This window comes from Tetrao urogallus (genome assembly GCF_951394365.1).
Source record: "Tetrao urogallus genome assembly, chromosome: 4".
NCBI classification, from domain to species: Eukaryota; Metazoa; Chordata; class Aves; order Galliformes; family Phasianidae; genus Tetrao; species Tetrao urogallus.
Window position 1 is genome coordinate 45,376,884 of NC_136817.1, and position 72,089 is coordinate 45,448,972.

General features: G+C 41.9%; 1 protein-coding gene across 1 annotated transcript; it reads right to left on the minus strand.

Annotated features, from left to right (window-relative positions):
* Nucleotides 1-7,780: 7,780 nt before the first annotated feature.
* On the minus strand, nucleotides 7,781-57,988 carry KIT (KIT proto-oncogene, receptor tyrosine kinase; the record flags this gene model as incomplete). Its single annotated transcript, XM_079534718.1, has 21 exons — nucleotides 7,781-7,906; nucleotides 8,944-9,049; nucleotides 9,662-9,761; nucleotides 9,848-9,959; nucleotides 12,690-12,812; nucleotides 15,606-15,733; nucleotides 16,073-16,161; nucleotides 17,905-18,055; nucleotides 19,717-19,827; nucleotides 19,913-20,017; nucleotides 20,276-20,402; nucleotides 20,495-20,601; nucleotides 21,635-21,828; nucleotides 22,888-23,002; nucleotides 27,284-27,399; nucleotides 27,794-27,983; nucleotides 30,830-30,989; nucleotides 33,117-33,253; nucleotides 36,567-36,845; nucleotides 40,381-40,620; nucleotides 57,922-57,988. 21 exons carry the CDS (start codon nucleotides 57,986-57,988, stop codon nucleotides 7,781-7,783), a joined length of 2,883 nt encoding a protein of 960 aa, XP_079390844.1.
* Nucleotides 57,989-72,089: the final 14,101 nt, after the last annotated feature.

Here is a 72,089-nt window from a genome sequence, read left to right on the forward strand (position 1 = left end):
GAAAGAAACATTACAGATAGTTATTTTTTTCTTTTCCCAGTTATTTGGGACAGAACCTGTAAGGAAGCAAGTAATATGCTTCATGCTTCCTGTTGGGATTAACTAGCAGAGGAGCAGAGTAAATCCACTGGGTTAACTCCTACCAGTCCTGGAGAAACATATGTCTCCCATCATGTGCTGGTGGGGAGTGATAGTGGCTGGTGAAATGCCATGTGTGCACCTGGACTTCTGGGGCAGGCAACCCCAGAGGCAAACTGACAAGGAAGCTTGGGGTCAGTGCTTCACAGGTGACCTTCCCCATTCCAGGGCCCCAGCACTCCTGCTGTCCTGCAGAGTCCAGGCAGGGTGTAGCAAGACCACCAGTCACTAGAAGGACCTTGCAGTGATACTTTTATGACAACAAATACCAGGGGTTTGTTTTGTTTTGCTTTTGCTTATGCAGTCAAAATCAGCTTGGATCTTTCTGTTGCAGCTTTAGAAGTGAAGCCCAAACAGCGGCTGCTAATCAATCAAAGGAACCTGAGAAGCCTGAGGAGCCTCCAGAGAGCTGATGGTGAATGGCATGAGCTGCAGGAAGGCACTGCTCTGCAGCACTCAGCTGTGTCCCCTGGCTGCCATGGGAGCTGCCTCCCTGCAACCCAGATGTGCTGCATGGCAGTTCAGCATCTCCAGGCAGTGCTCCCGGCCCTCTGATATCCCAAGGGGCTTCTGGAAAGCAATTATAACTCCAGGATCCTAGTAATTTCCTAAGGGGATTTGTATCAATACTGCTCATATTTGTATAAATCTCCATTCCCATAAAGGTTAGAAGCTCAAAAAGAAGAGAATGAAACTTCCAAAATGAGTGAGATAACTAATTGAGAGGAAGACATTTGATTTTACCCTACTTAGATTCATCAAGATAGTTCAAAGGATACTAACAAATACACTGTGTAAACACTTATTTTTATTTCAATTAATTTGTATTTTTTTAAACAGAAAGTATTTTAAAACATACTTACTTTCCTCCTTTACTATCTTATTTCCCTCAGCTTGAATATTTATTCACCAGTTTTGCTCTTGCAGTGATTTCAAAGCTTTCAGGACAAATGGTGGGAGGGAAGCTGGCTATTATTTTTTATTGGATTTAAAAACTAATACGCTGAAACTTTTCTTTTCCTTCTGGGCATTATAAATGGTTAAAGAGCTATCTCCCAAGTCTGCTGCCCAAGACTTTTCTCACCACAGTGAGTGACCTAAAAATCTAAGGTCTGCAAACTTTATGCACTTGGTGGCTTTACACCAGCCAGTAGAGTTGCACACAAGAAAATAGCTGGCTTAGTACAAGAAGAACTGTTCCTTGGCTAGGAAATAAAAACACAAATAAACAAATTATTGATGAAACCTATCATCTCTGAAAGAAGGGGGGACAAGAGAGAGGAGAGGCAGGGTAGTCATGGGGAATGCATGACTAATCATCCTGTCCCTCAAACTGAAGCCACGTGCAAAGAAGGGATAAACAAGGACACCTCTATAGGTGTGAGCAGGGAAGGGGTGAAAGAAATGGTTCCCAGCAGTAGAAGCGCAGGCTCTGCCTGCAGCAGCTCCTCTGCTGCTCTTAGCCATGCAGCACCTAAAGAAAGTCCACAGGCAAGCAGATTGCTCTATGACTTGTTACTGATTTTGGTGGCACAATTGCTGTCCTTCTATCTGTTGTTCCCACCCAGGTTGGCATGCAATGCAGCGTTTTGCTTTGGTGAAGTTCTGTCTGCCAGAGTGAGCTGAAAACTAGAACAAGTTGGATATGAGCTCTGGACATGCCCAAGAAAAACCTAGCTCTAGAGAATGTGACAAGGCAATGTTTGGTTACTGCCTTCCTGAAGAAGAAGTGTATCGCAAACAGATTTTGAATGAAAAATGACTGAAGGTGGAAAATACGAAAACATTTTCATCTCATAAATGAGTTTGAATTGGTTTGCTCTTCTAACTCTGAAGAAATGAAAAACTCAGCATTCAAAGGATTATTATTGCCCCAGAGGCCTGAGGGAAGTTTTGCACTCCCTTCACCCCCATCCCACCAGTCAGGATGAGCATGTTGGCTACCCTGCTCAGCACTCTTTACCCTGAGTTTGCAAGCTAGATGTCACATGTTTCCTCTGCCACCCAGACAGCCTAGCTGTCTCACCAAGCCAACTTCTTTTTTGATAACAACCCCAAAACAAACCATAGCCGCATCTACAGGAAGCCCCTCAGCATGGTAAGGACATTTAGACCAGCCCAGAGCAGCATAACAAACAAAGGTGCCTGTGTTTCTCAGAATATATATTTAGGAGAAGCCAAAGATTATTTTGCATTTTCAACAACTAAAGAAAATACTGAAATAACTTGCAGCTCACATTGATTTACACTGGTCTATTGCAGAAGCCACTCCCTTGTGGTTAGGTAGCACTAAACCCACCATACACAGGACCTTTGGGTCAGCTGATTTCTGCTCCCCATCACAAATCTACTGAAATTATTTGCAGAACACAAATAGAAAAGTCATGGCACTGAAGAAATTGCTGCTAGTAAATAATCTCTGCTGCCTGGCTGGCAGCTGACAGATAATAGTTACCATCAGAAAGAGTGACTGATAATCAATTGAAGAAATACAGACAATATTTCAGAAAAAAATATCCTCACGGCAATTTTTAGACAAAAGCTTCTTAGTTATGGAGTAATCTCGTAAGAAATTAGTGCTCGGGTAGCATGGCAATTGAAGGTGGAAATCACAATAGAACTGCAGAGTAGTTTTCCATATTTCTATTATACTACATTCTCAGTCCTAAACCAGGGACTAAAAAATCTATGCAACTGATCCTTATCTTCTGCTGGGACACAGACCTCTCTACGGGACAAGTAGAAAGTTTCCTAATGCATGTGCAGGAAGAGGGAAACGTTCCACTTTCTCCATTTCAGCCTATGACACAGCAGAATTAAGGATTCTGCTGTCCAACCTTTCCAGTGATTGCTGCGAATGTTTCCAGGATGTGACAGGTCATTCTCCAGTGACTTCACTAGCAGCATCATATCTTCATTTACAGACAATTCTCCCAAAGACCTATATGGGTTAACGATGTGAAGGAGAACCAGAAAAAAACATCTTGACTTTCACAATGATCGTAGCTTGTGGCCTGACCCCTTCATTAAGCTAACCCTTAGCTATCATTCATCTATCTTGTTGCTCTTTTTCTCTTTTGGCATGGCTTTGCCAGTTTGTTCATAAATCCAGCACCACTTGTTGGCTTCCTTCCCTAGCATAACTTCTACGTTTTGCTATCAGAGACCATAAGCAGACAGCCTTCTATTTGCCTTATATATTCAGTTATGGGCAAGAATAATTTGATAGTTATTTCTGACTTGTAGGCTCAGGATGCATAGATTAATTGATTATTTCATTTTCACAGCTCTGAAATGTAAAGGTTCCAACCATAACCGGTCACGGATTCTTCATTATCTCAACTGCTTTTGCTAAACAAGGACTATATGCATTATATATAGTCAGCATTCAGTTACTATCACTCAGCTGCATCTGTGTTTTGTTTGGCAATTGCAGGACTGATAGTGGAGATGCATAAGACACTGGTGAGAACCTCCATATATATTGTAGTGTCTCATGATTCATGGATTTATTCATCTTTCTCATGAATCATCCTATAACTGTTTTCTTCTTGAGATAGTAATGTGAATGGAGGAGGAGTTGCTCTCCAGTGTTGAGCATGAGTGGGATTTTTTGACTGCTAGACACGCAGAATGTTACAGCCAAGATTTCCCAGTGCCCTTGCTGATTGCAGAATCACAGAATAGCCGAGATTGACAGGGACATCCAGGCCCATCTAGTCCCATTCCTGTTCAAGCAAGGACACCCAGAGCAGGTGCCCGGGACCATGTCCAGGTGGCTTTGGGAGATCTCCAGGGAAGAGAATCCACAGCCTCTGGGCAGCCTGTGCCAGTGCACCTTCAAAATCAAAACCTGTTTCCTGATGTTCAGAGGGAACCTCCTGCATTTCACTTTGTGCCATTTGTCCTGACACCAGGCACCAGTGAGAAGAGCCTGGCTACATTCCCTTTACAGGTTCCCTTCCAGCATTTGATGATCCATGCTGGTAACATGGATCTTTCTATCTGGGTACAATAATGCTTTGAAGGACAAATATAACACCCACTAAATACCTTAATAATGTGCCTTTCTGTGTAAGCAATTGCTTAAAATTGGCACAGGAAAATAATATAGTAGAAAATAGTCTGTGTGACCATGAACAAGAACTGAGGCAGTAATCATTGCAAGCCTTGTAGTAAAAGAAAATATAACTTTTTTTTTTTTTTTTTTTTTTTTTTTTTCAAAAAGCAGAGCTGCTGTATTCTAGGTTGAAAAACATTTCAGGAAAATGAAAGTGATAATGTGCTTACCAAATAACACACAAAATAGCTCCTTGGAAGATGCTGAAAGAGAATTCATGAATTCTTTCTACCAATTCAACCATGGGGATGTATTGGTATGAATTCTACTTTACTTGAGCATGGGAGCAGGTAAGACAGGAAAGCAATGGTTCAAATTCAGTCATAATCTTGGTAGCTTCTGAAGCATTATTAAAACATTATGTCAAAGCTGGTAGCAGTGAAGCTGGCACTCCTGGCTCCTGAGAACATTATTCTTATTTCTGTACATTACAACTTATTTCTGTAATAAGTTTTAACAAACAGAGCTACGGCCTGGTTGGAAAAAATAAAAAGAAAATTTAAAAGGGAAATTCTCAAGAAATGGTGCTCTTCAAGGAGGTCTGCAGACAGAACAGAAATGTTCAGGGACCAAAATGGTTGAGGTCTGTTTCTCACAGGAGTTATCAGGGCTCTTGGTAGGATAGCTCTAAACACTACTTTGCAATTACATCATGTACAAACAATGCTGATGTAAAACATACACTAGCACAGGGTCAGGTCTGGACTCAAATATTTCAGTACTGCAGTAACTAAAGCAGAGGGTTTCCCCTTAGAAATGTGGTACTTGGCCCAGCAAGGGAAGGATTATGTTCTCTTTCTATGGCTTCCAAATCCAGACAGTTCTAGGTATATAATGCAGTTGCCATTCGTTTTTTCAGTTTAATGGACATTTGTCCAGTTCTGATTTCACTAAGATAGACATCACAAAATGCAGGTCATTAATTACATCCAGTACCACTGGGAAAACAACCAGTACAGTGCAACTGACTCATTAAAGAAGATGAATTAACCAAACAGTGTGTTCTCCCTGAGACATTGAGTACAGCCAGTCCAGCCCAAGTGTGTAGGAAGTGTGTACACAGGGGCTCCAACTTACAACCATACTTTGAATAAGGGAGACTTTTTGAGATGATTTTGTTCAATTTTAAATAATATTATTCATGACATATAGACTGTATCAACAGTCTATGGGATCAGTCTTCTAGATGCAGATTTTTCCAGCATAAAGCTGATTCCAAGTATCCATGCAATTGTCCCATATACCACATACCCATATCATACAAGTAAAGAAGTTTACTAATGAAAAAACATTAAGGTTTTCTGGCACACATCTGAAAAATATTTTAGAATACCCAACCTGACCTCTGTGCGGCCAGACATCAATGTTTTGCTTCAACCCAAGAATTTATTAAGACTTACATGAAAATATTCCATCTTAACATAGTACACATTGGTAGCATGTGAATACATATTTACAGATTTATTTGAAGTCTTCTGAACTGCAATTCTACAACCGAGCAACATATCCATAAGTGTTTCATAAACTTTTGAACACTTACATATTTATACATATAGTTTTTGCATATATATATATAAAAAAATACTTTTGAGACTCAAGGACTGAGAATAGTCAAAAGGACATTATTGCTACATTTCCATATTTACAAAAACAATGCATAAAACCATTCAAACACTAAGCCATTGCAAAATAAGTTTCAACCCCCCCCCCCAAATTATAAAAATATAAATTTTAAGAAAGAAAAAACCCAAACTTTTTTTCAGCTAAATGTCCATAAAGTACCAAGACATCTATGATTATAAAACTAGCTTGTCTACAGTTGCTCTGAAAGCCAACACACTACGAAAGAGCTTTTATAGCATTAAACTGAAAATGCTCAACAACAAGTATGCATAAGAGTGCCTCCAAACAACTGGCTAACTTTGGAAAGGTGCAACAGCCTAAGTAAGATCAGTGCAAATGGCTACTTTTTGACTAACTCTGAAAGATGAATTCCTGTAACAATAAACCAAATGCACAGGCATATAAAGAGTGTGGTATTCAACACTACCTAAAATGTACTACCAGTGTGTGTATTTACAATTGTCTTGCATTTTGGGCAGTTAGTTACACATTTAAAATGCATGTAAACTCAACCAAAATCCTGGTAAAATATAAGTTACAGAGTGCTTAAGTGCAATGTAAATAAATAGGTACTTAACTAGTACTCTCTGTCTGAAAAACGCTTCTCTTGTCGCATTTACTAATTTAAAGGTGACAGAACAAAGGTTAAAAAAAAAAAAAAAAAAAAGAACCAACAGTGTTTCCAACAGGAAGAAAAGGAGTTATAAGGTACTTAAGCACAATCCCAGGCCCAACAGAAACTGACCCCACAGCTTCATATGTGACACCAAACAAGACCAAAGGTATACATTGTTCTATTCCATTTAAAAATTCAGTGCTTCCCAGTTAAGTTCTTCTTTGAGATCTCAGCACCACCACAGAGATAGAAAGATGCAATGACTTATGGGAGGAATAGCCCTTTCCTGAAAGCATTATCCAGGCCAGCCTGTGGGAAATACTCACCTGCATATCACAAGATAAGAAAAGGGCCCTCAGGACAGAACTTTTTGCTTCTGTTCCTGCCAAGATAAGATGTCTCATTAAACGGCCTCTGCTCCTCTAACGTTCCATTTACTATAAGCAGCCCTCCTCCTGTCATTTGACCAGCTCAGCAGAGCCCACCTATCTTTAGTGAATGCTTTTGGACATGGCTCTTAGCAAACCAAGCATCTCATCCCTGCGATTCTGACTGCAGGGGTGTTACGTGGTGGAATGTCAGCGGGATGTGGTGCAAGTATCCACAGAAACCTACTGACTGCTATGCACTGCTGACAGCCCAGGTAGGAAATAAAGACTGAGGTCTTTCCCTTCCAGATCTGCTTCATGCCCCAGAGCCTCTGGAAATTCTCTTCTTGTGCTGCCCATGTCCATCCCTTGGCTGCCCACTTCTTGCCCAGGGATGCGCTGTCCCTTCTGGCCTTCAACCTGCGGTTTCTGCTGGGGAAAGCCTCTCAGGTGTGGCTGGATATGGAAAGGGGTTTGCAAAGTACTTTGCTTTGTATCTGTTTATTTCTTAAATTCAACAAAACAAGATTAACTAGAAAATGACTACACGCTTTTTTCAGACGAGGACCGCTGCAGATTTGGTTTGATCTGTAGTCATCTCATTCAACACCCTGGCCCAGGGTTTCTTTTGTGTTTTCTGTTGTTTTTCTTCAGATCTGGCTCTCTACTGCAAATACACACAATATAGCAAAATATATACAGCTTCAGTTAACACTGCAATGATGCCTGTAACCGTGCTCAGCACATTAAATTTATGTCTAACAGTGTGTGGTAAAGGACAGTATTACAACAACATTTCAGCTACACAGTGGTAGTAGTGAGTAAAAGTAAAAGAAATAGTTCTCCCTCTCTCACCCCCTACACAATACAAACAAAAAGCAAGTGCAGCTGGGCTCCTCTTCTTCCAGATGCCACTCAAACATCTTCACGTACCAGGAGGGGCTGAGTAGATGAAGCGCTGCTACCCACTGAGTTAATCCTCACCGAATGATCTGTAGCATTGCCTTGACTGGAAGGTGGAGTGGAAAAGTTTGCATACACCTGCAGAAGCCAAACAGTGCTGTCAATACCCTGCAGGCGCCCCATCCCTTCGCACCTCAGTGAGCCATCTCCCTCTCTGTGCTACCTGACATGAATGGCACCCAACTCAGGGAATTCTTGACAAACCTAAACATGTTGCTTCAGCATGTTGTGGGCTCAACAGCTCTTTTAAGAGTCAAGAATCTCATTCTCACTTACTAAAAACACTTCATCTTACAATTGCATGCTAAATTTAAACCAAGCTTGAAAAATACTGCTCCGATTATTCCTAAAATGCCCCCAGAAACCTCTTTAATGTTTACTTCACAGTCTTTGTTTTTGTTTTAATGATGCCTGCACCTGCTAAAAATATGCTACAGGATGCAATTGAACACCAGCAGCTTTCAGTTTCCTCTTTCTCAAATTGTCAGGAAGCCTTACACTCTACCCAAACACAACATCTAGAAGGTGAAAGGAAGCCTTATTTTTAAGCCAGATATTAAATTTGCTTTTATAAAACTCAGTTGCACACAGTGTTATTGTGAAAAAAAATCCAAGTCTGATGGATCCACTTTCTCTTTGAACTCTTTTGTCCAGTTACCCTCTGGACAGGCTTTTACTAGAGAATGGTGGAAAGAGCGTGAATATACACTTGATCACAATATACCTTCAAGGCTAAATACATACAGCTAGATAAAGTGGTAAGAGGAAGGAGGACATCAAAAACTCAACTTCTTCCTCCAGAAAGCTTTTCTAACTAAAGCTAAGTATACTTACTGTCTGAGATTCTTCTCAGACTAATAGATTTCTTTTTCATAGTTTAGATGAATCTAGGTAGTGCCACTGTGTTCTGTAACATCAAAATTCTTGTCAAGTATATTTTAAGTGAGAAACACCAACCATGCAAAGAACCTTGTCTAGCTGGTCCCTCCTATCACCTAAATTTACCATACAAAGATGCATAAATGATAATGGATATTGGAAAATCAATGGAAGATCTTTGCTTCTCCCAGCTCCGGTCCAAAAAAGCTGCTGACCCATATAGAGCCCAAACTTACCCGGGGGGCATTATCTGAAAGCTGCTGTTCTATCAGCTGCACGATTTGTTTGAATGTGGGTCTCTGCAAGGGATCGGCATCCCAGCAACTCTTCATTATGTCATACCTGCGAAGATACTGCAATTGGGTACTGCCCAGAAGGACAGCCTGAGAGCTTTTATCCCACCTGCATTATTATTTGACAGAAAAACGTGACCCACTTGCACAGTTTAGCTTCCTTAAATGAGTGTTAAGAAAAGAATAATGGTGCTAACAGCCGTGCTTGTGACAACAAAAGCCTCGGTGCTAATGAGAGTATCTGGACACAGTTTTCTTTGACAGCTTGCTAAGTGCCGAGCCATTTCCAGCATACAGAACTGGAGACAGATCATGACGAAGATAAGGAGCCAGTCCCCTTGCCGTCGGGAAGCACAGCACAAAAGTACAGCTACTGACTGCTTTATCAGAATTAAATATGTGTAGTATGTGCTGCGATCTGTCAATAATTTACTTACACGGAGCATGTACCATGATAAAGTGATCAGATTCTACGAGGCACGAGTGTGTTACACTGCTTTTAACTACAACGGCATCTACTAAACTAGTTAGATTTGTTATTTAAGACTCAGAGAAATTTTAAAAGACAGTGGATGAATACAGAAAGTCTTCACGTGAATGTAGAAGCTTCCCTTTCTTTGCATCTTTGCTTATGTCTGGTGAGTAGAGGTTGCTCACTTACATTTCGGGGGGTGAGCACTCGGGGCTGAACATCCGATATCCCTCCTTAATCATTTTATAGAACTTGGAGTCCACGGGCATCCCTGGGTAAGGGCTGCTTCCTGTTGAGAGAGCAGGTGAGATGCAGATGGAGTAAAGCCAAGGTGAAACAAAAACCTCCCTAAGTACAGATTTTGATGGAGCTTACCTAAAGAGAAGAGTTCCCAAAGCAATATTCCATAAGACCAGACATCACTCTCAAAGGTGTAAACGCAGTTGAAAATGCTTTCAGGTGCCATCCACTTCACAGGGAGACGGGCCTGTCCAGGGAAAAGGGATTAAATTAAGACAATGGGCAACACAGAATCAACCTTTTAAACCTATTATGTACTTTTAATATATGCTAAATCAAAAGAAGGATCCAACTAAAGACGGAAATCCTTGCGTTTCAGAGTCTCCATGCAGTGCACTGTTACGGATTCACCTCTCTGCAGGTCTACCAAACTTGTGCAGTTCTTTTTATTTGGATTTTTTGTATACTGTGTGAATCCCTCTGGTTTACAGGGGATGGAAGGGAGAACAAAATAATCTACATGCACATGGCGTAGTTCCTTAGGCAAACACACAAGTCTTCTGTGGACTGGCTACCATCCCCACGATGCTTCAAAGCTTTAGTCAACAGTTAAGACATCTGCTTTAGCTTCTCAGCAAAAATTCGCGTGAAATATATACTGACATTTTTCACATGTTTGTGTGGGAACAGGCACGAACTGTCTTTCCACTCTCTGCTTTGCCTGTGAGAGCCAGCCAGGCTCCTGCCCTTAAGATTTGCCCTGCCCCAATTGCCTTCCTCTGTGTTAAGATCAAGCCAGCTGCACCCAGACGCCTCCCGCAGCCACTGCTTCCTCTGCCGGGCAGATGCAGCCTATCCTCCTCTGACCCTTTCAGGCTAAGTAAAATCCTGTTGTCAGATGACTCAGAAAACTTAAAATGTAGCCCAGACGCATAAAACTTAATTACTTACTGTTCACTTCCCTCCTAAGCTGCTGGTCTGTACCTCCCACTCTGAGCAGCCTTGGCTGATCAAGCAGCTCTTGGTCTGACCCTGAGCCCAAAAGCAGCTTTCTTTCACTAAATGCCACTCCATATTTTGTCAGGACAGCCACTCCTGAATTCTTTGGGCTCCTGTTGTTCCCTAACCTCAACTATCAGGCACCTAGCAGTATGAACATCGTTTTTGAATGCAACAAACACAGCTGTCTCTCCTGCAGCCTACAACAGGGATGCTGTAGGTACCCAGGACTTCAGAGGACTGCAGGCTGAGAGCAGAACAGCAGAGATACTCGAGACACCTGAGGTGCCAGAAACTGAGAGGCTAACTGAGCAAAAAATACTGAGGGGTAGAACTTAATCTCTTCATCAGTGTGCTGAAAGCCTGGCTGGGCATGCGTCATGTCCCTAGCAGCTGATGGAGACAGCTGGCGCAGGGAGGACCTTTTTTTACTTGAAAAATGGTGTAAGTGAAAAATGTGCGCACCTTGAGTAGATGGCTGCATGGATCTGACACAGATTTAAAACATTCGTCCAGGCAGCAAAAATCAGTTTGAGATGCAAAAGGCCTGTACTTCATAGCATGCTTCTCCAATTTCAGTCTCAGGCAGACTAGGTTTTCTTTTGTAGCAAGGCTCATTTACTACGCTAGGACTTAAAAGGGGACTTCAAATTCTGCCAATGCACTCTGCATCACTTCAGTGTTTCTTTGTACCTCTGCAGAGGGCTGGCAGGTACTAATGGAATGGGTATTTATCTGTACAGGTTTTAAGCATTTTTCATGCGTTGTCTTGTTAAAGGGCTTGACCTATAGCTGCAAATTAAAGCTGTATTTTTTATCTACATGAGGTTAAGATCTGCGTATAAAATTTTGCCACCCACTGTGCTCTAATCAGTAAATTCAGACTTCATAATCCAGTTTCTGAGTTATATTTTTTAGCAAAAATCAAGATGCAAACCCTGATTACTTAGATATTTCAGTAATGCAGAAATTTAGCAAAAGTTGCAAAATAATTATTTTTAGGACTGGCCTAACAGAATATCACTACAGTAAGGCCTGCAGTTTCTAAGAGAGCTTTAGCTTACATGTTTGTGTCTAATAGGAAGATGGTGCATTTTTACTGATGCCGCAAAAATGTTTCATAGAATCATAGAATCATAGAATCACTAAGGTTGGAAAAGACCTAAAAGATCACCCAGTCCAACCGTTCACCTATTCCCAATAGCTCTTACTAAACCATGTCCCTCAACGCAACATCCAGTCTTTCCTTGAACACCCCCAGGGTCGGTGATTCCACCACCTCCCTGGGCAGTCCATTCCAGTGCCTGACCACCCTTTCTGAAAAGTAATACTTCCTCATGTCCAGCCTGAATTTCCCCTGGCGTAGCTTGAAACCATTCCCCCTGGTCCTATCACTAATGACACGAGAGAAGAGGCCGACCCCCAGCTCACTACAACCTCCCTTCAGGAAGTTATAGAGAGCAATGAGGTCTCCCCTGAGCCTCCTCTTCTCCAGGCTGAACATTCCCAGCTCCTTCAGCCTCTCCTCATATGGCCTGTGTTCCAGACCCCTCACCAGCTTCGTTGCCCTTCTTTGAACACGTTCCAGGGCCTCAATATCTTTCTTGCAGTGAGGGGCCCAAAACTGGACACAGTACTCGAGGTGCGGCCTGACGAGTGCTGAATATAGGGGAACAATCACCTCTCTGCTCCTGCTTGCAACACTGTTTCTGATGCAAGCCAGGATGCCATTGGCCTTCTTGGCCACCTTTTTCCTCCCTTATGACATGTATTTGGTTGTTTTATCCAGGATAACGACATGTATGTATTAATACACAAATCTCCATCAGCTATTTCCCCTTTTCACACTACTGACCAGAATAAATCTACAGCAGAACTGAGAAATCTAGGTCTTTGCATAAGAAGGAGACTCTTTGCAAGTCAAGTCGATAGGAACGCTCCTAATGTAAACCCAGAGGATAAAGTACCACGTACTTACATTGCCTTTAACTACGTAATTTGAGTCATTCCTTATATCTCTTGCCAGGCCAAAGTCACAGATTTTTGTTATTCGACCATGAGTGAGAAGAATATTTCTTGCTGCCAGATCCCTATGAATGCACTAAATAACAAAATGACAAACAAACAAAGTTATTTCTTAATATTCATGACAGCCTGTTGCTCAGTTACATGCTTTCTTAGCATAAACTTACTACATTATGCGTTTTGTGGCAAGCTGAAAGTCATAATGAAGCCACGTACAATTCATGCAGCTAAATTTTAACACACTTGTACTATGCCAGGGACAGACTTTTTTTCTCCAGCTTTTTATGAGGAAGTTATTGGCCTTTTTCCTAACAGAAGAGGAGTAAGGAGAGAATGTGGTTTGTCTCTGAAATAATCTTTTATAAAGAAGCCATTGTGATGAAGGAGAAGGCGCTGAAAAGCTGAAAATTGAGAAAATTATGGTAACAATTTCAAGGTAGACAAGTTAGAAAACTGAATCCCACTTCAAACATACTCCTTTGGAAAGCATAAGGTATTAAGTACCTAGGAGAATTTTATAAGCAGGCCTAAATATTTGAAAACAATGGCAATCTTCATGTCAGAATCTTTCTAGAAACAGCAACACATTCAATGACCTTGCTAGGTTATGTTCCAGCACTCATTTGTGTGTGTGTGTTTGTAGCTGCAGCTCCAGAGGGGTGGCTGAGTTTTCCAGCAATCATGTTTTCTTTGTATGTAGCCAGAGCCCATCTGCATTTGCTAGAGAACTGAGGTGTTTCTCTAATGAAATAATCTCTTTTTCCATCTAGGAAGGACAGTGCTAAGCTCCTGCTGTGCTGGCGGTATACAGTCTGCAGGCACAGCTGTCTAAAAAATAGCTGAATATGGTTCTATTTTTCTCTGCATTTTTTGTGGAATTCCCTACCAAATATATATATTATAAAAATATCTGGAGAGTTAAGAAAATCATACTCACAAAACAATAGCAGCATGTTACATAAGCATCTGAATCTCTGTCCACTGGTATGCTTACACAAGAAACTAATTTTAAGGACGATTACTCTCCTAAGGGATTCTCATCCACATTGCCCTCCAATATCTTCACTTTGCATATGTAAAGCAGAGAGAGCAACTGCACAGAAGCAGTGAAGTGCAGAAATGGCCAAATGTCCAGTTTCTCTGCCTGACTCCTCCCAAAGCAGTGCAACTGGCATTGAATAAAGGCTTTGTCCATTGGAGGAGGAACTGTCTTGTGATCAAGGCATCGTGTGCTCAATAAAAGACTTATAACCCCAGGACAGACTCCAATCCCCACTCCCTCACAGAGGCACTTTTATGCATCTGAGCTTGGATATACAATCAAGTTGCAGAAGAAAGCTGGGTGCACTCCATGATGCTGGGCTTTGAGTACCACCATCCCTGTGGGCACGAGGCAATGTGAAGCATTTTATCCATCAGTCCAAGCCACTCCGTGCTCCCTAGCTGAAGCTAAGAGCCTGTATGCACACAATCACAGAATGGTTTGGGTTCGAAGGGGTCCAGTTCCAATCCCCTTCTGTGAGCAACACTGCCACGCACCAGATCAGGCTGCCCGTGGCGCCATCCAGCCTAGCTAACAATGTCCAAAGAAGACCAAGCGCAGTAACCTGTTAGCACACTGTAGCTTAATGCTGTAACAAAGCCAGTAACTCTGCATTGCCAGACAAATACTGTGTGTTACTTCCCAAGGTCTTAGGGCTGTGGTGTTATATTCATTACTGCCTCTGCTACTCAGTACTACAGCGGCTATTTGTATCAGTGGCAAAAATATAACAAAAACCATCTCTGGGAATGAGGCATAGTGACTCCTGGGGCTATTCTGTTGGAAAATGAGAGAAAGAATATGTGCACTAAGCACTGGACGCCCTGAAAAGTGCAGGATGCAGCAATCTGGTGAAGACCATTAAAATCTGTCTACTGGGACTGTTCTGAAGTTGGCAATAGATTGGAAACAACAACAGCAACAACAACTGTAAAGGGTTTGAAGGAAAAAATAATGGGGGGGGGGGGGAGGGAGGGAAATGAAGTGCAGTTTTCAACGTAGACTTGCTGTGGATCAGAATTCCCAATATCAATGAAGGATCACAGGATTACCTTAAATTGCTCAAGCGTTGGGTTTTTTTGCACGTTATCAAAGGTGCACCTGTACAATCCTGTCACAATGTTTACATGGTTAGTAATATTTTGAAAGTAAAACGTAGGAAATACTGTAGGAAGATCATATTCATTAATCATTTAAGACTTATGTTCTTTATCAGACCCTTTCTGTTAGGCAGTACCTCTCCTAAGAACCCAGAAAGCATCTGCTATGCTCCCTGCAGCCAAAGAAGATCATCTGTGGGTCTGTAGGCTGATTCTCTTTTCAGAAAATTAAAAATAAGATGTACCATGTACGTTAAGCCATAACGCTAAAAACAACCAGCACATGGTGTGATAACTCCCCTGTTTAAGGCACTGTGAGAAGTAACAAGTGCAGCTTTGTTTAAAACTGTACAGATACTCGAGGCACTTTTAAGCAAACAGATAGCTTTTCAGCTGTCTTTTCACTCTTCTTTAGTTTGTAAACTCTCCAGCAGTACAGAGAAGAAATCTTAAAGTCTTAAGATTTAATTATTTTTGAAGATGTCCACATGTTAGGCTTTTTTGGTTCTGCCATGTGTTACATCCAATTGCCATACAGCAGAGAAGCCTGAAAAAAAATAGCTCCTTAAAGTTCCCATGGGCTTCAGTGTCTCCAAAGCCATCAGGAGTTCTTATGAAACTATCTGTGTGCTCCAGAAAGTGAAGGGCTGAAGATCGAGCCCTAGGAGGCACCACCCAGGATCACAAGGGTCCGTATGCTACCTCGTAACATAAAAAATGAACTTACGTTTTTAGAGGCAAGGAAGCTCATGCCCTTTGCCACCTGGTAAGAGAAGCTTAATAGATCTTCAACATCGAGAGCAAGTTCGTCATCTTCCAACATGGAAAGGGTAACATCCTGATCGGTATAGGATCCTATGCAATATAAACACCAACAGCTCTTGAGTGGACCATGTATCATCTTTTAGAAACAGATTTATCTTACATTAAACACATCAGCCATTTGAGAAAGTACTAGACCAGAGCCACATAAATAGCCTGTTGCCAAAAAGCAAAATGTAATCCTTACACTCCAATTAAGTGTGGAAAAATAGATTACACTGTAATTTACCACACTGTTCTTTTTTAAGCCTTCTCATACCACTTCATGAGTTTTAATTGTCCCCATCCACCATAGGAAAGTTTCATGTGAAAATATCCATAAAGCCTTCCTCTCTACACTCCCAGAATACAATTTCTCATCATTGTACTCACCAGATTTCACTGGCCTTTTTTTATCAGCTTTTGGGGGAACTGCATATGACACTCCTGGTTTCATGTCCATGTACTCACTGACAGCATCCCTGCAGAGGCAGCAGATGAAATGAAACATGATTTAGGTGAAAAGGATCTCAAAAGCCATCTGAAGAAAAAGCTGATGTTGCACCAACCTTCTGAATATAATGCTTTATAAATGATTGGAGAATCATGGGCATGTAACAAAGATGAGGAAAGGCTTGTACAGAGAGAGAGGTTTATCAGTACAGTTAACACCTCAAAGCTAGGAGTTTGGCTCAGGAAAGCAAACAAAATCTTTTGTATCTATACTATTCATATAGCCTTCAGTCTATAAATGAATGACCAGATGTTTCACAGGACCTGCTAATGCTTCCTTCTTCTGCTTAGGCCGGATTCTATCAGCATGTTTCTGCAAATGAAGTGGTAATTGAAATGCAGAAGATGAATGGTAAAAAAAACTTAGTTTGGATCATCCTGAGTCCCAGAGGGGATTCATAAGTATTACAAAGAATCACATGAGGCCTGAGACAGTTATCTGCTACATTTTTTAGGTCTTCTTGTTGTTATATAATATAATTTATGCTATACATTTTACATATACATAGGTATGCCCCTTTGGAAATGATGGATGCACGTCAGCATAGTTCACTTCATTGCCATTAGAACTCACACACATAGTCCTTGATCCTCAAGTTTATGAACAATAAATGCAGCCACATAGCTAACATGGAAAGTAGGGATGAGATCACTAATAGCTTTAGTCACCACTAAGCCACAAACAAATATGAAGCATTCAGCAGCTGCAATGTTGCAGTAAATACTAACAAAAGAATTCGGACAATACCTTCTAGTTAATACCTCAGTTTACAAAACATGCTCAAGCAGTGGGATTCTTGCACTGAGAAATGGACACACATCCGGTAGCAACTTAAATCTGTGTGTTCATGGTTACTTTGGTACCAATGCTTCTGACATCACCAGTTATCCACACATTGTCACAAACAGCTTCACCAGCATTAGACCTAGTTGTAAGAAAGGACTTTAACTCCTCCTTAGAGGCTTCCTTGCTCTCTTGTGTCTGCTAATTAAGAGTGATGGGCCCACTGGGACAGTGAACGGGCTGAAAATGAAAATGGATAGGTATTGTCACAGCTCCCAGGTTGGTAAATTAAGTATCCTTCACTTTGCAAAAGGAAGGAGTTAGCAGGAACTGTGCTTGGAAAGCACAGAAAGAACTTACGCTTGTGTCTAAAACAGAAGAGCTGAACATATACAGATGAAGTAACTGAAAAATAAAAGCACAAGAGCAATCTCTGAATGGTGACACGGGTTAGGGCACCACACAATCTAATGGGCTACCAGTGGCAGCTCGTTTAAAACACTGGAGGACACTGTTTGGGTTGTAGAAAGTCATTTCTGAAGGCAGGAACTTGTGAGAACCCAGAATACTAACACCATAACACTGGGGGGATTGTTATTCAAGATTTTAAATGAGCACTGCCAATGTTTAACAGTAATGATAAACACAAACAGATATGAAGATCAGAGCCAAGGAGCTGCATGAAATAACTACAGGAAATTTGACAAAGAAGTAAAACACAGAGTGTATACAATGAATTGAGCTCTGTTAGAATAAGCCACCCACTGTACAAATCATCTCTTTAACTAAATTGTTTTCTTACGCAGCAAAGAACCTTCAAAGCCTGATGCATGAAAGGGTCCTCCCAATTCCTCATCCCTAATGAACCTCAGCATCCCCCCCTTCTCAGTCTCCTGAACACACACACACTTCAGCAGGTCACACTTACGCTGTGGGCTCTGCCTGGTGCAAAAGGTTCTCATAAACAGCTGTTTCTGTGTGCTCTTCATGCTTTGGACAAATGAATGAATCTCGCTTCCGCCTCAGAAAATTTAAGAGATCGCCATAGCAGCAATATTCTGTAATGACCAGTGTGGGCCCTGTAGAAGTACACGAGGTCGAGAAAGCAGGTGGGCATTATTTCCAAAGCAGAAAACCTTACATAAAGACATCATTCAGCAAAGCACACAGACTTGTCTATTAACAATCACACCGCCTTACACTGACTAAACATGAAAAGTTAAGACAAGCGACCCAGCTTCTTCTCTTTCACAGGCAAGTAGCTATTGTCCAGCGAAAGTTGTGTCACTCCCAATTAATTTCCACCCTCCCCAGTAGTACTGCATTGTACATAAAATTAAACAAATAAGTCTTTTTCTTCTTGTGATAATGTTTCTGGCCAGACACATCTGTTTGATTTTGCTCACTTCCTGAAGGAAGTTATTTGTTCCAAATGTTCGAGTAATTCAGGCTTCAAACATTAATCCTTTTGATTCACTTCTGTTTACAGTAGAGCTTCACACTCCTTCAGTAATGTTTTGGAAATGATGTAGAGTGTTATATTCCTTAGTATAATAAGAAAAATCATTCAAATAGAACAGCCTGCTGAGACAGAAAACTACACTGCACAAGGTCTTAGAATATTAAAATGAAATCGGAAAGGAGAATCAAGTCATCTCCAGCACGGATGTTTATAGATCAAATATACGTTTTCTGAGTGAATGACTGCAGCTATGGCCCTTGAATGTGTAATCATGCTGCGTGTTATTTCATCTGTACGCTTATTCTGCACCACCATTTCTTAACCTCAACAGTTTATTTCCATTTTTCTGCAGTTAATAATTACAGCTTTTATAACAGAGAATACAGCTTTTGTGGCGGGATTTGCTCCCAGACCACATTCCTTCAGCTGTCAGTGATGTGCACTCGAGCCAGCAGCTCTGCTTTGTCGACTACTTGAAACTGCTTTTTAACCTATTTTTAAATCATTGTAAGTGAAAGTAAGAAACATTTTGCATCTACCTAAAACTACAAATTCTTACAAGCTCATTTTCTTTGAAAAATGAAGAAAAAAACGTAAAGAGCAAATATCTGTGCAAGAAACACCACCAACTTTCATGCTTGAAAGCACCTAAGTTAAAAATACAGGACAGCATCACTCTGTATCAGACACTGCAGCTGTTAGGTATCTTTTGTTATATATGAAAATAAACTTTTTAAAGTTTCTTATTTTTATATTTATTTTTGAAGCTAATATTAAATAAAAAACACTTGGGTTTATTTGGGAAATCCTTTTTCTCAGCTTTCTACCTTTCAGACATTGTGACTCTGGTGGTACCTTAACAGATATACTTGCAATCCACACAGACTGGAACGCTGCAAGCAGCTGGGCTGCTGACTGCATACCCTGGATACCAGCAAGTTCACATATCTCTTCTCATTCAAGAGAAATAGAGTGGTGGAGGAAGAATACCTTAAGTTTTGCAGTCTCTCCAAAAAAAAACACACAATGGCTCACAAGGAGAATAACAACAGCCTTCATTTTCAGCTGCACCTACAGCAGTCTCATCATTGTTTTTAGTATGAGCTTAAACCTAGGTTTAGTAATTCACAGATGACAGTTGTGATGATCTGCAACCTGCCTAGGCAATACATGTATTTAACAAGTTTATACTTAGCAGCAATGGTTCTCCTTTCAAGGTTATTCCTTCCAACGATAAAAAAAAAAGCAGAATTAATCAATAATCTGCTGATACTATACCTCCAATAGTGCAAGCTCCAAGTAGATTCACAATATTAATGTGGTTACCAAGGTAACTGAGAACTTTTAGCTCTGACATCAAGGCTTCTCTTTCAGTTAAATGGGCGCTTGCTGCAAGGCAAAATGCAATGCTCAGTAAATAGCACCTACCAGAAGGAAGATAGAAAAAATTGGGCAGCAGATGACAGCCACTTACGTTTCAACATTTTCACTGCTACTGTCATAGCAGCATCAGATTTAAATAGGCCATAAGCAGTGGCTTCAACAACCTTTCCAAAAGCTCCAGCACCAAGGGTTTTACCTAATAAAGTAAAACAATACACCGTGTAACAAATTGAAGCACTTTTTGGGAAGGGATTAGATTTCTGTTTCATGGTATTAGGGAAGCGAGTGTAGATACATCTGCTTGCTTTGTGTCCCAAGGTAAATACGAGCAATTATCACTATTTGCATTCCTGCACAACATCTTTTTGACAAAGCCCTGCTATGTTTGACCAAGGTCTCATATGAGACCTGCAGGTTTCACTCCACAGATGAAATTAAATCAATATAAACTTACCAAAACTCAACCGGTTTCTAGGAAACTCCCATTTGTGATCATAAGGAAGTTGCGTTGGGTCTATGTAAACATAGTTGTTTCCATTTATTTCTTCAACAACTTTCCACTGGACTTCGTATTTGGGTTTCTGGGAAGGAAAGAGAACAGCTGTCAGTACTGACACTCCCCCAGGCAGCTCCCACTCTTTCCTAACTCGACTTGAGGAGCTGTTGATTTTACCTGCAAATATATGTACACCAGGATCATGACTATGATGCACATCAGTCCAGCGGCGACCCCGAATGCAATTAGTAAAGGTGTGAAAAGGGTGTGGGTACGGATTTGCTCTAGAAAAAAAAACAGAGAAAATCCTGCCTAAATACTAAAAAGGAAAAAATACCCTAAAAACAATCAAGTGAAAAAGCTTTCCTTGTGTAACATCATTTGAAGTTTCCACTTTCCCAGAAGTGCTCTGAGTCCATCAGAGTCCATCTTTAGGATATATTAGGAAGGCCTTGGCACAGAATCCACATCACTTGCTTCCCTAGACCCTTAGCTCTAGGCATGACACTGAGATCAGCTAGTATGTGCTTACAGTCAAAGAAGGAAGCTTAGTTAGGAGACTTTTCCTAAATCCTAATTTCTCTTTTCCTCCCTCGAGAACAATCTCTGCAACTCAGTGTTTGAAAGCAGAGGTTGTATAGGATTGAAAAGGAATATGGCTCTACCCTGACTGTAGGTTATTTGTATGTTCTATCTGAGCAGTAGAGAAAAAAAACATCAGCAGAACATGCAATTTTTCCCAAGCAAGTGGAGATTCACAAACACATTTTGAGTCATCTGTGCTCTAGTGCTTTTTTTTTTCCCTACAAACCCACCAGTAGTGCTACAAAACTCATAAGCACTTTTGCAGTATGTTACTTCTTTTACAAAAGCAGAGCCCTGACACTCCAGTCAATGCTGAGACCACATTTTCCTGAGACATGATAAAAGCCAGACAAAAATGCAGTCTTATCTTGAAAGAGATCATGGCCTAGAGTTTAGGACCTAGACAGTCAAAACAAAGACAAGAGAAGAAAAAATGACAGAGAGAAGGCAGACTAGTGCCATGCCGCAGGTGGTGTGTCCCTGGTCTAGATCACACTGCACAGGCAAATAAAACCAGCTAACTATTGCTCTGCAGTTCTGAAGATATTACCACAAATATTAACTGAAAGGAGAAGGTGATGCTTTTACAGGCAGAAATCGTATCATAACATATTATCATACATTCAGCCACGCAACCATAAAATTTATTGTGGCAAAGGCAACACACTTAAAAGACGAATTCTTGCATGACAGCAAGAAGTGGACAGCACCAGCGTTCACTCCAGACATTACCTTTAATAGCAAAGTTGAAGAAAGCAGAACTCTTGTCACCATTGCTGGATGCCTCACAGCAGATGGTACCAGTGCTCCTGAACATGCTGGCATTAACAGTGCTCTCGACCAGGATCCGCTCAAAGGATGGCACCGAAGAATTTGTGTAACTGACTTTCACATCCATGGGGGATATCGTTGGTGAGTCAAAACACCTGGGAAGAACAATGCTGTCAGTTACCTGCTGAAGACTGCCTTCCCAGGAATGAATGACAGGTGCTGCTAGGAAGACAGGCAGTCAAAGGCAGACCACCAGCAACTCAAACAGCATGGCTTCACAATGAGATTCAACTGAAGATCTTATCTTAAAAGCTTATCCCACTCACAATGCTTTCTTATCTTCCATGTAGTGGGTGAAATTGTCAGAACAAGCTGTACGGACACCCTGAGGTCTGCACTTGCTGCTGGCTAGAGGTACATACTCTTAAGTTTTGTAACCATTAAACCTGCATGGAATCATGGAATCATAGAATGCTTTGGGTTGGAAGTGACTTCTAAGATCACCTCATTCCAAACCCCCTGCTGTAGGCAGGGACACCTCCCACTAGATCAGGTTGCTCAAAGCTGCGTGCAGCCTGGCCTTGAATGCTTTCAGCAAGGGGCTACTACAACTTCATTGGGCAACCTGTTCCAGTGAAATGATGCAGGTGAGAGATCCATGACTTGCTAGTGTAAGATTCGCAACCACAGTGCAAGCCAACAAAAATCTGAAAATGTGCTTCACAGATGCTCACTTCACAGTGGAACTCTGCAGGCCTTTTGGAAATGTGGTAACTAGGCATCAGGTTTTACACATAACAACGTCAGACTTGTTTACTTGTCAGACGCTTCATGTGAATAGAAATCTAATTACTTTATGTCTTGAAAAATTATATCATTACACAATAAGACAAAAGATAACAGCTGTATTCACAAGTGATTCTGTGACTGTCATTCTGTGAAATTGGATAGAGAATGTGTGTCATCTGGGGCCAAACTGATATAAACATTAGCTAGCCTGCAGCAGGGAGAAAGTTTGGCTTTAACTTTTCCACAGCAGAAAATGCTGTTCCCTTCCCTTCAAACCACTGCAAATAATGCAATACCTAAACTGATGAAAACAGTGATGCAATGTAACTGCTACCAAGTCATTTTTCAGTCTTAATTTTTAATTGTTTATTAGTGTGTGTTGTATCTAGAGATACAACACTGGAGACTCTGGTTACTTAACTCACCTCTGTTCAGTTCCTGGGCAAAAATACCAGTAAATGGTAGGGGCTGGGAACCCAGCTGCCACACACTGAAGAATGCCATTGCTGAGTATATCCAAGGTAAGAATCTCTGGTTTTGCTGTAACACACACAAATGAGAGTCTCATGTTAAAGGAACACAGAATTTGCGTTGCCACATGCTCATCACCGCAGTAACTTGTGTGTGCTTCTACCCATAGAGTCAGGGGAACTGAACTGCCCACGGTCCTGCAGCATTGACCAGCTGTGAAAATCTCTGTTCTTACACTGAATGCTTCCATTGGATTTCAGAGCACTTTACCTCCTCCATGTTGATCAGATGAAAGACCCTACGCAAGCAAAGTCACAAGCTGTACAGAACAAAGTATGTGTTTTAAACAAGAAGGCAGTTCCAGTTCCTGCAGAGGAACTTTACCAGCTTTTAACAAGGACAGTTTATCCACAGCTGTGTGTGTTACATCTGTCAAACTCCACCTCTCCTGCATCTGCCCTCCATTAAACATTACCACCACAGTCAGAAAAGAAACTGGAGCGCAATGCAACCAGTGCCTATCCCTATCCCACAGACGGCATGCATCCCAGTAAAACACTGGGCTAACAGGCTCACCATCTGAAATGCTGCATGAAAAGGAAGCTAATATTTGGCTGGCTGTATTAGCTGCCCAAGCTGTAATTTCTGATTGCTCTGGTAGTTTACAGAGCAAGGCAGACAGCTGGTGCCCTATGCTATGACGCTGCAGTCCCTGTCTCTGCACTGGGGCTGGTGCTGCATGCAGCTCAGAGCTGCTGTGTTAAGTATGATGGGAAAACAAAGCAATTAGGTGGACTTTGCAGTCGTTAGCCCAATGTCACAGGCCTTCAGGCAAGGACAACGCCTACATGACTCTGGCAAATATTAGAAAGATTTATTTCTTGGAGAACTAGAATTAGAAGCCACAGCTATATTAGCTTCCTTGCAAATTAGAAAAAGAAAAAAAAAAAAAGACAACAATGGCAAAGCCAGACTGTATGCCAAAGATGTTCACTTGGCACAAATTAAAAGTCTATTAACCGTTAATATAACTTTACAGAAACCTAAGATGATTTTCTAATACTGTAGGAACTTGTGAGCATCTCCTCATGAGTCATGTTACAAGAACCAAATGTTCTTTCATTTCTAAATCCTCATGCTGTGTCTTATGCAAACCACCCAGAACCAAACACTGTTGCAAAATGTTGAGACGTGTTTTCAACATTACTCATTTGGAGCAGAACTTTTTTGATAGCAGGCAGTATCTCACACAGCATTCACGGATTATATGAAATTCAGCTTTCCTATCTCCTATCAACAGGACTGAATTGTGAAATTCTAACTGTGTACTTAGGTATATCACCTGTGTCAGGTAGTGTGTCACAACACCACAAAACTTTGTGCTATGTCCCAGCACCTGCAGTCCTCTCTTAAAAATGCCCCAAACTTCTCATTTCACCATTTCTGTTTTTCAGCTCTTATCAGTGTTGATTCTGAACGCAGCAAAGATTTGAAATAAGTAAATTCTCTTTCAGCTCAGTGCTCTGAATAACAACATTGTGGGTTCAGTTGCTTTTGATTCCCAATTTCTTCATAATTAGCACAGGAAAGTAGATGTTTAAAAACTAACATTTAATAGGTATTTTCTATCAGTACAGAGAGAGGTTTTCTTCCGCAGCCACATTTTCTGGACTGGACCGAATCTTTCCACAGCACCACAGTTACTCCTCATTTGTTCAGTGCATATAGCAACAACAGGAAAAATGCCAAGCCTCATGTGCCCTCTAACACCGTGACCATTTTCTTCTCTGCAGCATGATCCCCAACTGCACAGACAGTATTTTGTTGACTATAATTATAGCCAGATATTATTTTGCATTAAGTGCAGATACCAGCTTGAAGATTCCTCCACTAATTGCTAGATGCATGGTAACTTGCCACTCTGGAGATTTGTACAATTTCTTAATTGTAGCTCAGTTCAGCATACTGCTTGTCAAGTTGTAATTTTCCCTTTGGCTCCTAATTTCAGAGCTCCTTCCTTCCTTCTCTAGTTCGTGTAATACTCTCTATGACTGACTACATTTTATTTTAGCAATTTAGTATTGTTTCAAATTAGCATATGCAATTGCTAAATGTGTTTAAAGTCTTTCTGCACAGGGTTTTTCACATCCTTCAGCAAATGCTTCAGCATCGATTTGTGTTTACATGAAGATATCCCCCTGATTATGAATCCTGTTTTACCTGTTTGATTGCTTTCTGCTGATTACACGCCTGAGCCAGACTTGTAAACAGCAGAAGCTAGATCCCAGCTATTTATGCAAAGTTCCCAGTGACAAGGCCAAATCAGGACACATGATTAGATCAGCATCTGTCCCACCCACACTTGACTAACCTTTTGCAGTTACTCTGCTATTTGAAATAATGTTTTGTTGTTGTGCAGTTTGTGTTTCATACCTAAATGATGAGCATCTTACATGCTACTGAAAAGAGGAGTTTATTTTTCCTAAAAACATACTCTTCAAGGGATCGATCTGCTTCAACTTCCCTTTTCAAAAGGAAAAAATATTTGCAGTACAAACTTGCAAAACACGAAGAGAAACTCCTTCTGAGCCAAGTGCATCAAATCCATCCATTTCAGCAACATTAGTAGCCCTCCCAGGGCCGCACTACATGGTAACCAAGGCTCTGCTGAGGTGGCTTCAATCTCTTCATTTTATCCCAAGACTGATCTTACTGTTTCCAAGACTTCCAAGTTGCTAACTTCCATGTTGAAGCAAGAATTAATGATACTTGAATGCTGCTGGTTGCACAGGCTAGCCTTTCAAAACTAAGTCATGCATACTCTCTCCTGACACGGCCATAATGCTTCACCATGCCATTCCTAGTGTGGCTCCCTGATCACAACCTGCAGGGGTTTCAGCCTTTATCAACTACACTGAGAACTGACATCTGATAGTGACAAAACTGCTGCCGTTTTTTAAAGTTATTTTGCCCAGATTGCTCCTGAGCCAGAAGATCCCACAGTGCCCTGCTCCCAGCACATATATGATGCTGCAAGTTGGGAAATATTACCCAGCCTCACGGGAGCTGATTGCTCCACAACCTGTGATTTCTTCCATTTCTACCCAGAAAGTAAACGTCTAGCTCAGCACTTAGCTCCATTAATCTCTGCAACAGTCAAATTCCCCCTTCTGATTGTGATCCACACTTATTCAACATGGCAAAGGATAGTTGAGGTTGCCAGTGCCCTCAACTCAAAAATCATAGCTAGGGAAGTGAAATGCACAACACAGATGACTGCATTTATAGAGAACTGAAGAAATGCCATGTTCCAAATGGAGTACAAATTACATTTCTAGACCCAAACTACAGCACTGCAAATACATCACTGATGCTTTAGATGCTGACATTCATTGTCAAATGGGAAGAATTCAGAAATTAATATATAGGATTTTGTGAATATGTGGAAGTCTCAATGGTCCTGCACATGAGCCCACGCCCAGAGAAAGACCTATTACTGCTAAAGCATTGCAACAACATATTTGCAGCATATACTGCACTTCCTATACTTTTTGTTGCCCCAGCCTTGAAGGCATCACTATCTACCTTGCATTAGTTTCTCCAGTTTGCCTACCGTACTTAATCTTTGCCTTTAGCAGCTGCCAATATCTGAGAGTAAGAAATTCTCTAACAGGATGGCTCTGCCATAAAGGACAGTTTCCTGAAGGTTTCACTTAACTCAATTTCAAGTTCAGCCTTTGTCGTGAAGAATACTATTCGCAACTGAGGTTGATCCCTTTTTTTTACAAGTACATAAAGACAACAGCATGTGCACTGTAAAGCTATGCAGATTTCTCTAAAACAATGCAGATATGTATTATGATGCAGAAGTATTTAGATGCCAAAAGGCACAAATGAATAGTTCTGCTTACAATTTTCAAATTGTACATCCAACTCAAACAATTTGAAGAAAATTAGTAGCTTAACTTGGCAGACAAAAATGCAAATTATATGTATGCAATCCTTCTACCTCCTGCTCCACCTTAAATTATCAAAGGTTCATGGTACATGGCTCATTTTTGAGACCACCTTTGCAGGTGCTACTTTTTCTTGTTCCTGTATAAATTATCTGTCTGCTCTCCAGTAACCTCTGGAGGATGTTTGCCAGAACGTAAGGTCACACTGGATAGTAGGTGGATTTCTGTAAGTACTCTGCACTTTTATATCTTGACATTTAAATAGTTTTGCAGCATGTGCTTCACTTCAGAAAGCCTCTCATATGCTGAACCACACTGTGACATCTTGTGCATACATTATGTTGTATAAAATACAATTACTGTGATAATGAAATATTTCAGACTGTTCACTTACTTTTCACATAGACATTAAATGTTACGGAGGAGCTGGCATCTGAGTTGGACACAAAAAATGTGTAAATGCCTCCCTCTGTTCCTTTTAATCGGGTAAGGTGAAGTTCGCTAGTATAACTGTAGAGAAAAAAAAAGCATTAGCGATGCTCAGAACTTGCCATCAACTGCTGCACAAAAAGCCAAGACAGAAATCAGTAGTGCACCATCTTCTGCATACACTGTGTGATGGTGCAGGGCCTCCGCGTTCAAACTGAATTCTTAGTTTAGCTTACAGGCAGCAGTGGCATCATGTAGGTGAGCTGGGAGGCACGCTGGTCCCTCGGTGCACTCAGCTCAGCACTACTCCACACCTCGGCTGGCAGACTTCACACCAGGTACTGCAGTAAGCCTCATTTTGGCAAGACCTTTCAGAAACAATTTTCTTGCCATCTCCACTTTTATCTTTTTTGGAGCAGACTCTAGTTTGCTGTTTCAAAGTGAAATCAATAGCACTTAAAGCCGTTCTTATTACCTGTTATTGCCCACAGTCTTGAACTTGACATAATGGTCTGATGAATTCTGTAATGTTTCGTTCATGTACATCCAGACTTCTTCCTTCGGTTTTGGATACGCCTCATACTCAACTGTTAAATTTCCATTTTGTCCTGCATTTATGTCAATTGTGGTATTCATTGTTGCAAACAAACGGACAAATCCTTTAGCTGATAGCCATAATAGGAAAAGAAAAACAATTTCAGGGCCATTTAGGAGATTGCTGGCACTCTAACCACACTTCAAGATCAGTGATCACACATTCAACTGTGAAACAGGAAACCTGATCTACTAAGCAGAACTTGAGCCCTCACCTGCTGAAACCAAGACCACTAGCTATATATGTAACAATGAGGGACAGAACAAAGCAACCTCACATGCTTTAACATAAAGGATTCCATCTCTTAGTGATAAATAGCCTTTAAATGCTTCTGCAAGAATGCAAACGTGCTTGATCCTACTCCAGTGTTTACATTTTTCAAAAAATCAGTCACTAGCAGTATAGCACAAAAGAAACACTAAAAAAGAGCAAAATAAATTGATCACTTATGACAACATAGTAGAATACTCAGTGATTCTTTCTCAAGTGTAATTAAGAATGACATTACAAATGAAGCTATTAAAGACTGTAATTAGAGAAAAATGCACTAAGGCTAAAGGCCTGGATAGCAATTGTCTTAAGCTAAGGCACTTCTGTTCATCTACTGCTGGGTCTTAATCTTTTCTTTGGCGGATGCCATTTATCACTGTGTAGTTCCATTCCAAAATATCACATGGAGCAGCATCCTTACTGCAGTGGTTATAATTTCATTAACAAACTCATCAGCTTCAGGATTACTCACTTTGAAAGACAATTTTTTTCAGTGCTATTACACAAATTCATATGGGAATTATCAGTCTGACAGACAGACTGCAGTAACAAGGAAAAAAGCTTGAAAAAGTTGGGAAAGCTTGAATGTAGCCTCAAGTCAATCTCAAATCTCTGCCTCTTCCCACTTTCTGGTGATCAAACTGCTGTGGCCAGCTGGGTACCTGAGCTCATGAAAACCGAAGGCAACAGGCCTTGGTGAAACCATATGGAGCTGACAGAGCACTTGACAGATGTTTCTAAGAAAGGAAGATGTATACTCACAGCAAGCAGGTGTGATATAAAAGTCTCTATTATTTAAAAAAAAAAAAAAAAAAGGGAGAGAGAGAGGGGGAGAGAGAGGTGGTTTTAAATCTGGAAATTTAAGATTTTTGTTCCCTTTGAGACCTTTTTTCTATTTTCTGTACAATCACATATTCAAAATTATATCCAAGAGCCTGCAAAAAAAATTTATCATCGTTCTGTCAATGTCCAAAACACTGTTCGAGAAACTGTTTATGGTTAGATGAACCAATCATTTAAAAAAGTAACCAGGAAATGTACCAACATAACTTTATTTATTTGAAACCTCTTGGCTAATACTAAAGCCACAGTGATTTAGATTCTGACACAATCTCACAGTCCCTCCAGTTTGTTCTACAGATCACTTCTTATGATGCCGGGAGCTGGCATGGTTTAGAAAGATACAGCTAAATTGACAATGAATGGTGAAAGGAAACCAGGAGACAGAGTTTATTTTATTTTAGGATAGATTTGAGAGGTTTTGGGGAGAAAAGTATCTCAAAAATGAAATATTCCAGCTTTTCTCAGTTATTTTTTACTAAGCACGAACTTTATATTTTACTAAATACAAACTTGTTGGTTTATTTTCAACTTTCTACAATGCTATGCTTTATTTTAGTCATCAGACTTCCTAAAGTCAATCCTTTTTAAAACCATATTTGCATGCATAGTAGTCCTAAGAATTCTAGGTAAGAACTTCCCTCCTCTTGTAACAAAAGCTTTCACATTATTCTCCTCAGGGAAAAGATTTTCTTTCATACTTAATACAGTTTCACTCTTTTACATATGAATCTAGTCTCTTATATTTAAAAAAAAAAAAAAGAGGAAAATGTGTCATGAGCCCTACCCCCTCAAATGGTATAACAAGGTTAACTGCTGTCAGACTTCTGCAGCTAGGCTGGAGATCTATCCACAGAAGTCAAGTGCTTCTATTTTCTTTAGGCTACTTGGGAAAGCAAATCAAGCAATGTTATGGGGGTATTTGTCTCCAGAAAAATAGATTTACTAAGGAAGAGAATACAAGGCCTGGCACACAGCTACAGTCTCAGTTGCCCTTGGTTGTCTTGACCTTAAGGAACTGAAACTATTTTAACCCACTACACAGACTAGGTCAGAATTGTCAAGCATATATCCTTAACTAGTCGATCAAGTTAGTATTTTTTGGCAGCTTTAAAATTTGAATGGCACTGTATATCATATGAGCTAATACACAGCAGCAGAGGTCTAATTCACACTATTAAACAATGGGAGGAGTTTGCTCACTATTAAGGGATATGATCCCCAAACCAAGGGAAGTGATGGATGCTGGATTTACCATGGTGGTGAACTCCAGAGACATTTCATGCTGCCTATACACACTTAAATGTTCCCCACAGCATAATTTTAAATAAAATACGTATATAGCTCCTCCTGAATTAAAGAAACATTGACATGCCAGTGTCAGTGAAATTTCCCATGCTTGGAAGGCAGGTACTGAAGATATGCTTTGTATTTGTGCTGCCAAATTACTAAAGCGTAGGAAAAGTAGTAGGCAAAGGTAAATTACTTGCTTCATTAAGACTGGATTAAATTTGAAATTAAACCAGGAAAGAAAAAAACAGAGAGATGGGTACAATGTTGGGTGGTTGCTCTAATATCACAATCCGATAACATGCACAGGGCTGCAGAAATTAAAGTAGCTGCACACTCCATAGCCCTTCCTGAACAACCCCCATATGGCACCAAGTCTGCATTAACCTTTTAATGAAGTAACTTAAACATTCAGGATTGGGGAAAAGAAGAGAAAAGGAAGGAAAAGATACTCAGTATCTTCATTTTCCACCTTCCACAATTAGAAATGTTAAGATTTCTACAGGAACTATTTACCTAGTGCTTTCAAGGTTACCGTGGCATTGGTTTTTCCAAAAGGGTTCTCTGCTTGGCAAGTGAATTCTCCAGAATCATTAACTCCCACTGAACGGATGTTCAATGTTAATTTCCTTTCGTATCCGTAATCACCCACATTTCTGCTTTTGCTTGTAACAATCTGTCGGTAAAAAAACAATTAACATCTAAAATACTGTGTATGCAGCATCTTTCCTCAATAAATTAAAAATAGAAGTAATTATGACTTCACTATATTAATATTCATAACTTTAAACCAGAATAATAAGCCATCACGACAAACCTGTCACTAGAATCTCTCCATGCAAAACAAGCGTGTGATCAGCTGTCTTTGAGAGACAATGTCCTTTCCCAAGTTCTACCCCTTCCCCTCATTATTCCCATCTGCAAACCCCACTCTAGGGCACACTTATGTTGCACTTCACTGCTTTTCCATTTGATATTTCAAGACAGAGTGCTTCCAGTCCCACAAAGACCTGGAGAACCCACCTGAGAGAGGCCAGCCCAAAACACAGAGCCGAAAGCCTGATTTCTTTAAATATTTCAGTCCTGTGAAGAAAAGGGTGTCATGCCCAAGCCAAATCCAGCTCGCCCTAGCTGGACTTTTAATGACGATGAAGGTGAGGAGCTGACAGAAGGTTTTATTTGTACAAACAAATCACAGAATCTCATAGTATGGTTTGGGTTTTATTTTCTCTATGCAGTTTTGATTCTTTCTGAGCTATACGAACCACCAATAGAAATCTGTTCTGTGTGGAAGTGTTCGCTTACAGCAAGTCCCCAGTTTTCAAAAGTGGTGATAACTCCTTTCAATTTCTTTCCTTAAACCTATTCAGGAAAGATTCTTCATACGTGAATTTTATGTATTCTGTTTCTGTACGAAATTTAATGTGATGAGTCAGTATTTAAACAATAGCATCCCCTGTTATTTACCAGAAGGAACAGAAAGGTCAAACTTTTTTTAGCCAAAAATATTTTCTTCATGGCTTTTACTCATAAAATGAAAAAGCATGAAAACTTAAGGTAAGACTCCAGTTTCAACACATTCTAACACAAAAAGGTGGAGGGAGGAGCAAGAAAAGAAGCGCAGTCCTCAAATGAAAGACTTGTGGTTGACCTTGGCACAGAACCAGAAGCCCCATCTGCAGGTCCCACGCTACCTTTGGTTCACTTAGTGCTCCCCTAGCCCTCAGAGCTGGGTGATGGGATTTCTAGAGCCACAAGCACTTAGTGAGAGAAGCTGTGCCAGATATGTGGCCCCAGGGAATGAGACTCATATTTTGCTATTTGCCTGAGATTGTGCTATTTATCCAAACACCACACAATCATAGAAGCCCCTTTTTTTTTTTTTCATGCACATGTAGAATGAAAATGATGTATTCTAGTCACTGGTATTAACAGTAAAGGTCCAGCCAATTAGCATGGGAACATATATGGCAGGAGTTACCAACAGGTCTTCACAAGGGCTTTTAATTCATTTAAATTTTGGGGTATAGCCAGAAGAGTAGCAGGTGCCCTTAAGCACAAACCAGTGCCTGCAGATTCCTGGGCCCTCTCTTACAGATAGTTTTTTGAAACCCAGCCCTGTGTTTCAAGCATCAAGGTGACCAGGGGAGGGGACCTCACTGTTGACAGTCTTCAGCAGAGCTGTGCTGCCAGCAGCCAACTCTCTGGCATATTTAAGTTGTCAATAATTTAATTCCATCATGTCAGCAGCAACTTCAGTGATCACTACAGGCAGTTCACTAGTTCATTTTTCAGGACTTTCCTAATTAGTGAGGCACACCATATAATTTAAATGAATTAATCTTTCCTGTGACTGCTTACTACTATTCCTGTCACATACAATCCCATGCTAATTAGCAGGTATTTTACTGTTAATGATAACGACTAGAATATGTAATTTGCAGTCCATGTGTTAATATTTGCAGCTCCCATTGATTGCAATGTGATGTGTAGGCACTCCGTGCTTCCGTATTTAGGCAGCCCAACAGAGGTCACCTAAACTTCACATTGAAGAGCCAAACTTTAGCTTCTGTTTGTGAAGAGAAGCCAGTGCTGATGGTAGCCCTGTAACCATGCTCAGTGATCCTGAAGGCCCATATGGGCACGGAAGGGTCACTGAACACTCACCAGTCTGTAGAATGTGTCCCTTTGGGAAGGCAGCAAATCCAAATCCACCACACGCCAGTGATGCAAGGCAAGCGCATGAACATTCACAGTTTGTGTACTGCACTGAAGCATACAAGATGTGGCTAAAGGCACTCACCCCACTTTTGTAAGAAATCCAACTAGCTTGTACACTGCTATCCACATCCATGATTATGCATGTAACTTCAAATTCTTCCCCTTCTTTGAGAAGCTCATAGCTTTTGGATAAGGTAATGACTGGAAGAGCTTTGTGAACTGGAAAACAATTTAGAAGTGCATTACTTTTCATTAGCTTCAGAGTTTCCAAGGGGGGATAAAAATCAACAGTCATTAACTTTCCAATAAAATTTCAGGCCTCCAAGAGACATTCAAATTTCTTTAACATATTACACACTTGTTTCTTCACAACAAGCACATTTCTGCTTCAGTCTCCCTTCAAATTAAATTTAAAATTAGGTAATACTTGTTAGAGCTTAGTAGCTTGCATGATAAACTTGAAAATGTTGAACCATCAGTGAGACACTCATTCCTTGACAGCAATTAAAATGTTGTACTCTAAAAATGCAGTGAAGATCAGTCACTGAAAAACCACAGCTTTATACTAACTGCAGCTTTGAAATATAAAATAGAGCAGCTGACACAAAGCACTGTCTGCCAGGTCTGTAGCAAGCACCTGGTAGACCTGCTTGGAAGCTTCCGTCCCCAGGCAGGGCACATGCAGCTCGAGGCTTTCAGCACACCTGCCTCTGACAGCACCATGACCTGTGCTCACAATGACCATTCACAGAAGCAGGGGTGTCTAGAGCCATGGTCACTGACACCTCAGTCACCTGAAAGGTAGGTGCTTACACAACCTGGGTCTTTTCAGGAAAATGTCCCAGATCTACAGCCCTGTGGGCTAGCTATACCCCAGTCATAACTCAAGTATACTTGAGGACTGTGTGTCTCTTACCCAGCAAAGCTCATTACCTCTTTGGATCTTACACAATTTACTTTTCTTAATACTTTAAGTTTTTCTCACTTGTGAGACTCCAGGCTTGTGCTGGTAGAAGTAAACTTCTCACTGTGGCTTTTATGCAGGAAGACTCACTTTTAAATTGTGACTGCAATGTATCAGATAAGGCATTCCAGACTCTCTTCCTGCCTCCGACACAGACTTTGTAGTTGTATTAAATAAATTATATAAAACTTAGAAAAATGCCATGTTTTGCATCTATTCATGTTTTAACAATAATGTTTTCCTCGTATTGCTGCAAACAGTTATGGGAGGGAACAAAGAACCATGTTTGCTCTCTTGAGATATAAATGCCCAAATAAAAAATCACCCCCCAGCAATATCCAAGGGACATGAGGAAGCCAGTGCAGAATGCATGCTGTGTTCTCACCCGCCAGCAACATCTAAGGACCAAAAAAAAAAAAAACCCATAAAGCCCCTCATTGTTTAGAAAAGGGCTAGACGTAAGCACTCCCTGTGTCGAGTAACAGGGCAGTGTATGTCTGAGTACGCAGCACAGTTCCCTGTTTCATGGGCCCCTCTCCTGTCATTCAGCACCAGAAGCTCAGGCTGGGGGATTTAAGTGTCATGGTTATGACTACAAAAGTACTGACTATTAAAAGTGAAAACTTTAGTTAAGAATAAAGTGGGACTTCTCACTGTTGTGGATTTGGCATTACAGCACAATAATGACAACAGTGAGGATGACAACACCATGGCACTGTTTTGCTGCTGGTGGCCTCCAGCAGATGCTTCCATTCACTAAACACTTCTTCCCAGAAGGGGAACACAGTGCCTGGGTCCTGCAGGCCACCTACTGCTGTGCACCATCAGATGGCTGCCAGCAACAGATGCCAAGCCAGCACACTGCTGTCTGAAGTCACCACTAGTTCCAGCAAGTACAGGCCTCTAGCCCATAGGAGTGAAATATACCAATAGGACAACTTGCATTCTACCATGTCAGAGACATGTCAATTGTGTCAATCAACTGCTAAGCAGTTTCTTTCTTTGGCCATCCCTGAAAAAACAGAAAAAAAAACTTGTTACAGAACAAACACCAGAGAGAGCAAGAACGGACTTGACTTTTTTAAGTCAAAGGAGAATGCCAGAGATGCCTGCACAGATTAAACTTTTGTTCTCTTTAATTAAAATATTTTATTAGTCATTAAAATCCATTAAAATTCTCAGTATTCATTTCCAAATAACCAGGAAAAAGGCTTCTTCAATTTGCCATATCAAAGTGCAGGCTTCAGACAGCCCCCACTGCCCACCCCACAGCTGAAGAACACAGGTCCAAGCAGGTCAAACCACCACAGCCATGAAGCAAACAATTCCATGTCCCCTCCTCTCACTGCTGGAAGGACAGCGCTCATTCACAAGCACCAGGGTTGATACTCATGGCGGCTGCCCATCACCCACTCCTAGCACCACTCATCAAATGAGCTGGGAGAAACCCACTGGAAGCCCCTCAGAAAACACAGAGATGGCCACCGGGATCTCCACTCAACACTCCCCATTCAACAACTACTATCTCAATGTGACACCGTGGCCATGTGAACAGAGATGCACTTGCAGCAGTAGAAGCAGCGCAGCAAATGTCTGTGCACACAAGCAATGCTCCCTCACTAGACCTCACAGCATTCTCTGCATCTCCCACACATGTCAACAAAGATGCATTCTCAGCTGAAGCAAGTGATAACTTTATTTAAGGAGCTCAAGAACTACATGGAGAGTAAACTCATGTAGTTGATCCAGCCTGGCTTACTGAACCACTCCCTCTGCTTCCCCTGGGAGTATTTACACAGTAGATCAAAAACACCTAGAGTGATCGCAAGCTCCAAAACACAAAGCCTATCTGCAATACACCGTGCAGCAAAGCACAGGGATTCCTCCTTCCAAACCCCCTGTCCCAGGGTGTGCAAAGATGAAATGTAAGGCTTAATCTACAGGTCTGCAGAGGGGCAGTGGTACATCTAGCAGCCAACGTGATACACCCATGATCTGGGAGCACAGTTGCTGTCATGACCATGAAGATGGAGATAAACAACGTCCCTCTGTTCCCTCAAGCTCTGCCTCTGCTGAATCTCCCTCTTCAGTGTCATCAGGTTCTTCATGCTGTCACTTGTGGGCAACAGACATATGAGTCAGGCATACACAACTCCACTTTGTCTGCACAAGCCTGTTCAAACCTCAGGGCACTGGTTTGTCCTCCAAGTTAAACAGAACAACCCACATTTCTTAAATGGTGAAAAGAACATCTGGAAATCACTTTAAACATAAGATAGAAGTGACTGTAGCCAAACAAAATGCTCAGAACAGCTACAACCCAAGCCTCACAAGACAACACACAGCTCACACAGCTGCTGCCTGCAGCAGTCAACATGCCACAAAGCCATCACTTGGTGCAGAAGCACATTAGGCCTTGAGTAGAAGACTCCATACGTCCCCAGAAGAATTGCCACCCATGGGAAAGTCAGTACACAAGGGGAAGTTTCTCATCAGAGCACCGCCCTTCAGGTCCTAAGGGAAAGTAAAAATCAGGCGCTCTACAAGAATTAAAAACTCCAGTGTTACCTGGTCTCACATTCAGGAAAATGTGCTCTGATATTTTCTCAACTCCATTATGCTTTGCCAAGCACTGGTAGCAGCCCTTGAATGACCTCTGTACATTCTTTATAATGATACCCTTCTGTGGATTGGGAATGAATGTCATGTTTTTGGGGAGAGGTTTGCCGTCACATTTTCTCAGGGTGAAATTTAAAACATCTGGATCTGTTAGTGGGCACACCAGCAGGATGTCACTGTCTTCTTTCCCATAGATCAGAGAATCAACAAGGAAGAGCACATTTGGATCTGTGAGGAAACACAAAGACCTGTTAGAAAAGCTGACACTGTAGAGGGTATTTCTGATCATGCTAACACTGCAACTGGGCACTTTCTTCAAAGAAAGTTTTACATTCAGCCAATAAAACTCAGTATTACCTAGTTCAAGTTTTTCAAGAGACATTAGCTTTTGTCTTAAAAGAGCAGCACAACAGGAGATGTGCAGTAGCATTCAGTACCAGACACACTAAAGAATAATGTGCACTAAAAATAATCCCACTGCTTCTTTGTTTGCAGATGGAAATTTTTTTTTTTTTTTTTTTTGCCTTGTTTAGCTCCAAACCCCCACCATCCACCCTCACCAACAGTAAACAGATTTTCACAGACCATTAAAAGTAATTTGCTTTTAGCTTGTGGCAGAGCTGTAAAGTTTCATGCCCACAAGAGGATTCCAAAGAAATTTATGAGCAAATGGAAGTTGAAAAACACCAAAATTACGGTTTTCACTTCTGTAAAATACATAATCTAAATCAACACACATTGCTACCAGAGGAAGCACCAAACAATTTCTCTCTCCCTCCTCCCTAAACCAGGGGTATTTTTAGCCTCTGTAGAAGAACCTTCAGAAGACATCCAAACAGCATATCTGACTGAAAAACCGTCAGGTATTTCCTCCCAAGATAACTTCTCTATAGCATTTCGTCTTGGCCAGCCACATAGCTGATGACCTTGAGATGCTAACAACCTGACCATTAATAGCAAACACAACAAAAAAGGATGATGAGACTACAAACACTCTGTAAAAGCATATTTCAGCTCTCATCTGTCCTCCCTACAAGGTAGCATGAATTAGAATTGTAGAAACAGAGGAAAAAGATTTTGTTTTTACAAAACTGGGCTTGTACATCTTGAGTGGCTACAGATCAAACAGGCCATGATTTAACTGAGAAGACTTAGAGAAGCGAGTTCAGATGACAAACAATATGAATCTGGTTTGAGACAAGAAGTATCAGGTTGAATACAAAGCACATTGTGTTTAGGTAAAGTTTGTTAACTACAAACGCTGTTTTCTAGGAGAATGAGGATATAGATTTAGCCTCTTTTGATATTGGAAGAACGCACAAACTACAATCTTTGAAGCATTAGTTTAGAGCTAGAGAACTGACACCACAAACAGAAATGGAAACGTAAAGCCCGTCTGAGCAGATCTGAAGTGTCACACTTTGCACTCCGGGTCACACAGCGACAAGCTGTGAATAGCTGTAACTCCTAAGCTTGTGGACTATGGACTAGAAGGTTCTTCTAGATGTCCCTCCTCACAAAGACATAACTGATTGCTTTCTTGGGAGTCCACTTCCTTCCCAGTACAGAGCCAAGATATCTTCACTCTATGGAAAGCATGGCTCCCTAGGGGAAAAAAAACAGGTGTTCCTGAACACAGAACACTGCAACAAAGACAGCTGGAACTTCAGAAAAGGCTTTGTGGGGTTAAGCAGATTCATTGAGAAGTTCTCTTTCCATCTTCTATCTCCTCCCGGAAGGGAAATCTCACATTCAGAAGACATGATTCTCCATAGAGAATCCTGGCATAAATAAGGCTGCTTGTATTCATGTTCTCTTCTTCACAGCTTACCACCCAAAGCATACTTTGGTATGTGTGTGCCTTCCTTGCTTACCTCAAATTTCCAGCACAAGATGTGGAAGTGCTTACACATTTCTCATGTAAGACATTGCCCATGTCTGAAAAGATTTGAAATCAAGAATAGATGACCTGATCTCTTATGAAAGTGTTTAACTAACTGGATCTTCATTGAACTTACTTGGACAGGGACACAAGCTGCTTCTGTAGATGCAATACAGCCACTTTCTGCAGAAGCAGAGAGGTGAAAGAGGTATGTGCCTACAGTCTGTCAACACTGTATCATCCTTGTGATCAAGTAGATCTAGATCAGCATATGAGATAAAGACCTGCCACCATCTTCCGTGTCACTTGGAGCTGTGCAGGACTGAGGCTCTCCTTCTAGAGCTTTAGAAGGAGATCTCCTTCTAGAGCTTTACTCTTGGTCCTGTTTTCTCTTCATTTTCAGTTTTACAAGCACAAAACATACGGGGTGCTTATAGAGCCTCATAAGTATCTGAGCTCATGGCACCACCTTCAAGGTGTCCTGAGATGTCACTGAACCACCACTACAATGGCCATCCTGTCTACTGTCAAGAACCTGACAAAGTGAAGCTTGAACATTTTTCACACCATTAAGACAAAGAAGTTAACAACAAATTGCATGAGGACTACACAGCTTCTCTGATGCTTTGGTAATCATGCTCAGTGGGAGGGCTGCCTGCTGTGCTAAGGTGAAGGAGTCACTGGCATAATGGAAGACACAAATGTATCTATGATCACAGCTGTCTGGTATAATTACCATGACCTTCATAAAGCAGTCATGGAAGATAAAGTCAACAACATATGTCATGTATGGGTAAAATATATGCCAGATTTCCTTTGGTCATAGTCTAAGAGAAACACAAGAGGTCAAGAAAAATCATCCATGGTAGCTGCATGGTTATTTGGACAACTCAGGGGCTATGCAGTTGTGTAAGTTGTATGCTCAGTATGTCAGATATCTCTCCTTGAGAAGACACTCTTCACCATGCTGTGCTTGTATCTCCCTGCCATGAAGAACAGCCTTGCAGGAATTCCTAAAGGACCGGCAGGTTTCAAGGGAAGCTCTCTGAGGTAAACACTGTTGGATGAGGAATGCTATCTCTGAGCAGGTGGAAGCTGTAGAACTTCTTTCCCTCAACATTTCCAGAGATAGGTCAAGCAGATACAAAACAACTGTCTTCCTTAGAAAGAAAAAGGGAAGCCATGAAAAGAGAATGCCAGGAATGCCGAGCTGTCAGTAAATTGGCAGCTTGAGGACAGCTCATGAAGTCACAGATCAAGAGCCAACAAAAGCGCAGAAGAAACCTGAATAAAATGCTGGACAAAAAGGAAGGGTAATAAAGGATGGGGAAAGCACATCAGAGCAGAGGCATTTTTCCCCAAGATGTTTCTGAACAGACAGAAGGTAGATCAGGAGCTAGAGGCAGAGGTATTATTTGTTACCTGCTGGCTTAACCCTGAGAGTGCAGCCTCAAAAAGCCGAATCTCTTAGCTGCCTCAATAAATCAAAGCCTGGGGCCAAACCTCACATGACTCTATATTGATGGATGGCATGGAATTAAAAAAGACATTTCCATACATACTGCTTGTTTCCTCACAGTACAACTGACACACACAACTGACTTAGGTCACTTGGCTGGCTTCTCGATCAAGAGCTCTGGTATTGTATCTCACCACAAAACAACAGTAATGTAAAACAAAACTCCTCCAGAACTTTGAACCAATGAAAAAGCCACTGCAAGCAATGACTTTGTTGTCTGCTGGACGGGGAAGAAGTTTTCTCGTATCAGACTGTGTTCTCTCCCTGTGCCTCAAATTCATTTCCTCTTCCAGCATTTATTGTCCTGTTACTTTGGAAATGAGAAAGGGTGGGAGAAGCAAAAATAATTCATTAATATTTACCTTTAACAAAAACATAAAAAGAGTTCACAATACTCCCTTTGCTCTTGCACTCATATCTGCCTATGTCTCTGATCGTAGCATTTTTGGTGTGCCACTCTTTCTCATTGGAAATCCTTGTTTTTGCCGATGGATCCGAGTTCTGGAAATTCCAAGTCACGGGTCCTTCCTCATTGCACTTCAGCCTTAATTCCTCCCCCTTATTCACAACCAGTGAGGATTCTTCATGAGGGACTGAACCACCTAAAAAAACAAAAGCAGAAAATGTCTGTCAACACAATGCTTTCTGTTTTTTTTTTCTGCAATGAAATTGCTATTTATATACACACAGTTAATATTTGAAGTTGATTTTTAAAAATAATGAACTCCAAGGGTATTCCGTATAATTCTACAGACTCCTTTCGCATTGTATGACCTTCTGCACACACATTGAATAACCGCTGCAGATGGAAAGTGGTCTTTAAAAAACTATGTATCAGTTTCTGCAATGGTTTGGCTTCTGAATGGGAACAGACCCAAGCTATTTAAAAATTAAATTCAAGAACATATGAGCCTGATTCTACATGGCAGCACTTTTAATCATTCTTTGTCATTTACTCAGTATGTTGCCAAGAACTAAACTTTCCTTGCTCAACAGTTATCATTTCTAGCTGCTCCCTCATGCACTCAGAAGCTCCACTCAATTAGAAATGTCCACTTTAATGAAGGCACTGTCACATACTTTCCACACTTGCTTATTTCTTTTGTGGAGGTAGTGATTTGTCATTTATTAAACAGACAAACAAACAAACAAACAAACCATGCAGAATTTCCTTCATTAGTGTTCCATACCAACACTACTGAATTACTGTGACTGAGGCACCAAACTCCCAGCCATCACAGCTGTGAGCTCTTAGCACGTCTTTCTCTGAATATACAGTAACACAACTTTATAAAAGTTCTCCAGAAATAAATCTGTGTAAAACTAGCAGCCTCAACTCACAGCTCCCAATCACAATCCCAGATTACAATGTGTACCTGGAGAAAGAAGCACTTTCAGGCTTCTCTTGGCTCCATTATTTAGATCCATCAAAAAAGTTTGCTGTGTTAGCATACCCTGATAGGAAAGGGTCAGTGAACGTACAAAATAGAGTTCATAGCTGAAATATCAGAGAAATTCTTACTGGCATGGACCTGCCTAAACGTCACAATGATGTAAACAAATACTGAGGTAGTGTTAATGAACAAGCCTTTCTCCTTCAAGAGCAGCTCTTTAGTCCTACAAATGACCCTTAGTTTACAATAAGTACAGCTAATGTCCCTCTCATGTGAAGCACAACTATGCAAAAACTGTACAACCTCCCCATCTAGTAGCAGAGTTAAGTCACTGAAAATACTAGCTGAATTCAAAAGCATTATCTACAACTCATTTCAGAGGCTGAATTTTCCTACCTACACAGTTGACAACAGATATTCAAGCAAAACAATCAGATAATAAATTGGGATGAGATTATGTTGTCCAGACTTAATTCAATTATCTCACAGCTTTAGTTGCTCTTAAGAGTGCATACTGCATTGAGACCAGCTCAGGAATCGCCCCCGTCCTGGCAATCCCAGTAGCCAGAACAGAGTGGGAAGCAAAGTGTGATCAGACCAATACAATCTAATTCCTTCATGGTCTGGGTTTTGGAGGGTTCACATTCTCTTATTCTCTCTTCACCTTCTTCTGATTAAAATTTGTTTATTACTGCTCAACCCAACAGGCAGTTATTTTTCCAGCACCACCACAAATTTCCCACTAATCCTCCATATACGTTTCTGCAACTGAATGTATAAACAAGCATCTTAAAAATAATAATTGTCAGAAAGAAAGGTAAAAATAATCCACCACTTTTAATTTCAAATCTGCCACCTCAAAATACAGCTGTTTTGCAGCAGCTAGACCAAGGAGTGTGAAAGTCCAGTACCTCCAGAGCAACAGTCCTGAGCCAGCAGTGACTTTGCAGGCAGGAAAGCAGGAAGAACCCACTGCTCTGAGCAGAGCAGCTTGACGCAGACAGAGGCATGAAGACCTCTGGTTTGCAAACCCCTCAGATGAGAGTCAGCAACACAGCATCTGAAAAGGCAGAGGGCAACGACCTCTTAGAAGGTTTCAAGAAACACTGCTAATGTGCTTCATGGGGATCCCCTTCCCTGATGACTTCCCTGATGTATCCCACAGGGCGCTGGGTACTCCAGTGACAGATGACACAAGCTGTGCAAAGCAGCCAAAGTGCAGTGCTGTATGGCCTCTCTGGCACATCCTCATGCTGCAGCTGAGATGCAAACACCAATGCTTCACCCTCACAGCATGCAAAGGCAGCTGTCCTTCACAAGCACCAGGGTTGATACTCATGGTGGCTGCCCATCACCCACTCCTAGCACCACTCATCAAATAAGCTGGGAAAAACCCACTGGAAGTCTCTCAGAAAACACGGGGATGGCCACCAGGATCTCCACCCAACACTCCCCAGTCAACAACTACCATCTCAAAGTGACATCATGGCCATGTGAACAGAGATGCACTTGCAGCAGCAGAATCATTGCAGCCAAACATCTGTGCACGCGAGTGATCCTCCCTCACTAGACCTCACTGCAGCCTCTGCATCTCCCACGTGTCAGCAGAGAAGCACCCTCGGTGGAGCAAGTGATAACTTTATTTAAGGAACCTGAGAACTATATGGAGAGTAAACTCATTTACTTGCCCCTGAGGAAACACTGAGCCAGCCTGGCTTGCTGAACTGCTCCCTCTGCTTCCACTTCTCCCAGGAGTATTTATACAGCAGATTAACAACATGCAGTGACTGCAGGCTCCAAACAGTCTGCACACAACCTGCCTGTAGTGCAATGTGCTGTGCAGCCAGATATGGGGCTTTCCTCCTTCCCAATCCTACTGCCCCTTAGAGCACAAGGGTGCATGGAGGTGAAATGTAAGACTTAGTCCACAGGTTCACAGAGGTAAGGGACAGACCACAGGCAGGTGCTGCACAGAACGAAGTCTTAACCAACCTACAAAAGCAGCGTGGATCTGCCTAAACTACATGCATCAGTGTGATGGACATAAATGCTGAAGTGTGCCGCAGCAACAAATCTGTCCCTTCCAAAGACCAGCTCTTTAATCCTACCAGTAACCATGACCTCATGCCCTGCTAATGTGTAGCAAAATATTGCACAGTTGGTCTTGATGCATGATATCCATGTCTGAAAGAAATATTTCTCAAAAAACATCACCACTTGACTCTTTAAACACTCTCTAGGGCTCATTTCAGAATTTCCCTGCCCACAACAGACTCTCAAGCAGAACAATCAGATAATTACTTGGGACAAGATTATGTAGTTCAGACTTAATTCACTTATCTCACAGCTTTAGTTGTTCTTAAGGTGCATACTGGATGAGATCAGCTCAGGTAACTGCCCTTCTTCCTGACAAATCCGAGGAAACAAAGGAAGGTCAGACCACTACAGTCTAATTCCTTTGTGGTCTAAGCTTTGGGGGAAGTCCTTGTTTTCTCCCCATCTCCCTCTGATTTACCTATTTACTTACAACCCTACAGGCAGGCAGTCCATCCATGCCTGTTTTTCCAGCATCACCAGAAATTTTCCACATGAGGTCCACTAATCCTCTACACAAACTCACAACTACATAAACAAGCATTCTAGAAATAATATTTGCCAGAAAGATTAAAAAAACCCCACACATTATTTCATACTTTCTGTAACATTTGTGACTTTTATCTACTCTTTTCCTCAGTATTGATCACCATTCAGGTTAAAAGTTCAAATTTTCCAACTTTCATTACCAGGACCATCTAAGCAAGTTGGTGGGTAGTTTTTACAGGTTGTAAACAACAAAGCAAAGCATAACTCTGTCTGGGGGCACAAGAAATAGACTACACACTGGAATTGATGAAAGTCGAAGCCACCACACACATTTCAATAAAATATTTCATGGGCCTTTTTATGCAGCCTGCATTTTCTCTGCAAAACAATTTACAAATTTATCTAATGCTTTCTGCAAAAATATTTCCACAGTCCAAAGTCACCTTCCAAAAACAAGGTATCTTCAAAAAAAGCAAATACAGTGTTAAGAACAAAAGGTGGCAAAAGGAAGGACCATCAGATGCATTTATTGCTGTGTTCCTAAATATTGACCATATTTAAAAGAGAATTAAAGAGGTGCTTGGAAAGATGGGAATGACTTTGTATCTTCCGTTTGGAGGAATAATTAAATAGCAGAAATCTGTAGCAGTAGGGAGTTTAACCAACAACTTGTAATCCAACGTATTAATCCCCAGAACAGATGCCCATCTGCCATTTCTTGATCTTTCTCAGATTGCTAATGCTCAGTCTAAGATTGCTCCACTTGCACCACACCTGAAGCACAAGGGTGCTCTTCAGGCTCACTGTTGCTCTTCTGCATTCCAGTAACACCAATTTTAAACATATAACCATGATGGTAACACTAATAAATTGCACTACCGATCTCTTGCAGGCTATATGCTGGGAATGAGACATGGAGACTGCTGTCCTCCTGACGCTCCATGTTCACCCAAGGAAGAAATGACTTTGCCAGTCACCAGTGGGACTGCCAACTCTCTGAGCAAAAGGATGAAGGAACTCACAGCTATGTTTCAACTGAAGATTTCCAGGTGCGGGGCAGATACAGAGTGAGGATGTATACTGGCATGCCTCCGCTCTCTCATTACCTTATATCTCGAAACAGTGCATAAACTACAATACCACTATTCAGCTGAGTGCCCCAGTCTCAGAGAAGCCCACCTTACCACAGGGACTGTGCAGGACAAGAAGAAGCAAGGCATTCTGTCCCCTACCCCCATGGCTCCTGGGGGCTAGGGGGAGCAAATGACTGTGCTGTTGGCCATGGTCCCACCATGAAACACACAACCCTCCCCATATGCTGCATAGCCAGAATACAAGAGAGGGGTTCCAGATGGTCCTCTGGAGTTGTCCTTAGGAGCAACCAGCAAGTAATTATAATATGCTAGCAAACACTTAATAATTTACAAAATAAAAATAATTACCCATAAAATAAATCACAGAACTCAGAGTTGGACAGCCCTCATTTTGGAAGTTCTAAATCTGTGTCCTACAACTAGAAAAAGTCACTTCTTTTGATGGCCAGCTTTTCTTTATAAACTAACAAATTTGAGTTGAAAATTATAGTGCTGGGATCACTTGTGAACCAGGCTGTGTAACTGAAAAAAAGAAGTGGAATATATGAATATATTACAAGAAGCTTCCTAAGTCCTAAAAATGGATGGAGAATGAGAAATGAGAGGGAGTATAGCACTAGTGACTTTGGCATACAGAAAGAACATCTGGAAAACCAGGCTGTAGGAGGTAGAAATGAAACAGCTCTAGATAATACTGATAGGAAATTCAGGTCAAATTGCAGGGATATGATTAAGGACAGCAGAATGCTCCTGTAACAATTAAGGGATGTGCAAACAAAAAAGCTTTGGCTAAGGAGTGTACCATCCTGGAAAAAAGTGGCTTATTTGGGAGTTTTCTTGGCCTCAGCCACAAAACTGCTATAGCAGGGAAAGGCACATCAGGTGCACAACTCCATCATGCTCATAAGTGACTGCAGACTGTCTCCAGCTGCTCAACAAAGGACATTGGACTGCCATGGATTAAGATGAAAAGTCAGGTAGTGTGGATTTTATTCCCAGTTCTACCATAACCTTAGGCCAGTAGCTTAGTCCTTGCTTCCTTTTTAACTCTTATCTAAACATTAAAAAGATAAAAAAAAAAGAAAACAAGCAAAAAAAACCCCAAAAACAAAAACAAAAGGAACCCACCAAACATGCCTTGCCCCACTCCGTTCCACTTTAAATTTATTTCCAACACCTTCCAGGACTTGGGCTTCACAGCCCAACAACACAGCTTCACAGTACAGCCACTATATATCTACGCCTAACTATAAGGATCTCTCTTTATGTTTCTACTGCCGTATTGGTTGTTGGCTAAGGAGCCACCACATTGACCTGGGGACTCAGCCAGTCACCCTGGGCTTGTGGTGGCTCTGCATGGACCAAGCTGTCCCAATCACCACCACGACGTGTGCCAAGGCATGGCCTAGCTTGGGGTCCTCTGCTCCCAATCCTCCATGTCTACCCCTCAGATCTCCCTGGACACAAAGGAAATCAGAGATGGCAGGTCCCAACTGCCACCCACGTCCCATCTCATCCGATCTGCCAAGCCCAGAACACAGGCAGTGACCTGCCAGTGTGTTCACTGCTATCCTATGCAAGCAGATTCCTCCTCCAAGCCTTTCCCACGGCTGGAGGCACTGCAAGGGCATAGGGGTGCTTAGCCTTCTGCCTCTTCCCCACATGGCCCTCCACAACCTCTACAGTCACTGGTCATCCCCCATAAGTTGTGCAAATATCTCCCATTGAACACAGTGCCCTCACTTCTGTGCCAGTTAACGTTTTTGCATGACAAACACACTGAGGATCTAAACTTCAAGGACAAAGTGACTTTTGTGTAAGATTGCAGAGCCTGGATGCAATTACACTACTCTCTTCATGCCTGATCTTTCTGGGCACTGACTTTGTTTCAAGGGATATCGCACAGACCTCACTCACCGCATTTTTCAGTTTCTCATCTGCAACAACACAAGAGAGCAGAAACAAGAGATAGGCTTTATCAGTTAAAGTAGTAGCACTGTCAAAGATGCAGTGGTCTAGGGATATCAGCAAGGCATGGCTTGCAGAGAGGTAATATCCTCTTTCAGCATGCCCAGTGCTGCTGCAACAATGAGTACGTTTTCAGATACACAAGTCTCCTGCAGGTCTGAAAGACAAGCTGAAGCAAAAGCAATTCGCACTCACATGCAGAAGTCACAGACAAGGCTGTCCATTTTTTTCTATGCAATACCAGTTGGCCTAACTGAAGAGTACTGCTGTCCCAACTCTGTTTCTTATTTGTGAAAGCTGCTCCACTCTTGACACCTGCTATTCTGAAGCTGAATTTAAGACCTTTTCAATTAGATTTGTTTTGTCCTTTCATTTTATGCTCCAAAGAAACCAGAGTGTAAAACTTACATGTTAATCACACTGAAGCAAATTTAATTTACTCTGGTGTATATAAATCTCCCAGATTTTTTCAAAGGAGAGATGCTATCATATGCTTACTTGTTTTGTTCCGCTTCACTAAACAGACAATCTCCCTTATGCTAGATGTAAAGTTTAGCAACGGCAAATGTCAATTTTCAGTGATTTGATCTGAAAGCTACACCACACACCACTGCAGCTATGCTGCGGGGAAAAACAAGGCCAGCAGTATGGCCTCTTTGCAGAACAAACCATCCATGCCAACACCCAGGCTAGTGTCCTCAAAGACATAGATCAAAAAAGACCAAAGACACGACTGTTCCCTGCATGTATATATGAACCTCAGCATATGTGAACACAACTCCTAGCTGACAGAAATGCTGACCTGCCCCATCTTCATCTTGGAGACTGAAAGCTAACTTAACAGTCACCAAGCATGTATTTTAGGGTCTAGACTGATTAAACTGCCCTGCAGACCCAACTGTTTTGCTTATAATGCATCTGACAGAGTCAGTGCCATCTGCAGACCACCAAATTGTCCTGAATACTCCACATTTCCAGTGTGGAAATACTCACTGAAGCTTTGGATCATCTGAGGCTCCAAGTTAAGAAGCAGAAAAGCAGAGGAGAGTATGAGTGGGGACTTTGATGCTTACCCAGTTGCATGAGGGCAATCACTGCCTCCTCACACAGTGTTCCCACTGCCCCAAGCCCTTCATCCCAAGGGGAAGGGAACAGCAGTGGAGAACTGGAGAGGGCAGGAGTTTGGAGCTCACCTCTCTAGTGCTCAAAGCAGCAGCCAAAAAAGACTTCTACAGGCAGCATGACAGAGAAATGGGTATCTCCCAACACGAAGAGCAAGTATGGAGCCAGCCAATTTCACCCAAGGCAAACTCCAGAGAGGAAATAGATGGAGCCTGGAACAAAGGTTGTCTTTATCATCCATGGAGGTTGGAGTGTGAGGAACCACAGGAGCAGAGAGGTCTGGGCTGGGGAACACTCAGCCATGCCACCTCCCTTTGCAGTGACATTCCACAGGAAGGTGGCTCTGTGTCTTAGTACTGCTCTTACACAGATCTGCATCCCCAAATATCTCATGCCCTGTGAAGGTGCTCCATAGGTCAAATAAAAGCGTTGAGAACAGCTCAGACAGCTACAGTCAAACAGAGGTCACCTGCCTTCTGAATTACACATGGTTAAGCAGAAACAGCAAGCATGGGGCAAGGTAGCAACACACGGCAGGGAAGAACACAAGGCCAGTTCACCTCCTAACCCCTGCAGATCCCAATCTCTGAGAGAAACATTCACTGGAGCTTCAGGCAGGATAAGTGCAAGTGGGTAGAAGCCAGCAGGTCCTGTTGTAGGGTCAGCAGCAATTAGCAAATGCACCTAACTGCATTTGGCTTTCTCATTTCAGAAGCAGGCTGAGCAGACCAAGTGCTGCACATGACCCGCAACACAAATGTGCAAGAGTTGGTTTAGAAGCTAATGCATAGCTTGCTTGAGGCTGGAGGCTGGAGGAAGTACCTGCACCTTCCAGAGGCAGGATATGAACCTTCCTCTTCCCCAGCTTTTGTTTTTCCTTGCTGGAGCAAGGAAACTCAAGCCATGCAAAAAAGACATCAAACAGCATGCCCTTTCTGACTGACATGACTTACTCTGCTAATGCAGTCAAAAAAGGCATTCTGCAAAGGCAGACACAAAGCTAAACACAACTCTAGTTCAGCACACATACAGAAAAACCACAGCAGCACCAAACACCAAGCTCCTCCCATAGCTGCAAATGACAACACCTGAATAGTTTTTCTGAGAAGTCAGAGGTTTGGGCCTTTTTCTGTCTGTAAGAGCACCCTATGCACTACAGCATTCTGGTCACTCATCTTGCTGTGCTATGGCCAACGACCTATTCTGACACTCTGCAGTCTTCTGCAGCCAAACTTCCTACCATAGGAGGAAGCTACAGTGTGCGCATGAACAAAAGCAGAATTCAGTTTTCTAAGCAAAAAGAATGGGCTGAGCTTAGAACGACTACCTGCTAATTCTTGTTCAAAGTAAAATTATAGAAGAAAGATAAATAAAAGTGTATGTGCACACATTTAAGTATAATTTGCAGGAGGAAAAAAAAAAGAGTAATTGCTTGCCTCAACACTTGTCAGCTCACATATTTAAACAACATTTAGACTGATTCTTACTTCTTCAGAAGTATTTCCTTTTACACCTCTAATTTCCAGAATTACTTATTAAACAGCTGTTTCTACAGTTTTGCAGCTGCTAGATAAATAAATAAACAAATTATAAAGTACATATAGAGAACAATTAAAAGAAGTGCACTAATGCACAGGGTATACAAATGCAGCTGTCACTCATCCAGCCTATTTCTTTTATAGCTTCTCCTTCTCACTTCTTTTTGCTGACATTTACATTAAAAGGTGCAGTATCTTTCAACTTCCATTTTGAATGAATGTTCCTTGTAATGAACAACTTGGGTTTAAAAGTGTGTTTTCTGAAATCCATCGAAAAGGTGGTTTTAATGGAGATAAATGAGAAACTGAAGAAAACGAATCATTTTGCAATCTGAACTAATGCCTATTTGGAAAAGGCTCAATTGAGGAAGGAGATGTAAGACTTCTGGCTATGAGAATTATAATTATTTCAAATCTTGGCAGTAATTTTATCAAATAGTAGCAATTTCATTAAAAGGTGCACTAGTAATCATCTACATAAGGCCTCTAGGGAGGAAAACTTACCAATAATTGCATAATTCTGTTATCATTGTTCTTATGATGGACCACATTAAATACCACAAAGAGAAGCACTGCTTTTGACTTTCTCTAAATATTTAGTTCAGTACTTTTTCCTAGAAATTACAGCAATAAATAAGAATTTCAGAGTAATAAACATGTCCTCCAGATTTACAGAAGAGGCACAGATATTTTTCATGTACACATACTGCAGTTCAGAAGATTTCTGGAGGATCGGCGTTGGACTAGATGACCTTTAGGGGTCCCTTCCATCTCAAGTGATTCTATGATTCCTTGGCAGGTTCTTCAGAATCTCCAGGTGAACTAATCCAGCCCTGGGTAATCATGCTGACACGCAGCGAGATCTGTCAGTGACAATGTCTTGGAAGTGCCTTGAGTACAGAGATTAGGACACATTTCTGACAATCCAGTTTCATTTCTCAAGTCTTCTGGCAAGGAGATACATAACTCAGCCTTTTAACTTTATCTCCAACATCAGCAGAAGTCTTACATATATCTTGACTGCGATTTATACTTTCTTTCCTAGTTGTTAACACAGCCCTACCACAAACTGCACGCATGGCATACTCGAGAATAGGTACTTACTGAAGAAGTTGTCCTCCTTCATACTCTCGAAGAGATTGATGGACGAAATAGCACCCTGCTGTGAGCACAGTCTGAGCACCTGCTTAAGCAGGAAATCCCATTTTGACATCTTTTTTGATGGTATTTAGTTTACGGGAGGAGAAGAGAAAAACAGAGTTTACTTCTGCTCCTTCAATCTGACCTCTTTTATTGTGCTGCATACCCCAACTCCTAGGTATGATGGCATTAGCATTACTGCTTAATCAGTAATTTTATATATAATACCTGGAAGTCAGACATGCTATGGAATAGGAAACTTCAACAGCTTGTGCTACTATGAACACTGCTGGAAGGAAGCTTTTATTTTGTTGAAGATAATGTGATTTCTTTTCGATGTTAAAAAGTTGTGCTCATCCAGGCCCAGAAAGCACTTTTGTGCTGTATAAAACAGCAAACAGAGAATTGAGCAGCAGAAGTAATGGAAAGAACTGGGCAGCCACCGAGAAGCAGAAACAGAAGGCATTAGCACCAGCTGCTAGTTCAGAGGAGCATCTACAGTTCTAAGGCAAACAGACTCATTTCCATCAGAATCAGCACATTACAATGCATATGTATTTTAATATTCCATTAAAAATGACAGTGCAGAATTTATAGTGCATATTTTCCTTTTAAAATAAAAAATATTCTAAAATTTTGAATCTACAAACTTACACGTTTTACTTAAAAAAAAAAAGGCAAAATATTACTCAAGCTTTACATCTGCCACCAACATTTTAAAGATAATCTGATAACTGAACTGATGGGATCCAGCAGCTGAGCACCTCCAGGCAGGTTGTGCTGCAGTGACAAACCAAGCAGCCTTTGGCATCCAGAGTTTCCTAGCAGGTGCAGATAAACTATTTTCCTTACTTCAGTTCATGCAGTACAACTCAATTAAGCAACTCGTCCATTCATGGATGAGCTGCTGAAAAACAAACACGAATGCTTCTTCCCACTTCCATTCTAAGTATAAAAAGGATGAGATCGGCTAGTTTTGAAATTTTTGCAGCGTAGTGATTAGGGACCGCTGGTTTTGACTACAGCTAGGGCTTTCAGACATTAATTCTTTATTTCAAAACATTTGTCAATGAGTTTTTTCTTTGGAATTGGCTGGCTTCTAAGTGCTGCCATTTATCTCAACAGAAGAACATTTCAGAATTCTGTTTTCCTCCATTGTAATCAATGCAAATCGTAAGTAAAAAATCAATTATCTAACAAATGTCAACACTTTCTGTCTTCACACTAAAACATACACGTGAAGAATCAGTATACGTGTATATACAACAAGCTACATAATTGCTTAAATACATGCACAGTGATTAATCAAACTGAGTATAACATTAAGTGCAAAGGCAATATTTAATTAAAACTCTCTCAGTGGTAATAAAGGAGGTTAAACCTTTCTTTACAAAATGATTAAGTACAAATGCAAAACAGTTAAAATGAGGCTTACTGTTGGCTGATTTAAATCATGATTAAAATCTGCTTTGCAATGCCTTGAATCAAATGGCAGCATGCTACAGGGGAGGTAACAACCTCGTTAAACCTGGAAGCACTACATGGCTCATCTGGCATCGGACGTTGACTTTACACATCCTCTATGGGGGATGCAAGCAAGTTAACGACGGCTGAAGACAACAGACTACAGAAGATGTACTAAAAGAAAAGAAGATTCAAAAAAAAAAAAGAGGCTAAAGAAGCTGTACTTGATTTCTGTAAAAAAATCAAAGAAGTGATATCAGTTGTCAATATGTGAAATGCTGTTGTGTATCCAGAGGAAGGTGATGAGCAGTTCATTGTGTCTACCAGAACATGGGGAAAAAAAAAAGAAGAAAAAAAGAAAAAAAAAGGAATTAAGCAACAGCAAGGAAGGAGAGGTTGGACAGCAGAAAAGCTCTGAACTGGAACAATTAGTTAAGCAGCAGCAAAAACAGGTGGGAAAATCTTTACCACAAGTTTCTCTTAGAGCAAGTGAGGCTGGAGCCTGCCTGGCAAGATGTACCCTATCTGAGCCCAGCAAAGACCAGGGATGACCAGATGATCTCTGCAGCCCCTCCAGCTTCAGTCTTACAGCTCTGCAGGAATTCTAGTACCTGCTCAGTTTCTTAGAAACCCAACTGCTGAAATTAGGTTAATGTGATGTAACGCACAGTTTATCTAGCAAAGAATGAAGTTTCCAGTCCTGAGGGCTGAAGACAAAGGCTTCCATCCATGAAATCGGTGCACCCATTAAATCCTGAACAAAGAAGGAGATTAAGAGAGCCAAGTGCTAGTTTTCAATCTCATGATCTGTTCAGCAGGAGCCTTGGTTCTGAATGGCCTAGGTATGTAAATGCTCGAAACAGTGCTGAGTTATCACACAACTGACCCAGATTGCTTCTCCCCCTCCCAAACATGCAGGCTTTGCATGACGGAGATACTTGCAAAGTGTCTTTCCTACTCACTAGTTTAATTTCTTCTTGCAGAGTGGCTTTGTAAAAAGCTTTTCCGGCAAGTCCACTCCATGACATGAAGTGCACAGTCACCCAGTGTGAGTGGAGGAGCACTCTTGGCATAAGTTAATGACAGATGGAGAAAGAAAGGAAATATAGGACTAACCTGGCATTTGTCAGGGTTCCAAGGAACCTACAAGAGATGTGTTATGTCTGTCTATCTGATTTCCCTTGAGTTTTCACATCTTCTTACTTTAAATCAGCCCACGTGTCCTCTTTATCACTCAGATTTACAGCTGTCAGTGCCTAGCTGACTTACGAGTTCCTCTCCGATCAGATATTTAATGATTGTATTACATGATTAGGGACTCAGCTGTCAGATGACATATCAAATCATAGACTTTTAATGTTGTCATCCCCCCAATGACAAAACTCCCTGTCGCTGATAACACTACTAGATGATGCTTTATTTTAGTTACGGTCTCCAGGAAGGATCTGTACAGAGCAGCCTTGTAGTTGCATGGCATGTTAGCAATGTTAGAAACTCACGTGTTATTTGTGTGCCTCTTTTCTGTAAAAGATAACATAACCAAGGGCCCTACGTGCTCTACAAAACAAATTCTGTTGTGACATTAAAATGAACACTAAAAATCCATTTAAAGGTATATCTGAAAACCTATGTTTACAGAATAAATCAATGCAATCCTCATGAGTAAATCCAGTCAGAGATTAACAGTTACTGTGCTTTCTAATTGGAATAGCCTAGAAAATGGGAGTCGCTTTCTCCCTTCAAACACAGATGTCTGCACTCTTGTGCCTTTATCACTAACTGCAGCAATCTTGGCCAGTGGACAAACAGCACACTTCAGCTGCCATTGTGCCTGGCAAGAAGCCATCAGGACTGATCACATGTCTAAAACTGGGCTCATTTGTGCCTGTTTGCAGGTTGCACTGTTATGGAGAGTCATGCACCTTTTGGAGAACCTCTTCTTGTTTCCTAACATTCGTTGAAAAAACAAAGCATAACACTTCTGCAGTAAGGTAACATAGAAGAAGAAAATTTGGTGTTCAAGTTCTTCCTGTGCATGTGTATTCTCTTCAGACTTGCTTTAATAAATGTCCCAAAGATGTAACACACTGAATATGGATCACCACTTTCTAATAAGCCTGGTCTTTAGCATCAGATCTCCTCTTTCACATAACACACAGCAAACACCTTAGGCTCTAAGGTCAGAGACTCAACAGCAGGCTCTGAGTTTCTGAAGGTCAGAAACAAGTACAGTTTTTTTTCTGTGCAGGGGTTATATTCAGAAGGGCATTAAGAAATTACAAAAAGACAACGTTTTATACTTAAACTGAGAGGGTTCTTACAGTAAATGCAATGCATTAGGGCATTAGACCTCATTTCCTCCAGCCATTCTTTGAACAGCTGAAAGAGACTTAAGGAAATGAGTCAAAATCCTGGAAGATGTTTGTACTACACCAAAAAGAAAACAACATCTGTAAAGTAATGCGTGTCACATACGTGGAGCAAGACAATGTGCAGCGCTTGATCTCTGCTGAGGCATTCATCTTCATGAGCACAGAGAGAAAACAGCTGAAAAGTGCCTTAACCTTGAGTAATTACTGCCTCTCTTCTACAAGATTGCTATCAGATTAGATCAGTTGTCATGTGTTGTAGATAAACATATATGTTGTTGAAACAATTTGGTACTGTGAAGTACTTGTTTCATCCAGAATCTGTTATTCCTTGCCTTCAGATTACACCAGAGTGTTCACTGAAAGTTCAGGCTGGAAAGAAGCTTTCCTTCAAACTACAAGCGCACAATATTTGGTATGTAGCTCAACAACCACAGCTATGCCTTAGAAATCTTTGTAATAGCTTGCACTAACAAAGCATTTAAGAACACAGCAGGCTCAAATGCAGAGAACACAGAGGTATCATCAGAGCCTCTCACAATACACAGAGAAAGGGCAAGTTGTAACTATGAGAAACTCCTGACTGTGACTCAGAGATTCTTCTGAGATCTGTCCCATCCTCTGCCTCTGGCTGCTGTTTACATGTGCTTAAGACATATCCTTTATGATTCCACCTGTGTCCTGGTGCAATATGTCACTTCTGGAGGCGAGTAAGGATTCTTCATTTGATCCACACCTGCAGAGCAGCACTGTTGTTCCAGAAGGCAACAATCAATAAGTTTCTGGTGGAAAGCCCACGGTGAGCCAGCACTACCCAAGCATCGTGCAGCTGTGCACATCTGGCAGCAAGAGGCTCTATCTTCAAACAGAGCACAGGGAATTCCTTCAGTCCCTGCAAATGGTACTCTGACTGGATGCAAATGTGTGCCTCAATCCTTGCCAAATTTAACACACTCTTTGTTATGAAGCCTTAAGAGAAAATCACTTAGGCACTTGTTAGGAGAAGGTTCCTGGTTGTAACGGAAGGAAAAGAGTCAAGTATTGAGCAATCCTTGAAATTGCCATTCTACTCTTGGCAGTGGCCTTAGGCCACATATATGTGCAGGAGAGAGAGGAAGGTAGATAGAAATGAGAGAGCAGGGAAGGCAGGAGTTTTGGATAATCTGAGGGGGTCAGGTTAGTGACTGAGTGACAGCAATCAGAACCTGCACAATGTTCCGTCTTCCTCCATCAGTCCTCCTCCCTCCCAGCTGCCAGGTGTGGGAAGCATTATGGACACAGACATTCTTCCCTCTGGGCACAGAGAGAGCCTTCTGCTACTCTGCAGCTGACTGCAAAAAGGGGAGATTGATGGATGCTGAAAGGAACCGTGCTCAGCCTTCCATGTCCATCGGGTGGAAACACCACACAGCCTCTGGTGGAGCACTGGGGACAGGGAGAGCCCTGAGGGGACAGGAGAGGAACGCAGAAGAGATCATCGCAGAAAACTGCATCCCTAAATGGAAGGAAAGATGGAAGCACATGCAAGGAAAACAAAAAATAGGAAGGAGCTGTGGACAGATGAGATGAATGGTTTACTCTCTGAGAAGTTACTTAAAGCTTTGTTTTCTACATCCTCCTTTCCTATCTGCAGCCAAAGGAAGAAGCTCTTGACTAAAAGCCAAAAAAAGATACTTAATATAAGTTTGTATATGTGTAAACAAAAGGACAGAGAGAGCTCACCCAGTCCAAGTGTCTGCAAGGACACACAGGAGCAGTCCTACAGCTCTGCCCTGGCTGTTACTTCTGGTGTCCTCCAACAGGACACAAGCATCTGCTGTGATGCTTCCTGCAGCTCAAAGCTAGCCCTAGTATCCTACACCTGTGTGATAAACAGATGTTACATGCATCTACCCAGAGGCACTTGTCTTCTGCAAGTCCCTCCACATGCAGCACCATGTATTTTTGTCTACACCACTTCGTCTGACGTGGCTGTGAGGTGATACATCTCCCACAGGTATACATCTGACCCAGAACCAGAGGAAGCATGGAGAGGAAGGTCCCTCCTTGCCCCTACCCCTACATACTCCCATGACTTCCAGGACACTGACAGTTACCTAAGCTTTCCTTCCAGCTGGCAACAGTGAGAGGAAGGGAAACCTTCATGCACAAGCTAGAAGTACTAGAAGTAAGGAAAGTTGGTGGGTATTAATGAGCGAAAGCAGTACATTCCAGAGAGAAATGTCAAGGAATAACCCACTGATGGGTATTTCCTTTGCCAAACAGCATGTTTGCAAATTTTGCAAATTTGCAAAATTGTTGCAGTTGCTTGTGGATACTCTGAACAGGAAAGCCCAAACCGTCAGCAATCACATTCTAGCTGCGAGCATCAACAAACAAAGGGAAGCAAAACAGAAACATTACCCAAGCAAAATATTCACAGAAACGCTGATAGCTCCACGACTGCCTCACATCTCAGGCAAAGCGCTCACACCAAAGCCGGCCGCTGTCGGCTCCCTGCGCTGAGCTCTGCAACGTGGCCGCAGCGGTTCTGTCGCCCGGCATCCCTCCTCACCTCCTCAGCTCTCTCTGAGCTAAGAGCACAGAAATACACCTTGCGCGTCCTCCGCTCTGACGCGCTGCGTGCGCTCCTCGGGCGCCACTGTGCCACCGGCTGCTCCAAAAGCCATGTGCGAACCCGTCCTGCGCCGCAGCCCCGTGCTGCATTTAATGAACTCAGGAGCGGGAAACTCCGGCTGCAGGGAAGGGAACCCTCGGGTCCATCACCCGACATACCAAACTTTTTGCCCGCAGTGCCCCCGAAGAGACGGCGGGCCCTTCTCCCGGAGGCGGCGGTGCTGAAGCGACGCGGCTCCGCTCCGAGCCGGAGCTGAGCCCGCGTCCCCCCGCGACGCCCCGGGCACGCTTCGGCCCCGCCGGGCAGCGCGGACACCTGACGGCGGCGGCCGCCCTTCGCCTATTGTTCCAGCAGCACTTCACCACGGGGACATTTTGTACCGATTAAGAGATAGTTTATTGTCAAAACAGCCCGGCTCGGAGAGCTGGGGGTGTGCACCTTCCTGACCCCTCTCCCCAGCGCCATACAAACAAAGGACTTTCTTTTTTCTTTTCTTTTTTCCTTTTTTTTTTCTCCCGGGGCGTCCAGCGAAACCGGCTGCCGCCCCCCGGCCCGCCGCCGCTTCCTGCAGCCTCCCCCTGCCCCGCTGCCCCGCGCCCGGCCGCGGCTCCCACCTGCGGGGATGAGGCTCAGCAGCAGCACGGCGTGCGCCAGCTCCCAGGCGAGGTGCGCACCCTCCATGCCGCCCCCCCGAGCCCGCCGCGCCGCGGCTGCCGCTCGCACCACCCGGCGCGCAGAGATGCCCGAGCTCCGCGGGAGGCTGCGGAGTACTGCCGGCCCCGCCGCCACCAGCGGCCCCGCCTCCGCCGCCCGCCCCGCGCCGCGCCGCGCCGAGCGGCCCCCGCCCCGCCGCGCCGGGATGGGCGCAGGTGAGGAGCTGCCCCCCGAAGGGGCGGTGAGCGGGGAGGGGGGGCGGTGAAAAGAAAGAATCCTACCTCCCCCTCCCCCCCCCCAACCACCCGCGCACACACCCACGCACCCAAATAAAAAAATATTTAAAGAAGAGAGGAGGCTTCGTGGTACGTGGGGGTGGGCGCAGGGCTCGGGGAGAAGCAAGTATCCCCCAAAGGGTGGGTGCACAGCGGTTTGTGTCGCACTCAGAGCCTGGGTGGGCGTGTGAGCACCAAGCGGCGCTTCTGCCCGGCCGGGATCGAGAACTTGACCCGCCTGGGGCTAACCCGGCGCTATGGGTCGGGCAGAGTACAGAAGTGAGATGCACGGCATGTTCTGTGACACAAAAGGAAAGATGGAAAGAACTGGTATGGAAAAGAGAAAGCTGACAGGGAGCTTAAACGTGGAAAAGGTTCTTACAGAGAGGATTGCAAGCAATTGTTTTTCACGTCCCTCAAGGGCAAGATAAAAGTAATCCATTTAGTTACCAGCAAAAAGCAAAAGAAATAGCTTAAATGTTAGGAAAGCACTTGCAAAGAGTAAAGAGAATTTAGTCTACAAATGCATTGAGCAGAGGAGGTGGTGGAATCCCGTAGAGGGAGTTTTTTTAAGTACGGGTGAGACAACTGTCAGGAAGGATCCAGGAGCACTTGCATGTGCAGCTGGAGAGGCAGATCTCTGCAGGCAAAAACCCTACAAATTGCAGCAACGTGTGCTTTGGCTCTGCTGTGCTTGTCAGTGCCACACATGTGGTGTGTGCTGCCCAGGTGTTCACTGCTCAGATGTGCAAGGACAAGTGGGGATGGATCATGCAGGCTGTCACACCTCCAGCTTACAGGAGGATGGAGTGGACATATGACATAGCCTTTAACCATGGAAAAACATAGATGTAGATGTTGTGAAATGTGGCAATACAGATCAGAAAAGTTACTGAAGGTAAATGACTCCTTTTTTGTGTTGTTTCTCTTCAACTTCTTTCCTTTTTCACTATTGTCAGATTTTTTTCAAGGTTAATAGCATAGTCCCATATGGTCCCCCATTAGATGAAAGTCTTGTCTTATATGTTTAAAATGGCTCTCTCCATTTCTTTGCTCTCTTTCATCTCTGACAGCAGTCTCTTTTGATGGGTGAATCCTTCCCTCACTGCAAAACGAAGTGCATTTTTGTTAACACTCTGACAGTTTCAAAATCAAACATCATTTTAAACTCATCTTTCTCACTAGGTACTTGCCTCATCAAATTAATAGTGAGCAGTGAAAACAGAATGGCCAAAATACTTAAAATCTTAGTGCTTTCCGGATTTTCCAGGTTTCTTTTTGTAAGAGGGGGAAAAAATGGGATTTTTTTTTTTTTAATAAATTCTCAGGGCATTTACAGTTTAATTTCTTGTGGGTGCCAAGCAGAGCAGAATATGCTACAAGAGGTTTCCACTGAAGCATTATCAAGGAGCACGTGATGTTGTTTTCGTGACAGGTTTCTCCCTGCTCTGTTTGATTAGTGCTGTTTCAGTTAGTGGCCTGCCTTGCTGTCCTACACATCGCCGATCACATGAAGCCCCGCTTGCGTGGCCCTGCATCATGTGCCTCATTTTCACGAGCATCAGCTGAAAGTTAGATGTCTAAAGATCAGAACGGCAGCAGTATTCTCCACCTATTTTGCTTGGCTACAAATAGCTATAGTAAGAGGGAGACATAGGTGGATCGGCTTTAAACTTGCCACTTCATTTCTTTTTAATAATCACAATGATAATGTAGTCAACCTTTCCATCACCCCAGAGTATTGCACTGAAATATATAAGTTCTGTTGTCCATATTCTGCTTGCATCATAGAAGAAAAAGGAAGTTTTTTAAACAGTGTAGAGCTTTCTCATGTCTTTTTTCTACTCCTGTCCAGAGTATGCAGGTTGAAGGCAAAATGGGTCTCGTCTGCATTTGCAGCTGGCCTCACATCTTCCTCTCTTCAGTCATTCAGACACGGTGTGGCTGTGTGTCAGGAGAGGGAGCACCATCTCATCTCATTACCTGCTTGGAATCGGCTTGCAATAAGTGGACATGCTAGAGAAAGAACAGAGATTTGCAAACCGTGCAGAGAATGGACACAGATGTGGATAAAAATTGTAAGCTTGGAGAAATATATGAAACCCTTTTTTGGAAAGCTCGCTTCAGTTTTAAATCCTTGAAGTAATAGAACGTTTGGGGACCAGATCCTCCAACTAGTCAATTCCCAAGATTGCTTTTACATATCCCTGTTGCTGCTCACTGAGATAAACATCGCATCGATCGATTCTATCGGTGAGACTAAGCTAGTGTCATTGAACAACTGGTGACCTAATGAAGGACTTGCATTATCTTTGTATCTGAATGAAAATCCATTTGGAAATTAACTAGTGCAATGGCTTCGAGCAGTTTATTTGCAGGGCTATGAAAATCTTTTTATTCTAAACCCTTGTAGCATAAATAATCCATGGGATTTATTTTATCTACAACACGACATATCCAACAAGAAGAGAGGAAAAAGCCTTTCTGATACAGTCAATCGATGCCAGCTTGACTCCCACCTGATAAACTCAGTGATAATGAGTTATTCTATAAAGGCTATACTTTTCTGTCTCTAAATTGCAGATTAATAGATCTTAGTCTGGAGCTCTGCTATTCTGTATAAAGTGGAAGGTCCAGCAAAGCAGGCAGTTCCAGAATTAACTGATCTGTGATTCCTACAGGCTTTGAGAAATTATGAGAAATGTCTATTGATTTACCAATGCTGTTGTAAAAGCTGACTAATCATTGGCATAAAAGTTTGTTAAACTTGTTTAAAGTGAAAAGCCATTCAATTTCTGCTTCTTGTGCTCATCTGGAACAGCAGTTCTGAAACCTGGCTGTCAGGGATGTCATATGACCACTGTGCAGCCATCTGCACTCATTACTCTGCTGTATCTTAATGTTAACCTACAAAAGTGTAACTGAATTTTCCAAGACTATTTTTTTATTAATTAAAAATATAGTGTGAAGGCTACTGTCTATCTTGTTGGCACAGCAAGGTGTATTCCAGCTGGAATGATTTTCTAGAAGGCTGTAGGTTTCTGGATGTCCTACTGCCTTCAGTTTTATTAAACTCCAGCCTTCTGCATCTTCACACTGGAACACACAAGGTTGGGTGTGTGCAGAGAACTGGGGTGAGTTGACAGGCATATATCTTTAGACTTAGACTATCTCTGTATAGTAGGATTTTAATGTCTTCCATGCAGTTCAACTGAATAAATATCTGTTATTTTTAGCAGGAATTACTCTAAAATTAATGCAGATGAAGAGGACACCTTATCTCATTCCCCTCAGGAATATGAGCCTTCAGACTGAATGCATTGGGTCTTACTTGAAGTGGGAAGTATCTCTTATTCCCTTTTAATCCAATTTTGTAAAATGCTCACTAAATCCCATTGTGCCCATGATCTTAAATCAGCACTGCTATCCCAATTAATTAAGGAGTTTTCCAGCATCAAATGTCAAGAGCCTAGATAGAATCATCATTGAAGCTTGAAATATATTCTGTTTTAAAAGACAACTTGTATTATCACATGCATAACACACTATTGTAAAAGCTGTCTTATCAGTATAAGCTTAAGTGGAAAATAAAAGCTCTAATCTTCTTGATAACATTTTTGTTACTTTATAGCCCACAGTCTTACTAAGAAAAGAGATTTGTCTTTATGAATTGCAAAGCGTGGTTATTGCCTTTATCACTTACTGCTTTACTTGCCTAGGCCACTGCTGAGAGCTACAACTACATCAATTTTTGTAAAAGTACTGTTACTCCATGCAATAATTTAGTTTGAAAGGTCTGAGAGGGGATCCCACCAATGCTTATAAATATCTAAAATGGTGGGTGTGAAGTGGACTAGGCTCTTTATAGTGGTATCCAGCAATGGGACAAGAGCAATGGAAACAAAATGGAATGTAGCAAGTTCCATATGTACATGAGGAAAAAAGACTTTACTTTGAGAGTGACAGAGCACTGAAACAGACTGCCCAGGGAGGTTATGGAGTCTCCCACTCTGAAGATACTCAAATGCTGCCTAGAAGCTTTCCTGTGCAACCTGCTGTAGGGAACCTGCTTTAGCAGAGGGTTGAACTGGATGATCTCCAGAGATCTCTTCCAATCTCTTTGATTCTGTGACTCTGTCTTCTCAAATATTTTCTTGTCTTATTTCATTTTGTTTCTGGGATGGTTTTTTTGAGTGAGCTTAACATATCAAAACAATTGTATAGAAATGTCTCATAGAAAACAGAGGGATGGTTTTAAATGAGAAGAGAGGAGATTTAGATTAGAACTTCAGTGAGAAGTTTTTACTCAGGGTGCAGTGAGGCACCAGCTGCCCAGAGAAGCTGTGGTGCCCCATCCTGGGAGGCACCCAGGGTTGGGTTGGATGGGGCCCTGGGTAGCCTGAGCTGGTGGATGGCAACCCCACCTATGACAGGGGGTTGAAACTGGATGAACTTTAATATACCTCCAACTCAAGCCATTCTGTGATTCTAAGATTCCATGTTTTTGTGGTTTGTTTTCCCTGAAAGCCTTCTTCTTTCCCACCTAGCTACTCTCTGTCCTTTATCCTCCCATTAGTGGCAGCAGGAACCGCAAACCCAAGGAGCCTTTTCCTTGCCCCCTCTGCCTGTTCCAAACAGGATATTAATTTCTCGGTTGCTGGAAATGTATCCAGGCTCTGTATCTTGTGACAAGAGCTAAGTTTGCTTCGCAGTTCATAAAGAATCCTTCTATGTTCTCTCAAAGTTCTCAGCTGTGTCTGAAATCTAAATAAATGGCTGTAGAGAAGCTGTGTCAGGCATTTCTGAGGTGATTAAAGCCATGTGAGATCTAGTTGACTCCCTTGACATTTTCACTAAACTGCAGTGTTTTGTATGAATTTGGGGATCGAGTAAGAAGCTGCATCCACCTGCATGCAGACCTAGAAAGAAGAATAAGACTCAGTTGGTTGCAATTACATGTGTCAAAATGTGTGCTTTGGGGAGCAGGGAGGGTGTCATTTCTGCATTCCCTGTGTAGATGGACTGAGAAGCTTGCTTGTTTTATCACTTGCTTGTTGCATCACTTCTCAAAGTATCTTTATTTGCCATATTTTAATTTATCACTATTGAGCCGTGTCAGACCTTGTTTGGATCCTTTTGAGCCTTGTCAGGCATCTTTGAAGTTCAAAAGGTCTCACTTTGTTTACATCTCAATGCAGTTTAGGGAAATATGTCGGCGGCCCTTTGCTCACCAAAACCTGGGCTGTACCTTAGGGCTCAGTTCCCTCAGCCTGTGCTTCTCTCACATGCCTGGCATTCAGCCTCAGATCTAGCAAGGGGAGGCTCATGGGAGCATCCATCCTACCCCAGGGTTGGCCCTGCCAGGCACAACGGGCACACCAAGGCATATTTGTCACCATTCTACCACTCTGTCTGGAACAAGGATATCAGTGTCTGTCCCTAAAAACAATGGGTATTTATTAGCATCAAAGTCTTTTGGAGAAGGAAGATCTCATAATAGTAGAGTGCTGGTTCATGTGACTGGCTCAGTATTTCTCTCAGACAAACCAAGAAGCCTTTTTCCTATCTGCTTTCTCTACAGAGCTGAACAATTTCTGCTGCTTTTTTTTTAAAGTTCCCAAGACAGTCATGGACAACTGAGCTTATTAGAAACCACTGTACTTTTCAGTTACCATATTGGTCTTTGAGGTGGTGGCATGAAGGATCCGCAGAGCAAGCAGCTTCTCTATTACCTCTCTCTGTTCCACTTCCACAACTTTCTGAGTAACTCCTATGAAATTAAAATACTTTAGGGATATCCTATAGACACTGTCATTCTTCTGTGCTCAACCCATAGCAAGGCAGTGCCTCGGTGTCCTAGAGCACTGTGCAACATGTTTCCACATATTTGTGTTTTCGTTGCAATCTAGCTTCACAGTTCTTGGTAACCAAAAGTCTCCAAGAGATTATTTTCCTATCAGTCTTATTTCATTTTCATACAGCTATCTTGTACTGACAGAGGCCTTTGGAGCTTTTTGTCAGCTATGTATTTTTGTTAATGCAGTGTATATATCCAAGCTCCAGTGCTGATAAATGTCAAGAAAAACATACAGGTCACAAGTGGACTAAGGGGCAGCTGAGGGTACATCCCCATTTTGAAGGTCATGCCCTCCACATTTGTCATCCAATCCTCAATTGAAGTTTTTCCACCTGTTTAACTGGTATTCAGTCTTTTTGATATATATAAGAGTTTTCAAATTGAGATGATTCCATCATCTTCACAAATTTCCACGTGCAGCCTGTTATTCAATGCAAGTGAGTTTTTGCAGGAACTCTGACCACCTCCTCATTGGCTGTTGGCTATTCCAGTATCCTGGGAAGGATGCCTGGAATTGTCACTTGATGAATTTGCATTGTGACGGCTTAGTTTGTTCAGGCTGGATAGCCAGAAATAAAAACTGTTCATGAAGATGGCCAGAAATTGGAATGTTATTTGTCACTGTGAGACAGGTGTTGTGAAGCCTGCTGATATTAATGAAATCATCTAGATTTAGAAAGCTTGCGAATTTGGACCTTAGGAAGCAATATTCTGTCAAATGGGATAGCTGCTCCTCCATTTTTCTCCTCCTGTTCTGAATTTAAGAAGATTTAGTGGGGCCATAACAGTTTAGTATACTCAAATTCAGCCAAAAGAGTTTTAGGATACATCTCCTATTTTATCTCAGTTCTTTCTGGAAGTTGATATTGAAATGATGCATTACCCACGTGTGCAATGTTTATCCAGATGTTTCTGCACATTTTTTTCTGTACGTATCTGACATAAACAACCACATTAGTATAAAAGATATCTTCTAAAGACCACATCTATTTTTCCTGATATGTTCATCTTGTTCTCTCTTGCTGTTGTTTCTACTCCCAGATTCAAGAACACTGCTAGCAAACCCCTCATTCCGCTTGGTGGCTCTGTATGAGACCAGATCCCTGCCTGTGTGCAGTTTCACGTGCTCAAAGGATACTGTACCAGGACATGATTCTCAGAGTTTGCAACAAGGTGCATACTCAGAGCTCACCAGGTCTTACTTCTTGCAGCATAAAAGCTCTTCCTTCCCTTCTACCTCTCTTAAAACTTGCAGGAATTTTTACCAACTAGCCTCCCTCCCCTACCCTAGGTATCAAAATTCCTTATGAAGTGGATGTAGAGTTTTCTGCCACTGGGAAGGAAGCACATGTCACCTGGTAGCACACAGGACTGGTATGAGACAGGAAAGTATCTTGGTAAAGCTGAGGTTTGGGATTTCTTGGGGTTCACACACAAATACACAGCATCCTTTGCCATCTGCTCCTGGTTGTAAATGGCACAAATGTAAAAGTCAGGTTTTGTTTCACCTCAGGAGCCTTTTACTCTTTCTTGCTGAGGGGATGTGCCTCCCCTGGAAGCCAACATGCACAGTTCATAGCATGTATCTTCCTTTGCCCCCTTTCTGAACCACACCTGTGTTATTAAGGCCTGTGTTTGTCACACTGGTTTGTGAGACGCTGGCTGCAAAATAGGCTTAAGTAGGTTCTGACCTTCTGTCTCTCTTTCTGTCCCTGCTATGGCACTTTTGTTTGTTCTTTGTTTTGCTGCTACAGCTATTCTGTGGAACCGCAGAAAAGGTTACTTTTTGCCCTTAATCTAGCCCATGATCTGTTTTGCTATGTGGCTTTTGCAAGCACTTCTGCTGCCACAGTGAGGGAGTACAAGTGATGAGAGTAAGCAGCGAGGAGTAACCTGGGCTGACTTCTGCCAGATCTGGCCCCACACATGGGTAAATCCTTTTTATTCCACAGGACTGAGTCTGCTCATACCAAAGGAAATGCCACAATGTCCCTGTCTGAAGCCAGGCATGAAGGTATTTACAGAAGACTTCCCCATTTCAGGTGGACACTCGAGTAGCCAGAGCACTTAGCAGAGGGAATCCGTCCTCCTCAGGCTGTACCTCCTGTTTTTCATGGAGCTGTTTCCCCTGCCACATATCAATTGGTCAATTGCACCATGCCCAGTCCAGGTCTCTGCCGCCTGCATTTATCAATATATTCACTGTTACATGAGATGTAGGTGCAACCTGTGAAATGTGTGGTCTCTGCTGTCATCGACCTCTCTGTGCAGGCCACATATGGTCCTTTGTTAACACAGATGTCAGCTCAGGAGCAGCCTGCATTTCCAGCTATACCTCAGAGAGCCAAGATCTTCCCCCCGGCTTCTCCCTAAGTTCATGTGTCAGAAAGAGGATTATTTGTCTGGGGTCTCGGGGATGAAATTAGTATAGCAATTAGGATGTGGTGGAGGTAAACGTCCACTCATTAGTCTATAATGACGTGCACAGGATTTACGATGGTGATAAGAAGTCAAATAACATGGTAGGATAGCTCCTTTCAAAGACAAATTTAACAGGTGCTGTTTGCTAAATATGAGTCAGGGTATCAACCTGAGGTTAAATCTTGGGGCATTTCATATGTAGAACTTTGATGCTGTGTTAATAATTCTCACTGTGCAACCACTGTACAGCTGATAACCAGAAATGCACAGAAAATGTGGTGAACAATATTTAGAATTCCTCTTTCATCTTCTTTCACAGATGGTCTCTCAGTTTCTCTTACATGATCATATGATGAAGCATGTGCCATTTTGACCCCTGAAAGCCTGGAAGAACACTAGCATCTCAAGTTCCTTTTCAAACACTTCAGAAATCCTTCCACAAACAAATACTGGCGATATCCAGAGCTAACAGCACCCCTCAGCCCTTGCTTTAATAGTTGGCTGATACTATCTGCCTTGGTAAAATACAAAGCTGCAGCCTATGTCCAGAGTGATAACAGGGACCTGGATCAGTGTGTCAAATGCCCATTTGTTTTATATTCATGTCATACTGCTGTGTGGTCAGCTACATTGGATTCCCTTTGCAAAGAGCCAGCTGGGGCTGAGGTTTGCTTGGGTGTCTGTTAGGGGCTGTCTGTATCCAATGCAGAAATGCAGGTACTTCTGGGGTGATAGTTACCCAACTTGCAGCAGGGAACAAACCATCCTCCAGAGATGTCTTTCTTCACAGAGGGAATTAAACAGCTGATTTTGATAATACCTCACTAGTAGGGGACTGAAATGAGATGGAAGTTGCATGTGTTGTTTGGTCTTGAGAGTTAACAGTCCTTTAAGTGGAACAGAAAGGTGGGCAATGTTGATCAACAAGGAGCTTCCTCTGTGTATGAATGGTGCTAACAAAATATTTAGACATGGATTCATTGCAAGCACAGATTTATCCAAGTCTTGCACCAGTACCAGCTGCATGGCCTCCGTAACACTTCACAGCTTTCAGCTGTGTATGCACAGCCATATGCAGCTTTGTGGGTCCCCTTGCTCAGTGGGACATGAAAAGGGCCTTGCAGTTGCCATATGGCACTGAGATTTAGGAGCACCCAGTACTGCCCAACTGGAGAACATAGCATAAAGTCTGTGGGTAGCAGAGGTCCTCTCATGCCATTTCCACAAATGCCCTATATGACAGTATCTGGCCACTGCCTCTGATAAAGTCTTCAGTTCCTTCGGTAAGACTGTGGTCCCACACAGTCTTTTTAATTTCCTTCTACTGAAGATATCTGAGATAAATATCAGCTTCTCTTTCACAGGAATTCTACCAGAGAAAGCAGACACAGGGAATGTTCTCCCATCTCATCTGCACTGAATAACCTATGGCCAATGGTGCATAGAGTTCCCCAGCTGTTTGCCCTTTGGGGCAGGAGAACAGGAGGATATGGAGATGACTCCCCTAGCAGTTAGAAACACTACTGGATTACTTTTCCTACAGCTGCAGCTAGGGTCTGGCTTCAGAAAGCTCTGCACAACAGGCAGGCAGCATTAAATGTTTCAAAAACAATTTCTTCCTGGCGCTGGCTGTTGACTGTGCTCCAGCATACACCAAAGAACCCGTAACAGCTGGCTTGATGCTGCTTGTCTGCGTAGCCACCCTTGTAGGGGATATTACCAGAAAGCTGTCCCCTCAGCTCTATGATCTGCTTATGTGGTGCTACATTAAGTAGTGTCATAAGTAAAACTGTCTTGGAAATGCATCATCTGAGCTGGTAGACATTAGTATATTCTCAGGTATAGTGTTTTTGAAAATCCTCAACCTATATATTACGTTTTCTCCAGATAACTTTAATTCATATTCACAGCGTATGTTTTCCACAGACAACTTTAATTTATATTCATTTATAGCCTTCTTGAACTATTTGATTGAATGCAGCTGGATAAAAAGGAAAATGTTTGCTAACTCCTTTTTAGACAAAAATGCAACAGATACAAGAGGTATTTCAATTTTAACAAGCAAGTGTATCTTTAGAGGGCATCTTTTTGTTAAGCAAATTATTATATATTTCTCCCAATCTATAAAAGAGCAGTTTCACTGTTCTTCTGATTCTCTTTTACTTTTATGATAATCTAAACGTTTATAAGAAAAGATACCGTTTAGATGTTCAAAATAGAATCATATTTTTGGACCATGACATCAGTTTTTATGCCATTTCACTCTATTTTGAGCTACAATTAAAAGCTCTTTTTTAAACAAACTGTATCTAATTTCTGTGCTAAATCAAACCAGGCGGCAGGGAATGTTTTTTTCTTTTAACTAGAATGTCATTAGAATCAAGACATGCAAGTACAATGCAGAATTATAAGACATCTCTGCGAGAAGTGAATTCACTGCAAAGTCTTCATCTACCCCAGAAGTGTCTTTTTTTTTTTGGCGGAGTTGTGCCAAAAAAAAACAACAACCCAACTCTTGCACCAAAATAAATGATTTCCCAATAGAGCTTATTCCACTATGCTGAACAATGCTGCAATACCAAGAACAATTTTGCTAGCCAAGCAGCCTTTGCTAGCATGACTGTGCTGCTGAGAGCTGTGTGTTATTCACCTCTCCTTGACATTATTATTACCGTGAAAATTTTGGACCCAGATAAACAATGTGATTAGGAGCTTAAATCAACAGAATTATCATATAAGTCACATTTCATTTTTACACATGGAAAAAGTATGCAGAAAATGAGCAACAATAATGTTTTTTCCTTTTAGGATACTAAGTTGGTAGACAGACTGATGTTCCAGTTGCTTTTGCAAAACTGTGTGCTGGGCCTAAACTCCTTTACAGTATGCCTTTACTGGTCTTACACATTGCATGTATATAACTTTCCTTCAAATACATCGTTGTTCTCTGAGAACACAGCCTGTGGCAAAATTGAAGTTTTGAAAAGCAACTTCTTGGCTTTCCTAGACAAAGAAACAACATATGACCAGTGTCTCTTGCTGTAAACAGCTCTACAGTTTTCTCACTCCACTAGCATAGAATGCTAAAAGCCATTTAGCTTTATAGCATTTAGCTAAAAACCCTCACAAAATTGTTTGTGAAAGATTCCTCAGCCATTGATGACCCAGGTCAAAAATTCATCTCCCGTGGAAGTACTGTATTCAAAATGATGCTAAGATATTAAGGTCCACATACAAAATTCAGTGTCGAATTCCTCCCCCACACAGTATTAAGGAACTGAAGCATTACCTATGACCCAGAGGAAGGCTACAGTATCTGGGACTTTGATGTCTCTGGCAGTAGTCAGCCTGATTAAAGTCTGCATGTGAGCTAAATGAGAGGCACATGGTTGTGCTTGGTTAGCTATAGGACTTAGATATTTAGAGTCTAAAATTAAGCCTTAGATCTTTACCTTTAATATGAGCCATGATTCATGGGAAGGCTCATAGGATCATTCAATTCCCTCTTACATTACTGCAGGTCTTGCAGAACTTGGGGTCTCTGCAGCTTCTACTGCCAAAATATATCTCTTCCCAGGTCTGTCTTGCATTGCTGGGCACACTAAAGGCTGGCCCATGCCTGGCACCAATGCTTGATTTCAGCTAGACAAGTGTAGGTATGAGCAGACTGGTCACAAAGAGACCTCGTTTTTGCTCCTAAAAGTCATTGTGCTGTAGTCGTCAGCCACTGGCATCAAAATCAGTGTCTTCATTAGTAACTGTCAAAAGCTAAAAGCAATGATGGCTTTACCCAGGTTATTACATCTGCTGAGAAAGAAGAACAGGTCTGTGGGCATTCAGTTTGGGATGTTCCTAAGAACTGAATGGGAGGAACTGCTCCCCAGAGTGACTTGTGATGTACATCCAACTTGGAGAAAGTAACTTCTGTTTGCAATATTCCTAGCAAATCTGCGTCTCTGCAAACCCTAGGAAAACTTTCCCAGGCACACATGAATTGCCCGCTTTGTTTGACCTGTTCCTTATCCTTTAAGCAGAGGAAACTTAACCCATTTGCTTTTGCTTTCTTTCATCTCTTGGTTATTAGGGTTTTTTCAGGATTTTTTTTTAAATTTTTTTTGCTTCTCTACTCCATTATAAACAAGATTTTCCTAATTATTTCTGATCTAACCCTTTAAAAGTTTCATGTGATGATGACACAGTAAGGAAATGAAAAAAAGGATGGCATATTTGTGAATTGATCTGGTCACCCCCAGGCTTTGAAGTGGGAAGAATTTAGGTTCAGGCAATCCATTTCTGAAGCAAATGTTTCAGCCATATATCTAGAGCCCCCATTAGCAAAGGGACAATCTGTCATAGACTCAGCCTAGATGAGATGCTTTGTTCTGTGAGGAAGGAGTTGTAAACACAGGAGGTGACTATTAAACTGAGGGATGGAAAACACCACTAAAAATGGTCATTAGCAGAAAGAGGATTGCTTTTTTTTTTTTTTTTTTTTTTTGTGTGTGTAAAAGAGAAACAGAGAGATATGGTTTTACTGATATCTGCAAGATAAAAATAAAAAGCAAAACCAAAAACCAAACCAAAACAGCTATTAAGTCTCCAGATAAATATATTTCCTTGTAACACGTGATGTGTAATTCCATGGAAACAAACACATAGACATAAACTGCAGAGTGCTTGGGGGCATTGTTAACTTATCAGCATAGGAAAAAGGGAAAGTAAGTATAAATGTCGCAGAAGCTATAACCGAAGTTAAAAGAGCATGCATGGTGTTTAAATCTCATGGATAATGTGCTAAAGATTAAGTTGCATGCTAATAACTCAGCACACATTTTAAAGTGATGACACACAAATCAGATGAAAAGAAGAAGGGATAATTTAGTAGTGTGATATACATTACAATTACATCAATATAATATATATGTAAGTGGTGAAATTCCTGCTCACGTTTTTAGGAGATTGCTAAGTAAGAAGCTGCGGTATTAGTCACATTTTTGTAAATTGCAAACAAAAGCCAAGGCCGCAGTTGTATGTGAGAAGGATTTAACCTCTGCAAAATCCCGCTGGGCACATTAGACAGACAAAGTTTACTAAAACTGATGTCAGATTATAGAAATAATGATTCTAGCAGATCCTCTTCTGGCTGATGTACTTTGGCAGCATTGTTTCATTGTTAATATCATGGGATGGAGCAGCAGGAGCTCCCCCATGAGAATCCCACTGCAACCTCAAATATTAGCAAAAACAGCTGAGTTTCTGCCAGGCATGGTGAGCTGCTACGAGCTCACTCCAGCCTGGAAAGCAGCACTGTGCTATAAATGAGCCACTGTTATCTGTCCTCACCTCTTGCACTGCTGCTTTAGGGCTGGAAGAAAGGAAGCAAGTAACTGCATGTATTCCTCCAGGTGAAATAGAGGAGCCTGTGGGCAGGTGTGTTGCTTGAATCCCATTTATTCAAGTGAATTGGAGTTTTATGGGGTCATTTTAAAGAACAGGACTGCGGGCAGTGACAGGAGCGTAGATCCATATGTGAAAGGGCAGCAGTAATGACCTTGTGCATGTAAACTGCACAGGC